This window comes from Colobus angolensis, unplaced genomic scaffold (assembly GCF_000951035.1).
Source record: "Colobus angolensis palliatus isolate OR3802 unplaced genomic scaffold, Cang.pa_1.0 Scaffold244, whole genome shotgun sequence".
NCBI classification, from domain to species: Eukaryota; Metazoa; Chordata; class Mammalia; order Primates; family Cercopithecidae; genus Colobus; species Colobus angolensis.
In genome coordinates, this window is record NW_012115644.1 from 4,921,794 (window position 1) to 4,983,431 (window position 61,638).

Below are 61,638 nucleotides of genomic sequence, written 5' to 3' on the forward strand. Positions count from 1 at the left end.
CAGCTACTCGGGAGGCTGAGGCAGGAGAATGGCATGAACCCAGGAGGCGGAGGTTGCAGTGAGCTGAGATAGTGGCACTGCACTCCAGCCTAGGCGACAGAGACTCTGTCTCAAAAAAAAAAGAATTTGAAGCATCAAAAAATGCTTCCATATATTTTGTTGAGATCTATGATTCTACACCATTTAGCCTTTTGTTCTTTTTCTCCCCTTTGAAGAAACATAGGATATGCAGAATATATCTATTATTTCTTCCCTGCACTACTGCTTTAAATACATGTATAGACACCATGTCATTCCTTAGTCTACTCAAGGTTAAACATCACCAGTTGACTGAAGCACTCCTCATGTTATGTTTTGTTGTTTTCACTATCTTGATAGTACTTTAGCACTCTCAATATCTTTACCAATGTCTGTCATACTATATGACTCAAGCTATAAACAATATCCTGCACTGGTGTAAGTCTAGAAGTGAACTATTAATAGATGATATGAAACCTTTATTCAATTGATGCAGACAAAAAACACATAATAGTTTTAAACAGACTTACCATTGCCTCATATTGAGATTGCTGCGTAACAAATTACCCCAAAACTTAGCCTGGTGTCATGGTGCATGTCTGTAGTCACAGCTATTTGAGAGGCTGAGGTGGGAGGAACACTTGAGCCCAGGAGTTCAAGGCTGTAGTCTGCTACTATCGTGCCTGTGAATAACCACTGCACCCCAGCTTGGGCAACATAGTGAGATCTTATGTCTAAAAATAAATAAAAAATAATTTAGAAAAGTAGTGGCTGAGAACAACAATAAACATTTATTATCTCACACAGTCTGTGTGGCTCAGGAATTTGGGAACAGCTTGGCTGGGTGATTCTGGTTCAGTGTCTCTCATGAGATTGTGGTTGACATTTCAGCTGGGGCTACAATCCTCTGAAAGCTGTCTGAGGCTGAAGGTCTGCCTCTAAGATGGCTCACTCACATGGCTGTCAAGTTTATTCTAGCTCAGTTTTTCACCAATGAACTTCTCCGTAGGACTGCATGAGTATCTTCATGACATTATATGATGGCTGTCTTCTCCCAGAGAGAGAGAAACAAAGAGATCTGAGCCACAATATCTTTTATGTGCTAGCCTTTGAAATCACACATTGTCATTAACATAATACACTATTGGTGCACAGGTCAGCTCTATTCAGTATGGGAGGGGGCTACACAGTAGCATGAGTACCAGAAAGCAAGGATTATTTGGAGGTCATCTTGTAGGCTGGCACTAGAGTCTAACCTCTATCTCCCAATGACTAACCTCCATCCCACATGCAAAGAATACTTACATATTCTCAAGGCCATCAAAAATCTCGTTCCATTACAGCATCATCTCAAAGGCTATAATCTTGTTGTTCCAAACAGACCCAGATGTGAATAAGGCTTTTTGAGTGTGGTTCCTTGAGTATAGCTCCTTGAGTAGAATTCCTTGATCGGAAGATCTGTGAACTAAAGAGATAAAAAGTATGCTCTTCTTTACCCACATACACACCCAACATACAATGATGGGCCATAAATAAGATAACCACTATAGACACTCCTGTTCAAAGTGTGGAAAACAAAAGGCATATAAGAATCAGTGATCCATAGCAATTTTGAAATCTGGCTAGGCAAATATTGAACTAGTATTCGTTCCTACTGCTTCCTGGGAATGATTCTCTATGACTCTTGGTTTAGACCTTTGAAGTTTTGGCTCTATCTTCTGAACCAGCTTATTTTTCCATGAAAAAGGTAGCCTAGGTTTGCAGCTGTACATTTTTCCTAGTCTGGTTCCTGCCAGTAGAAATTTGGAGGTACAAAAGCCTCTTTTATTGTGTTCTCTTCAGTCCAACCTGTTGATGTTTCTAACAGTGAAATACTCTTAAAAACTTTGTGAGTCTCCTGTGAATCTTACTGGGGTTAATTTCATTATACAAAAGCCACACCCACAAATCTGTTTGAAATAACCTCTGCTCTACTTAGAGCCTGTGCTGATATTATTCTTAAGCTTCTTAGAACCTCTAATATGACTCAAAGGTTCTCTGAGGTACAACCTTAGATCTTTCTAAGGTCTTAGCAAAGGATTTTATAACCACATCCTCAGCTTCGTTTTTATACCATAGTTGTCTGACATCTGGCAGTGTCTGAGTTTGATCTTTGTCCAGAAGCCATTTCTTTATTTTAGCATTGTTTCCCATCTTGAGAAGCTAGCAATTTTCAAGGCCAGCAAGTTTCAGCTCCTTTTGGTTTGATAATCTGTCCTTTAGCTTATCTTCTTCTCTTTCACATTTTACTATAAACAACAAGAAGAAACCAAGTGGCACTTTCCAAACTCTGACTGGAAATTTTTTACCTAGATCATCCATTTTATTAGATACAATTTCCAGTTCCACAGTATTGCAGGTAACTGTATTGCTTAACTTTCTGCCACTGTATTAAAACTATCCCCTTTTCCTCCGGTTTCTGATAATGTTTTCCTCAGCAGAAGCCTCCTCAAAGACATCAGGCTTATTAATAATAGTCTATTGAAGACATCTTCAGCTGTCACTAACACTCTCTTCAACATCTTTCAGTTTCTGCCATTGCCTAATTCCAGTGCCTCTCCTATATATTTAAAATGTGTTAAAACGGCAGCAACTCACTTCCAAATATATTAGTTGTCTATTCATGTGTAGGAAATAACCACAAAACTTGATGACTCAAAACAACAATAACCACTTATTATCTCATTCCTGAATTTGACAGCTACTTAGCTAAATGGTTCAGGGTGTCTAATGAGGTTGGATTCAAGATACTGGCTGAAATTGCAGCATCTAAAAATTTAACCATGGCTGTAAATTCTGCTTCCAAGACGCTCCCTCACATGGCTGTTAAGTTCATGCTGGCTGTTGACAGGCAGCCTCAGTTGCTTACCACATGGACATCTTCTTAGGGCTGTCTGTGTGTCCTCATGACATGGCAGCTACCTCCTCCAGGGAGAGTGATCAAAAGGAAAGCAAGGCAAAAGTTGCTGTATATTTTACGTGCTATCCTTGAATGCCACACATTGTTATTTCCACAATATTCTATTAGCTACATAGGGAAACTTCATTCATTGGAGAGGGGGTGGGGCATGACATTGCAGGGGAATGTGAATTATAGGAGCCTGGAATCATTGAGGCCATTGTGGAGGCTGGCTACCATATTCACTGAAGTTCCTGATAATTTAATTTTGAGATGCTTCATTCCTTTTGGTATTAATTGATTTTTTTAAACCTAAACTGTACCCCAATCTATCATTAAGTTTTAGTTGTAGTTTCAATTCTGTATTTCAACCTCTTCAGAGTTTTTTGAATTTCACTTTTGTCATATCAACAATACTCTTGAGCTTTGAATTATTAAGCATTCTAAGTTATAAAATTTTTGAAATCCAACTTATTAATAAAAATGTTGCTAAACACTTGTGTCTCCAGGCCTATATACACTTACAAAGTTCATAAAATAAGTACATATATCTTTACCTGCACCATTATAGAAATGACACACACACTAAATTCACTTTTTTGTTAGATATAAATAGGAGTCTAGTTCCCCCATGCACTATGATAATATAGTATACTAAGCAGTGGGCAACTCCAGGTTCACCAGGAACTCTAATATATTTTTTTAACGACTAGATTAATTATACTGACAAAAACCTTAAGAACTGAGTACTAAAGATTATAAGTTCTAAATTTTCTAATTTGGAAAACTGAAACTTATAATCGAATTGCTAGAGTTGTACACAAAATACTAGCCTCTGGCAAAATTATGAGGTAGGATAGAGTCATCAAGAATAGAGATGATATGGTTGTTTTCTCCCCTTGGGTTTAGCAAGGTGCCTTATTTCCAGTAGATCATTAGCAAATATTTCTTAATTGATGAACTTGTTAATAAATTATTGGCAGATTAGGCCCTCAAGTCTCTTGGTATCTGTATTAGTCGGTTTTCACGCTGCTGACACAGACATACCCAACACTGGGTAATTTACAAAAGAAAGAGGTTTAATGGACTTAACCATTCCACATTGCTGGGGAGGCCTCACAATCAAGGCAGAAGACAAGGAGGAACAAGTCACGTCTTATATGTATAGCAGCAGGCAAAGAGAGAAAGAGTTTGTGCAGGGAAACTCCTCTTTTTAAAACTATCAGATCTCATGAGACTTATTCACTATCATGAGAACAGCATGGGAAAGAATTGCCCCCATGATTCAGTTACCTCCTACTGGGTCCCTCCCACAATACGTTGGAATTCAAGATGAGATCTGGGTGGGGACACAGCAAAACTGTGTCAGTATCCAATTCCTCTTTCCCCAAGGAACCTTCCCTTGACACCATAAAAATGCCCCCAGTGTTCCAAACTGAGAGTATTTTTAAATCTCCAACTATACAATCAAACTTTGACTATTTCCGATAAGGAAAAAGTTGGACATTCTAAGAAAATTTAGGGAGCATTTGTTGTCAATGCCTTAATCTATAATAGACTATCTAATGGTGTAGATTTCCTAATAAAACTGACAAATAAATGAAAAGTTTGAGGCAAGCTTCTGACTGCCTTGCAAACCATAATAATTGTCATTTCTTGATCTCTCAGTAAGGTCAGTATTAGATGAACATGTTGATTGTTTCATTCTTTACCAAACATCTGGACTTCCTGATGCTGGGATTCTAAAACTTTATTTCTTTTTAGCTGCCTTGCCATGAGTGATTCCCTTTCTTGTTCATCCAACTTAAGAAACTCCTCTGGAAATAAATAGCATTTCTGAGTTTTGTTAATAACTTTCTCATTCAGTCACATAAGCTCAAAAACTTGAAGTTACTTATTCTTTCTCTAAACCCTGTCATCCATTATTTTGGTGGTCTCCCTCAGCTTTGTCTTCTTTTTTTCTCTACCATAATCCCAGTTTAAACCCTTTAGTTTAGTTCTTGTTGCAGTTCATCTGGCCACATATTATTGCCCCATTAACTCACTAAAGCACAGCATCTTTCCGTTTATTCACTGGTCTGAAACTCCAATGGCAATCCCATATCCTCACTGCCTATACAATAAACTCTGAACTTCTTAGTTTAGTTTTCTATGTCTGCCACGTTCTAGTCACAGTTTAGCGTTCCAGACTTATCTTCCACTATGACTTCACACTGGATTATTCTTGGTTCACCAAACTCATCCCACATCTACCATCAAGTGTTGATTTTTTTTTTCTTTTCTTCCTTTTTTGTTTGAGATAGGGTCTCACTCTTTGCCCAGACTGGAGTGCACTGGTGTGATCTCGGCTCACTGCAGTCTCCACCTCCCAGGCTCAAGTGATCCTCTCACCTCAGCCTCCAGAGTAGCTGGGATTACAGGAATGCCAACACACCCAGCTAATTTTTGTATTTTTTGTAGAGATGGAGTTTTGCCATGTTGCCCAGGCTGGTCTCAAACTCCTGGGCTCAAGTGATCTTTCCACCTCAGCCTCCCAAAGTGCTAGGATTATAGGAGTGAACCACTGTGCCAGGCCTCCCATCAAGTCTTTACTATGCTTTTTACTCTGCCTGAAATGATTTTCTGATGCTTTAATTAAAACCCTGCCCAGCCGGGCATGGTGGCTCATGCCTGTAATCCTGTAATCCCAGCACTTTGGGAGGCCGAGGCGGGCAGATCACGAGGTCAGGAGATCGTGACCATCTTGGCTAACACGGTGAAACCCCGTCTCTACTAAAAATATAAAAATTAGCTGGGCGTGGTGGTGGGACAGAGTGAGACTCTGTCTCAAAAAGAAACAAACAAACAAACAAATAAATAAAACCCTGGCCATCTTTCAAAGTCAAAATCAAAAGAAATCTCAAACATGATGCCTTGATCATCCCAGCCAGAAGTATTCTCTATCATTTCTGAAAGCCCATCATACTTTGTACAACTCCTAAGGTATTCACTGAGTTCTAACATAAATTTCAGTTATTTGCCTACGTGATTTATCTCTTCTTGTGTATTTTAAGCTTCCCGAGAGCATTGGTTACCATTTTACGCAAAGTGGTTAACACATTTGCCTTACTTAAAAGTGGTTCTTCATGAGTGGTTCTTCATTTCATGGAATCATGAAATGAGTTGGCTAAGTATTATACATTGGTTTGGGGGTGCTGAGTAGGAGCACAGTATAGTGTGGTTAAGAGAAAAACCTTTAGAGGTCAAATGATCCCAGATTTAAATTCAATTTTACTAATTCTTAACTGAATGATCTTGGACAAATTAATTATTAATCTCTTGGTACCTCAAGTTCCTCATTGGTAAAATGGGAATAACAATGCCTATTTCACAGATTTGTTGTCAGAATTAAATGAGATATAAATTAGGTACAAAATACTTTTTTTTTTTTTTTTTAAGACAAGGTTTTGCTCTGTCACCTAGGCTGGAGTGCAATGGTGTGATCACAGTTCACTGCAGCCTTGACATCCCAGGCTCAGGTGATCCTCCCACCTCAGCCTCCTGAGTAAGGCATGCAACACCATGTCTGGCTAATTTTTGTAGAGATTCGGTTTTGCCATGTTGCCCAGGTTGGTCTTGAACTCCTGGGCTCAAGCAATCCTCCTGCCTCAGCAATCCTCTCCAAGTGCTGGAATTACAGGCATGAGCCACTGCACTTTGCCAAAACACTTATCTTAATGAATAATTATGATTTTCTTATCCTCTATTGTGCCTAGAACAGAGTCTTGTAATAGCGCTCAACAACTTTTTATTAAACAATTTAGAAAACAAAAACATATTATTAATTTTGATACATCTTAAATATTCACGTGTATTTAACAAGAAATATCTTAGATATAACAGAGAGGATAGAAATGGCAGGGTAGAGTATGGATATAAGATGCTGCATTTTTTTAAAGTAAGTGAGAAGAAATTTAATTTTTGACACAGACTGTGTCATCATCTTAACAACAGAATATGCTGGGAATTTCTTAATATTTTCTAATGGGAAAATTGGAGAAAGCCAATTACCTATTGTTAGTTAATAGTTCACATCTTAAATTACATATAAAAATGTTTAAATACTGAAGCTTATGGGAGGCCTGGGCAGGCTTCAGATTCTCAGCCAGTGGGGAATTTTTGAGCCAGACCACTCATTGCGAAAGTGAAAAGTTGGTACCTTTGCCAGTGTGGGTATCTCTTCAGAGGAGTGCTCTGGGCTGTTGTAACCATTTCCCCCAGGAAGACTGAGGGGAAAAGAATACATGAGAAATTACTGGACAAACACTGTTTGTCCAAGTTTCAAAGTAATAACCAAAACTGGAATTAATGCCCTTAACATCACCACTCTCCCTAACCTAAATCTGTTTACATAGATTTGGGATGACTTGTTTTGAGTCTGCTTCTTTGGGGGACACAAACTTATATGAATAAAGCTAGAATTTCAAGGCAAGTCACGCTAATTAGTTATAGTTTGATTCAAATTTTTTTGTTTATTTTTAATCATCTTTCTCAAAAACATCTTTAGAAACAAGTCATTCAAGTAGTAATGCTAAAATGGCATTTACATTTGAAATTCTATTTCATTTTTGGGGGATAAACTTATAAAAGCAAAAGAGACATCCAAATAGTGGTAGGTTAAACCTGGAGAAGGTGTGGAAAGGTGCACCTAATCTTTACTCATAACGTTTACATTTTGTAAAGACTAATATTTAATGTATTTTATTTTAAAGATATCACCTCATCTATAATTAGGAACAGTGTGAAAATCTAGTGTCTTGGACTAATGTAGAGCAGCTGTTTATGAAAGTGCCTGTAACATAATAGACCTTCAATAAATATTATTGTGTTGGCAAAAAAGCTTAACAGGTGTGGGTGTGTGTACACAACTCTCCTTCCTCACCCCCTCAATAATTCCCAGGCAGTGTTAGTAGAGGACCACTAGAAGATGAAATTTTTCTGCTTACACATGAGCATCTGAGGATCCCAAAAGACTATCTCAAATCCTGGCTTCAGAGGCACTTTTTTTTGCTCTCTAGGGGAGAGACTATTTATGGGGGAGGGAGAGAACACCAGTCTATTGAATCAGGAAACCTTTTCCAAGTGACAGAAACCCAATTTGAACCACCTTAGGCAAAAGAGGAAATATGCTGACCAGAGTAGCAAAATCTCAGGAAGGACATTTAACTGGACCTCCAGAATCATAGTAAAGGACAGGAGAGAGAGCAGGACTCTCTCTCTCCAATTCTGATCCACGCTTCTCTCTGAGTCTGTTCTTTTGGGACTAAAATCTTCTGCCCTGGAGAACCTGGACTTTTGACAACTCATCTCTTCATCTTGAAAAGCACTGCTTCTCTTTTCGAAATTATCATTTGAAGATTCCTGTGGAAGGACACAAAAGGCAGCCAAGCTCACACACCTACTCTTGTGAATACAGAGATCAGTTCTAGAATTGGCAGCATCCGTTAGAACAATGTAGCACAAGTAAAGAGAAGAACAGGATCCCCCGCAAAAGGACAGTTCTGTTTCCAGAAAGGGGGACATGCTGGGGAGATAAAATAAGTATTTATAAGTTTATATTTTTAAAAACCAGAATTATATTTACTAAATGTGAAATAAAGGTATCGTTTTCAATTGCTCTCTATTTTACATAAAATGTTTTTCTTTGCCTTGTAGTGCTTATCTCATCTTTCTTCTGGCACAAATGCTTTTCTTACACAGCATCACTAAGTCCTATCCCTTCCCTCCTCCAAATCTGCACTTAATATTTACTTCCTTGGACTTCAAGTAAAATTTGGTGAATTGATTATATTTGTTTCTCTCTGTTTTGCCCAGAGTGCTATTAAAGTGGCAGCGGAAAAGAAAAATAAAACCCCAAATGCAGAGGAGGAGAGAGACCATAATAGATGAAAAGTGATGAAAAATTTGGGAATATAGAATGTAGGTGGTGTATTTATTACAAAGCAAAAGATTACCCCAAAACGTAGCATCTTAAAATGATAAATATTTGTTATCTCATCCCAGTTTTGAGGTTGAAGAATCTCACAGCAGTTTAGCTGGGTAATTCTAGCTCAGGGACTCTCAGGAGGTTGCATGTATGTTGTTTTCTGGGGCTGCCATTATTTGAAGAGCTGGAGAATCTGCTTCCAAACTCATTCACATGGCTGTTGGCAGGAGGTTTGAATTTCTCACCATAAAGCTGCTCATGAAATACTAATTACAATGGAAAAAGCATAATGTTAATAGAGAAGCTATCAAATAACTTTTAAATATTAAAGTAATGAAGCAGACACCACCTTAAGTAATGAATTAACATAATGAAGTATTGAAAAATCACTATGTGTGCCTCCTGATATGATGCAGGAAGAACATGGCAGCAGTATGATATCCTGAATATCATAAAAATATATAATCTGAGTCTAATCATGCAAAAATAGCTCAAAGGGCAAGCTGTGAGATGCTACGAAATTACTGATCTCTAATCTTCAAACGTGTTAAGTTCATAAAAGTGTGTTAGGTGCTGTGATATGGTTATGGAAACACACAGGAGGGGCATGTTGACCTAACCTAACGCCAGAGTGTCAGGGAGGCCTTTCCCAAAGTAGGGACGTCTAAGCTGAGATCTGGAGTTCGCCTTAAAAAGGGTCAATGGGGTGAAGAGAAGCAAAAAAGGAGTGAACAGGTCATAATTTACAAGGCCAAAGAAAAAAATCACTCGATCTTATGCCAACTGATATGTGTGTATGTGTGTATATATATGTATATATACACGACCATACATATGTATATGTGTATATTTTTGTAATTATATGTATATATATAAAGAAGGTATGTGTATGTATGTGTGTGTGTATGTGTGTGTGTGTGTGTGTGTGTATATATATATATATATATGTATATATCCTTTTCTTAATATCAGCAAGTTGGCTGCTTTTCCTATCATGTCTAAAATGTCACATCAAACTGCCTTGACAAGTTGTCCATTGCTTTAGTGTGGGAAATGTGCACTGAAACACATGTGAAAGAGTAAAACATCTTTACCTTTGATTGGCTTGGTTACTATAATCTCTATCTTTTTCTTTTACTACTCATCTCATAAGATAACTAGGAAATATTTTCATAGCACTTTTAATTTATGAGTCATATTTTCTAATCACATCAGCAGAAAGTGATACAGAAGACTAGCAATTCTTTGGTCCTGTCATATTGTGCCTAACTTGAGTCCTATTCTAGTTCTGACTCTGACATTCATTACCCAGGCAGCCTGAGGCGAGTTACTTCTGAGAATCAGTTTTCTTATCTGTCAAATAAGGAAATAATATTATCTACTTTATAGTATTCTTGTGAGAACTGATTGAGATAATATTAATATATAAAAGGCACTGGCACAATTCCTGGCTCATAGAAAGTACTCAACAAACTGTCTTCCGCGTCACTGTATATTGTTATACTTAGAAATGGTTATGAATAAAATAAAGGTAAAACGTGTTAAGAGTACTGTGAAAATAATATTGACCCATTGCTTTATGAGAGTATAGATAATTTTTTAAATTATAGTAACTGAGACAACCAAAGAAAATGTGTCAAATCTGTTACCTTTTTGTGAGTTTCCAGTCATCTTCCCCCTAGGTTTCTGGAATCTCCAGCCATCTACCTCTCCCTGCAATGCCGACCCGAACTAGTGGTTTTCCACTAGACACTGGGGTCTTTGAAAGTTCTGCAGGCATTGCAAAACCCACTGCATTAAAATTCATTAAAATTTCTCTTCCATTCCAGTCCCTATCATTTTATTTATTTGTTTGTTTATATATGTATTATTTACTTATTTAGCACAATGAGGTGAAACTTTTTTTTTTTTTTTGGTATATATTAAGAGTTACCAAATGCTCCATGGATGTTTCATCAAAGGTAATACCATTCTTCCCACTGTTTGCAGTGAAGTGTGTCTAGTTTGTTGTTTAGGTAACAGCTGGAAAGTAGAAGTGGATATGGTTAGTGTTCTAAGGAATATTCTACCACCCATAAGTTCATCAAAACTGTGTGAGGCCTACTGGACAAAAATGAGTAGAAATAAAAATAACTATAACTTGTTTGGTCTGTGACCCTAATCGAAGTCTGATTGGGTTAAGTCTTTCTTTTCCTTTCTTTCTTTTTTTTAGACAGAGTCTTTCTCTGTTGCCCAGGCTGGAGTGCAATGGTGAGATCTCAGCTCACTGCAACCTCCATCTCCCAGGTTCAAGCAATTCTCCTGCCTCAGCCTCCCAAGTAGCTGGGATTACAGATGTCCCCCACCACTCCCGGCTAATTTTCTGTATTTTTAATAGAGACGGGGTTTTGCCATGTTGGCCAGGCTGATCTCAAACCCCTGACCTCATGTGATCCACCTGCCTCAGCCTCCCAAAGTGCTGGGATTACAGTCATGAGTTACCACGCCCGGCCTGGGTTAAATCTTTTTTGTTGTTTTTGGATCAATATTTTTAATTTCTTAGGTTTTTATATCTCTAAGAATAAAAAAAAACTTTTTCCATAATATATTTTGATACACTATATTTTACTACAAATTGTGAGCAGTGAAATTTAAAAAAGCATAAAGTAAGGAAGAATTGGACATCATAATCCCTTAACCAGTAAAATGACTCTAGATAATTGCGAGCTGGAAACTTCTGTTATCTATGTGTCTCCCACCTTTTATACTTCCCTTACCACACATATTCCCGAAACTAGATTTTTCAAAACTTCTTTATTTTAATAATGTATTAGGAAATACTAAAATTTGTTCAGTATCTTATGAACCCTGATCATGATTCACCATCCTGAAACTGCTCTGATGTAGGGAAGATGCTAGCAGTGTTGAAAAACATTATGATGGAATTTCTGCTATAGAATTCTTTTACACTTCTAGTTTGTTGGGAAAAGGATTAGAAATTAATTAGAATTAATCTGAGATTTAATTTATGCCAATTCAATAGATTTTAATGTCTTTGAACTCTTGTTTTTGTGAACAAAGATTTTAATTGTAACATTTGATCAATAGGCATTTATTGAACATCTACTCTGTTACAAGATATTGTGCCAGGCCACCACAAGAAGCCAAAAAAAAAAAAAAAAAAAATGACCCACAAAATCTTAACTCATAATAAAACACCCCATACGGTAATTGCCAAAGGAGTAATATGGATGAAAGTTAGTTTGGGAGTATGGGAACAATAATTGCCCAGAAATAAAATGAAAAAGTAAAAAGGGAGAGAGTCATGAGATTTAGAATTAACCTCTAAGTGAGATTTTGGAAGAAGTTAGAAAGGAAAAGAAGGAGCCAAAGAAGGGTGAAATGTGGCAGCCCTTCTGTGAAGTTAAAGATATGTTTCAACCAAGTTCTAATCTAATGAGTAGCAGGATGACAATGAAGGTGTTTCTCAATTGTACAAGGAAGATACATCACAATAAAATACTGCTGAGCCAATAAAAAGAGTATTAGCACAAGAAAAACAGATGCATTTGTGTGAAAAGTTGTGTAAAGTTTAGTACATAAACTTTACAAACTTTTCAGTGTTTTCTTTGAACACATGAATTTGACAATGTGTGTGAGTCCACAGATGGTAGTTTCAGGGAAGGAGGAGCTTTCAAGGTGAGAATGGCAAACTGGAGATTTCTCACTTTGGTGGATGCCAACGGTCATATTGCCTGGGTGAAAGAAGCCTGCTCACTCACTCTCCCAGCCTCTCCAGCATGCAGTGGGGCTTTATTAAAGAGTGTGCACAGTTCTTTTTGTGCTCTGAAAAGACAAGCTATACAATATTGCATGCTTTACTTATTCTACTGAAACTTTTATTGTTCATAGAAGCACTCCATATTCATAAGTACAAATGGTTTACAGGTAGACTCTTGACTGAATAAAATAATGTATCATATCTGGAAAAGTGAACACTACAAACAATCTGCAAGCGTTAATTCAAAAGAGAAGATAAGCAGGGCATAATCCAGGAGCAGCCAAAATTCTGGGGAGAGTCGCCTGTTGTAGAAGAAGGGCAATAATAAAGAAGGAAATGAAGAAGGTAGAAAATAAAGGGAAGGTAAAGAAAAGGAATGGAGAGAGAGACTTAAATTTCTCTCATCCCTGAAGCTGTGTTGATAGCTATTCCTAATCCCTCATTCTCTGACAAGGCATTTTGTGTAAATGCAGGGTCCAGCAGAGACTTTGCGTTGCCAGGCTGCTCCAGCACTGTGGTCTCATCCTCTCTCCACCTCCATGGTGGCACCCCACCCAGATTCCTTTCTTGTCAAACTTGTTTCCAGTCACCCAAGCCCTCTAGTCTGTGACCTCTTGGTCAAACTGTCTGTTACCCAGGACACAAATAGATCGAGGGTGTCAGATAACATGGTAATTTGGTGGGGGAGAAGAGGGTTTGAGTGAACACTGCAATACCCTTTAGAATACTCCTTTCCCCAACTACTCAAACCCCCAAAAGTAAATTGCCCTTTCTCCACCTACGTTTCTCTTGTCTCTAAGTCACTGAAAAGCAACTGTGTATGTGATTCATAGTTCTTTGTATTTATTTGCTTCGATGCATTCATTGTCTCTCTAGAGCTAACTTAGTGGAACATTTGAGTCAATTCTATTTTTCTTGGGAGAGTGGAATAACATCAAGTTGGGTGCTGACGAAATTGAGCTGTATAGGAATGACATTCAGAGCATTGTGTGCACTGAAGTTAGAGCAGTGACACTACAAGAAGTGATGAACACTCTGTAACCACATCTTAAACAGAAAGCCATTTTCACTGAGAACGAACTGATTGGTGATGTCCAATTAGTACACATACATAACACTTGTCACGTTGTTGATGCCTGCTGAGACTCTGGAAAGCCTTGTTTACTGCATGTCTCTGCTGCCACCCTCCAACCCCTGCCAGAAATTCTCAGGATCACTACACAGGCTGTGAACACACTGAAGCAGGAGCAGTGGCCTTTGAAGAAGCTAGGATGTGACCTTGAGAGTAGTGCAACGATGCAGGGTTCTCAGCAGACATGCACACCACCACAGCCACTTTCTCACACCCCTAAGCACAGAGATTTGAGTGAATGCTCTCAGCAAAACTTCTGTTTCAATAAACAAGTCAGAGGTAGGGTCCAGGTTGAGGCTGAGCGTGCCATCTGTTCGAATATATATATATATATAAAATATTTTATATATAAATATATAAAATATATATATAAATATAAATATATATAAATATATATATATTTACTAAGAGGTTATAATGAGTCAGGCATGCATTTAAATAAAACTATTTGTATAAGAAAAAAAATCTTCTTAAGAGGTACAGGAATTGCTCTGTAGGTTGATTGGCAATTCCTGAAAGACCTAATAACGTCACATCTCCCTTTTGCTTGCACCCACCTTATCTCAGATTTTTCTTCAATGTTGGTGGGGGCGGGAGGGTTGTGGAGGGAACAGAGGTTAGGCAGAGGGAGAGAGACAGAGATACAGAAACAGAATCATCTTCCTATTCAGGAATTTGCTGAGTGCCTGAGTCAGTAATGTTTCCAGGTGAGGGCACAGGAACTTAGGATGTGCACTGTCTTGAATTCTTCCTTCAGCTCTGTTATCTTTTGGTAAATTCTGTATATTTTGACTGGGCACGTGAGCCTAGCACATAAGTCAGTGCAGACGTATCATTTTACTTTCCATTACTTACGTTTAAAGAAAAAACAAATAGGTCAGAGTCGGAAGGAGGCAGGATCCAGATCAGTTGTGGGTGGGATCCGATGGGAGCCTAGGATTTCAGCGCGACCTCAAGCCAGGACTTCTGCGAGGTCTCAGGTCCGAGGGCTCTTGCTGCCACTCCCCACCCACTGAGCCCTGCCTCCCGGGATCCCATCCCGGGCGCCAGGGATGGCAGCAGCACGACAGTTCTCGGCCCTGTGGACAGACGCTCCTCCTAGACTCCAGCTTTCCCCCACGAACCTTTATAAGAGATGAAAAGCTGTTCACACTTTCTCAAGTGTGAAAGAAAAGGAAATGCTCTTGTGTTAGAAGCCCTGAACCTCAAACTCCTCAAGGAGAACGGTTGACTCAGCCACCCTCCTCCTCCAGCCCCTCATTTGTCCTCCGCTTCCTGCGGCGGATTGGTCCTTGGTAAGTGGCCTCCAGAAGAGTAGGTACTTTGGGCCAGGGACACGGCTGGGGCTGCTCGAGGTGCAGAGCTCTCTATAGGTCCTCTCTCTCAGGACCGGATAGATGATTCATTTTTATACGTAACGTTTTACCCCAGTCTATAGCCGCAGCTGGTTAATGTTCAACCCCCGGGCTTCGAGAGGCAGCTCCAAGGAGGCAGGCAGGCATGACCCGTTCAAGGTATATGGCTGCTCAAGGCCGGAGAAAGGGTGAGAAGGGATGTGGCAGGGGGCTCCTCCCACCCTGGACTCCCTGGGTGGACTAGAAGAGAGCGAAGAAGCTGTCACCCCTGGCGCGCGATCTTTGGAGGCGCAGCGGCAAGGCAGGGCCAGGGTTGAGTCCAGACCGCCCACAAGGCGGCCCGCCAGGCTGGGAGCTTCGGCGCGTGCGGGGTCGTCCCGAGCGCAGGCGCCAGGGCCCCCGCTTAGCCCCAGCTGGACCCCGCGGGCGGTCGGTGCAGTTCGAGCGTGTGGGCTGCTATGGCCTGCCTGAGGCTTCGGGCTAGGGATGCGGCGGGAAGTGGGGGTGCGGAGGCAGCTGCAGATTAGATTCCGGTTTTGTTGGCCGGAGGGACGCACAAACTTCGAGTGCCGGGCCAAGAGGGCGACCCCGGAGGTGTGTAGGTGGCCCTCCGGGTTCCCGCTTCTCCTAGTGCCTCTGAAAATACCGTCAGGGTAAAGGGAGACAGGCAGTTACTCTTACCACCGCTGCCCTTCCCCCATGTCATTGGCCAAAAAATGAACGTTAAGATAAAGCAGCTGTTTTAGTAAATGGAAAGCGGTAGGACCAGGTTGTAACTGAAACCCTGTTTAGACAGCCAGTGAGGTGCTAGGAAAAGCCGCCCCTGGGGGCACGTTCAGGTGGAGCGGCTGTACCTCGGGTCGTTCTAAGGGATGGATTGCGTGGTCCCCATGGAATTCATGAGTCCAAAAGGTCCTGGTCACCTGTCCAAATATCCATACCCTGGCCCATGGCGGATGACAAGATGGCCCGGCCACCCAGAGGAAGGAGGATCCGGGATGGGGAGCTTCGCACCGGGAAGCTGTAGCTCAGAGCTGCAGCCTAGCATTCGCAAGAGATGATTCTTCTTCTTTTTTTTCTCTGGTGTTCAGAGAAACAGATAAACAAGACACCGCCTCATTAGATAAGAACGTCTCCCTCGATGTCACGGATTTCAAGAGGTAGCTGGAGAAGCTGAAGTCAGGAGTGTCTTGTGAATGAACATCGCCCAAGGCCCAGCACCCACAGAAGAAGGGTTCTATTTTACTCTACTTTGCTTGATATTATTTTATTTTCTAACAAAGTGATCCGCAGTCTGCAACCTCAGGTCCTGAGAGGCAAAGCCCATTTCTTAGCGCTGGGAATGGCTTGCAGGGTCTCCACGTCTGTCCTCTCTCTCCCTTCAATCCCCCACCCCCATCCATCCCCTGAGCCCACACACAGCGGGGTGAAGCTGTCCGGGAGACTAGTGGGCAACCAAATGTGGGCACCCTCTGAAGCAACGCCGAGAAGGCCCTGCAGTCGATCCAGGAGGACATAGAAAGATGCCATGAAGTTCTATTGGGTGCAGCAAGCCGCTCCCCACACACACTCCCTGTGATACGTGCCCAGAGAAGCAGAAGCAGTTTCGAGGGCTGTTGACACACGCAGAGCGGGGAAACTCGCCCAAGAATTGGGCTGCCACTGGTCTGAGTCCCAGGTCACATTCAATAAGCTGCCCACCGCTTTCTGGGGGACAGCAGGGATGGTTCTAGGTCTTATCTTTCCAGAGCGACAAGGATAAAAGTTCCTGCCCAGGACTGTGTGCGAGGTTGTCCCGCACTGCTGCAAACTGTCAGCGGAGGCAGAGGCTTTGCTGTTTCTGGAGAGAGAAAGCATTGGCAGAGGGAGTCTGGCTGTGAGGAATCCACCCCCAGGCCTTAGTGTGGGTACATCAGGTCTCAGCATCAGCGGGCCATTTCCTCAGTTGCATGAATGGAGGAAAAACAAAACAAAACAAAACAAAACAAGACAAAACCTTGGCTGTGAACAAAGAAAATAGGAGAGGGAGAGAATGGAGGAGAAAAAGAGAGAGCACGAGGGAGGGCAAACACCTTAAACATTTTTTGCCTGAAGACTAGAAGAACTAGGTCTGGAAAGATTCGTCAAAGTCCCAGGGTGCCACACCCACCCTGCCCAGGGAGAGGCCAGCGTGTCTGCACTTCTCTTAGTCCTTCTGAAGGAAGGAAATTTAAAAAGCACCCCCACTACCACCCAAAAGTAAACACTTTGACCATGTAGTCATTACGTATTTTTAAATGTTTTTAATTGTAAGGAATTTGGATGGCTCTTATAGCCATTCTTCTGCAGAGTAACTTAAGCTTCAAATAGCTCCTGTTTTCCACAGCTACTACTGAACTGTTAGCAATGTATTGTTACTAAAGGAGTAGAAATGATTTTTAAAGGTAATTAAGTAGAGTTAAATATATCTTCAATGGGGTATTTCATTTCTTGCAGGATTTCTCTAATCTTCAAACAAAATCTAAAATCAACATTTACTTTTTAGAAATGCATAAAATACTCAGCACAGAAGTGAATGAAGTTATGCATCCCAAACACAGTAAATTCTGTTTTCTATCTTTTCAGATAGACAGTCAACAATGGGAAGTCCTCCCTTTGGGGAGGGGGCAGGGAAGGGTGGGAGGGGCCAAGGGTGATAAATTTTGAAGATTAGAGTAAAATTTCCCTGGGCTCATCTGCTAGAATCTGAAAAGATAAATCAGTTACATGTTTACAATGGTGTTTCTACTTAACCCTCTTTAAAAAAACTCGAATTACCATTCCCTCAAGTTCAGTTAATGCAATTGTTTGGGAAACTGGGGAAGAAAAGCTATTTTTAAAAAATATTCCTTCTGAAAATCTGCTACCAGAAATTCCTCTCGTTTACTTCCAGACTTCTTCAGTCAGCCACGTTTCTTGCTTCCCGGTGCGCTTAGATTAACTGCAGTTCGTCAGGGGGTTTATAAATCAATCAATAGGGAGTCTATATTCATAAAGGCCTCTGATCTAATTACACCCCCTCCTTTTTTCCCCCTCTCTAAAAAAGTTAAATCACGGAGCCAAGGACTCCCAGGGTAGCTCCGTCGATTATGGACGGCCGGAGGCTGGGGAGTCCCGGCGACGACCTCGGGGGCGCCCGTGGATTAGGATGTGGATTGCAGGACAGACCTTTGTTTGGTCACATTCGCGACAGGGATTGGGGGAAGGGTCGTCCTCCTTCGGAATCACGCTGGATTTTTATAGACTCGCCTTAAAAGGGCTCACTCTTCACAGGGTTAATTTATAAGGCTTTCGAGGAATATTAGGACTTTGAAGACATTGTTCATATTTTCCCATTAATTTTTTTGTTACACTCCTAACCCCCACCCCTACACCCCCCCCCACCCCAGGCTTCAGCGCCTAATAGAAAGGGGGTGGGGATGAGAGAAAAAGCAGGCAAGGAGGCGAAGAGGATTTTGCCTTCTAATCAAACTGCTTATTCGGCCCAGGCTCTCCGACATATTTTTAAAAATTAAATTTCTAACCAAGTCGTAAACATTAAAACTCAGATTTAGGAATTGGGAGGAAGTTGAGAAAATCATGGGCTGTATACACCTTTCCCCAGGTCTCCACCAATCTGAAATCGGTATTAGCGGAATGAAGAATTTGGGGCCTTGGAAATTTTTTAAGAGGCTTACTTTTTTTTTTTTTTTTAATAAAACAAAACCCGAGGATAGGCCAAAGACACCGAGAGAAAAAAAGGTGCCTGAGAGTAACAGGTGAGGGATGGAAGGGGGTGGAGGGAAGAAAGCCCCCAGACGGCGGATCGCCTGCGCGGGGTTCCTGCCCTAGGCCTGGCGAAATTTTGAGTGCTCAAAGAGCGGGGTGGCCGTGGGCTGAGGCCAGTGAGGCCTGGAAGCCTCCGGGCCCAACCTCGAGCTCGCCATTTTTGAACTCAAGCGGGGGAGGTTGGTGCTCACGCTATAGATTATGTTAAAGGTTTCTTTAAGCACTTTAATACACAACTAGCTCAGAAATCATTAAGAGACCTAGAGAAGGAGAAAAAATACCCTCACACTCACCGGTAATAAGTGTTGACATGCAGCAAAAATCGATTGAGTGGAACCGAGGTGGTGGATGCAGCGACGGCTGGAGGGGGACCCGCACAGGGGCGGGAGGGGCGAGGGGACTGACTGCACCGGCTCTGGGAGCTAGGTTTCTCTCGCAGGATGGGAAAAGGAGGTGCGGAAAGGGGCAGGCGGCCTGCGGGCTAGCGGGGATGAGAGTTTGGGGGGGAGAACAGAGGAGAGAGTAAAATTATTCCTTTTAGAAGTCCAAGGGAAAGGAGCTGAGGTGAGAGAAATGGCCTCTCTTAGGTCTCAAGTCTCCGCCCCCAGCCTGCACCACTCAAGTCGGGGAAGTGACAACTCTTCCTAAACCTCGACTTCCATTTTTTGTTTCCTGCAGATTGATTGATTTCCTCGCGTTGTTCCAGTTCCGAAACCAAACTAGGCCGAGGTACACCTCCTCTACCAGAGCTCCCAAATCACTCACCAACCTGCAGGAGAACCAAATCCTCCCGGCAGGTCTCGTTAGCGCTTCCAGCCCCCATCCCCAAATCCCCTCTTCTAGCTCCTTCCTTCCCCTCCCCGCTCTGCCCCTCCCCGCCCCCTACCAGGCTGAGAGGCGAAGGTGCCAGGACCGCAGGGCCCTGCGGCTCCAGAAGCCAAAGTCCGCCCGTGGGGACCGTTTTGCTCTCCACTGCTCTCAAGCGAACAACATGGACGGAGGTGACCCTCGTCCAAAGGGCTTTTATCTGCCCCCGACTGCTGCGTGATCCCTCCGCAAGTCGGGGGCAGAGCTTTAAAAAGAAAGAAAGTTAATGTGCGTTGAGCACTGATCTTAAATCGGGGACATTATCTGCGATCTCTTTAAGTGGCAGCAGCAGTTTCTTGCAGAACAAAGACTCAGTGTCTGAGCTCCAAAAGCTTCTAGGTAAAGTTTCATTCAGATGAAAGCAACTAAAGCGCGAAAACAATGATATTCTCGCTTCCAGAAAATCGGAGGTTACTTTTTGCTCTAAGTTCCCCAGTGTGGTGTTTGTTCTCGCCCACTCTGGTTGTGCGCGGGGTTGACAAGCATAACAAAAGATCTCAGCACATCCCTCCCCCCACCTCCACAACGACCCTCGTAGCGCCATGAGGATGAATTCTCTGGGACTAAGTGGTATGTGCTTCTATTTGTTATGAAATCAAATTTCACATTTTTTTAAGCTGAAAATCGCTGATAAAGGAGGATCGGGTTCTTAAAGTTCATTTAAACACTCACACCGGACTCATTCCCTGTTTAGATGTCAGAGGATGGGAGGGAGGGCCAGGGCTGTAATTCATCTTGATTTGCTTCATTGTCCTGCAGTTTGCAAACTATAATCCTGTATAATTTCAGGAACAAGCAGGTTTAGAATTAATGGGTCAATATTATTTAAAACAAAACACCGGGAGCATGACCTTTGCCTCAACTACATATTGCTCGACAAGACTCAGGAAACTCCACTCTAACCTCTCAACCCCTGGGCTCTTTGAGAAACTGAAGGGCTGTAGTTATTAGAAATCGTCTTTGTTTCTTTTAATGTCTCCAAAGGATTTGGAAATAGTAATGCAATATAACATGAAGGATCTCTCTACTTAAGCCTGAAAGATAAACGTGGAGGCCTAAATATTTTGAACCGGAGATGTTTCCTTGTAAATTTATTATAGATGTATTCCTCCTGAGAGAAATGCATATAAACTGTACATGTATAAATGCACAAATATTTCTCCAGAACAATTTGCTAGAGGTGTGGATTTCCTCATAAAGGAGTAAACTTGAGAGTCATTCTAAGCTGATGGACTTGCTAAATTTGTTTCTCCTTTTTTCTTTCTCATATTATTTGCTAGCCAAAATGGAATCCCCTGGGTTTAAGCCAAAGAAAAATTGGAGAGACAAAATTAGATTTTGCAGCCTTCCCCCCCCAGGAATGCCTTTTTTTTTTTTTTTTAGTTTCTGACGAATGGCTATAATTTATTTCTACCAAATTTAAATAAGGATTGCTGCCTTGTATGTTTAACTAGGCAGGCAGAGGAAACTGGTTTGTTTAGGAAGAAGTGACTGAGATGCCCTGGCCAAGTTAGTGACAGAGGAGGGCAGAAAGAATCCAGACCAATTTGTATGCAGTATATTTTACTCCCATGAAATAAAACACATTTTTTTCATATTTGCTGAAAAGTAAAACAATAATATTGTACGAAATGTTATACACAGGGTAGGTTGTACATAGCAGTTTCAGAAACATCATTGCATCCACCAGAGAAACTATTCTAAAACTGATATTCACACATTTTTTTATAATAATAATAATATGTTAGAAACATACAGTGTGGCATTTAGTATATACACTCCCTTGCTTGCAAGCGAAAAATCCTAATCGCTTCTGTATAACATGCTTTATTTTAAAGCCTAACCTTTAAAAACACTGTTGTGATATTACTAACAACTGCTTTTATAAAATTAATTTGACATTTCGATATATATACATCCTTTCAGTCATTTAAATGTTAACAATGCTAAACTTAAAAAATAACAAGCTTATAGTAACGTTAAAATGTCATATCCAGTCAAACATTTGTTTGTGTATGTGTCCTTGCAACTGTTGGAAATACTTGTAGTGAAAGATGTCAGACACTGAGGACATCCCTTTGAAATCAAAGGAGCTCTCTCTTTGATTCAGTGGTTTCCTTTTCTCTATATAGCTTCTCTTTCTCTCCCTTTCTTTAGTGCCCACGACCTTCTAGCATAATTCCCAGTCTTTCAAGGGCGGAGTTGCCCCATTCGGCACGGTCCTAGGATCCCGGCGCTGTGGGTGCGGCTCACACGGGCCGGTCCACTGCGTACTGGCAAGCACTCAGGTTGGAGGCCGGGTTCTGCACGCTGGCGTAGCCGAAGCTGGAGTGCTGCTTTGCTTTCAGTCTCAGGCTGGCCAGGCTCGAGTTACACGTGTCCCTATAAACATACGGAGGAGTCGGCGGCGCGTAAGGACAGGCAGGCGTCGGCACTGCGGAATTCAGCGATGGGCTGCTCAGGTTGTTCAAGTTATTCAGGCTGTTGAGACTGGAGCCCGGGACGCCCGTCACTGCTGAGGGTACCATGCTGGACGACATGCTCATGGACGAGATAGAGTTGGGTGGGGAGAACATGCTCTGCGATGACAGGGGGTTGACGTTCATAGAGTTGAAGAAGGGGAAGCTCTTGGTGGATAGGGAGGCAGATGTTAGACCCTTGGCGGCCCAGTTGTTGTAGGAGTAGCCTGGGTACATGTCATCATAGGGCTGCATGAGCCCATTGAACTGCGGCCCGAAGCCATTCTTGCACAGCTCGGCCTGTTGATTGCGCTCCCGCTTTCTCCATTTGGCCCGACGATTCTTGAACCAAACCTGAGAGCGGTTGGGGCAAGGGAGCAAACAGATGCCACAGTGCAGATTAATGAAACTTCCATCAGAGGCCAACCCCCGCCCTCCCCCGACACACACGCTAGCACACTCACACACCCTAGCCTCGCTTCACTGCACCGCCCTGCACACCAAGCTACTAGGGCCAGCTTTCGGTTATTGGCTCGGGTCTCCACCAACCGCGGGCGATCTGGTCTGCTCTGGCCTGCGAGCTGGGACTCGGAGCTACGCCATAAACCCCAGCCGAATGCATGGAGACCTGCGGACAGCTTGATCACTCAGTCAGGCTTTTCTCCAGGTCCAAAAACACTTAATGTAAAATAAACGCAGGGCAGCAGGCTTTTCCAACCCTTCTCAGGGCACCTTGCAAAGTTGCTTCCATTCCGAAGCCACAGACCCACGGATGAGAAGAAGGGGCTGGAAAGGCACTAGAGGACCCTCTTCCTCCCTTGCAACTCCTCCCTCCCCTCCCTGACCTCCACTGTCGTCCCCCACCTCCTGGTACGTGCTCCCTTAATAGGGACTAGGCCGCCGACACCCTTTCTCGCCTAGCAAAACAACCAAATAAAGAGCAAAAGACCAACTCTCCGTCAGCTCGTTAACTCCAGGAGCTTGGCATATTAAACTCTGGGAACCCAGAAAGAGTAGTTCTGCAGATTCCCCCTCCTTTCGCTCTGTCCCCTCTTTACCCTAAGCCCACCACAGGCCTGGCCCGTGCGCCAGGCCCAGGCCGGTCGTTTGGCTTTGCAGGCGGCCGCCCAGGCCGGCCGGCCGGCCCCCACCCGTGTCCGGTGGCCCAGCCGCAACCCCGCTCCCAATCCACATCAGGCTTCCCCGTCGCCCCAGACGGCGGCTTTTGTGTATTGGAGCGAGGCCTGGCCTGAGATCTCCGAGCTGACACCGGTGATGTTTCACATTACACATCTCCGCCGGGTCCAGCCGCGTAATCCTTTTCTCTTTTTCCTTTCATTCTTGATTTCCTTTTTATCCCCCTTCCTCTTTGCACCCCACTGCTATAAAAAGCACGCCTCACTCCCACTTGGCTCGACAAGCAGCCGCCCTGGAAGGAGAGGCAGCTGCAAGGAGAGCCCAGCGCCACCGCTACAGAGCACTAGGGCGGAGCTGCGGAATAGCGGGCGGGGTGGGAGGGCGTTTTCGAAGGATCCCAGAAAACCCATAGACTCTGTCTTTATTTTAATTACTTGCCATTTCTACCCCAGACCATCTAAACTTTGCCCAGGCGAGAAGAGTAAGTGAGAGGCCCGTTCCCCTGATGCGCAAGAGAGCTAATGAAAGACTGACCCTGCTCAAAACCACGCCGCCCAGGACCCAGCTGTGGCTCTGGGCAGTTAAACTAAAACCATTTTCAACTTCTTCCCGGCCTTTTATTCACCAGCATAGCCTCATGCCTTGCACAAATGCCACCCAGAAAGTGTCTTCGTTCCCTCTGATTTGGGAAAGCATTTTGGTCTTTATTCTTTTTATCATTGTTGTTTTCTTCTTTTTGCTTTCTCTGCTCTAACTGGGGGCTTTACTTTTCCTACCCAGAGCACTTAACTTTTTTTTTTCTTTTAACAGCAAAGCCTCTGGATGCCGCTTGATTTGCTTGATTCTGTTTTCTGCTCCAGAATCCTAACAAATTTGGAATCTTCCACCGACCAGCATAACCCAGGACGTTGCTATTGGGTAATTTATTTAAGCTCATTTTTGCCAATCCATAAAGTACACATTTGCTACAAAGTTAAGGTAAGCCCCTTTTACAAAACTACGATTATAATTTAGAGGAGGGGGTGTGAGTTTCAATCTCCAGAGTTCAACTCCTGAAATAAGATAAATAAACCAAGCTGAAAAGTCTTTTTTCATTTTTTCTTTCTCCTAAGAGGACTAGCAGTTGTGTATTAAAACTTGGCCCCTGGAGATCACAAAACTAGGAAGTAGGGTGTATGGAAGAGACCTGAATGACCGAAAAAAAACGTAAAGAAAGTGTAAGAAGCGCGAACCCAGGAGGGAAAAAGCTGGGACAGGGCCGGCACAAAGGTTTCCCAGGGAGGGCCAACTCGTGTGTGTCTCTGGCGGGTTTTCCTTGTTAAAGGCGCACAGGTTGGAGCCTGTTCGCGGCTCTTGGCCTGGTAGGGATTTTATTAGCTCTGGTCTGGCAATTAAAAGCCAGGAACACAACGCCCTGTGCAGGGGATTGCCCACGCAGCCCGCCTCGTGAGGTCGCGGGATGGCGGGGCAGTGAGCCGGGGCCGTTCCAGGAGCCTGCGCCCGGGCGGCAGTCCTGTAGGCCTCGGAGAGGGAACTGTAATCTCGCAACCAGGCCGCCGCGAGGCCTTCTGCCTTTGCAAAGCTGCGCCCCACCGGCGCCCTCCCACATTCCCTCCTGGTCTACTTGGTCTGTACGTCCGCAACATCCTCCCCCTTATCCCTCCAAGACTCCGTGCTGGCTCCTACCCGGACTCGGGCTTCCGTAAGGTTGGTCCACACGGCGATTTCTTCGCGTGTGGACATGTCCGGGTAGCGATTCCTCTGGAAAGTGGCTTCCAGCTCCTGGAGCTGCTGGCTGGTAAAGTGAGTCCGCTGCCGCCTTTGCCGCTTCTTCTTGGACGGGTCCTCGGCGCCCACGTCCTCATTCTTCCCCTGCTGGCTCTTATCTTTCTCTGAAAACGAAACACACAGTTTCCCGTCAGCATGCCCACCTGCAACGCGAACGCCAACTGGACCGGCAGCAGCTGTGGAAGAGCTGGGCTGCCTGGCGCCGGAGAAGGGTGCGCGCGGCGGCTGCGGGCCGCGAGGAGCTCTGCGCCTGTGGGGTGTGAGGGCGCGAGTGTGGCTGTCCGTGCCCCATCTCCTCTCCTCTCCCAGCGCCGCACGTTTTATTTACATGTTTATCTCACCGCAGCGGCACATTCACTTTTATAGACTGTGCTTTCAAGTATATTTATACACCTTTGCGCAGACACACCAAATCTCCTGGGACTCGCACACGCGCGCGGCTTACAGACCCCCTCCCCCCTCGCAGAAAGCTCAGATTTCGATGCGGTTTGGGAAGCCTAGGAAAAGATGTGGGGATTCGGTTGGGCACCCAAGTTCGCCGGCCCTTTCTAAGAAAAAAAATAATGCCTCTTCGCGAAGGGCATTTCTGAGTGGTTTTAGATAATTTCCTAACGAGTGGAGCTCCTCGGGAGCTGAAAGCCGAGAGGAAAACAGGGACTGAGGTGGGGCGGCCTCTGAAGGTCCTCGAATCGAGATGCTGGGATTTTTGTGACCCAGGAAACAGAAGGGAGGCCAGGGTAGGCAGAGAGGGCGGCAGAAAGGCTCGCGCCGTTAGCGCTCGAGGAGGTGGGCCGGTCGAGGGAGAACTAAAGGGATGCGGGGTAGTCAAAATTCCGGCTCCCGGAAGTTCTGCGGAGAGCCAGGCGAACGACCACTCCCACCACGCCTCCCCCTGGAGGGGCTGACTTCCTTGGGGTGAGAGGGAGCGCGTGGCGCGGGGCAGCTGAGCTGGAATGTCTGCAGGGCGGCGCGGCGCCTTACCTGCGGCCTCCGGGCTGGAGGTGTCGGAGATAGTGTGCACCTCCAGCCTGTGCTTGGAGGAGTCCAGGGAGCGGGGCTGACCGGGAGCCAGAACCGAAGCCATGGGTAACGGCTGGGGATGGTGACAAGAGGAGGATGAGGAGACGGCCGACAGCTTGGTCCCTGCTGCTCGGTGCTCCAAGTGAAGCGGGCCTTTCATGCAGTTCATGGACGAGGGAGCGCGCCGCTCTACCAGTCCTGGGCTGCTGCCCCGCCGAGCCCCCGTAGCCGCCGCTGTCCACTCCGGGTCGCGCTCTAGGCGCGGAGTTTCCCCGCTGCGGGCAGAGCCAGGGGACGCAACCCCCGCCGAGTTCTCAAGCCAAGCTGCCCCCGTCTCCTCCGGAAGGCTCAAGCGAAAAAGTCCGGAGACCGAAAGTCAGCGGGCAAACGAAGACATGGGATGCAGGCAGAAGGGCACCACTCGGAGAGTCTTTAGGGAGCAGGCTTCCAAGCTCCAAAGCGAAATAAGAGTGGGCAAAGACCCCCTTCTTCTCTCCCTCCCTCCCCCAAAAACCGCTCCAATAAGGAAAGCTAACGCAGACCGCGCTCTGCCCACCCCCCACGCGGCAGCCCTGACAGCGAAGTGTCAAGAGTGACAGGGACAGGTAGCTGATATTAGATCCCCTGCGGCAGCGGCAGCCGCTGTAGCAACGACGCTGCCCTCGGAGCGCACCCTCCGCAACGCGCACACGCACACCCCCCGGGCGGTCAAACAGAAGCCGGGCCTAGCCGCAGCTCAGCTCCAGGCACCCAGGCGAGCGACGGACCAGATCTGCGGCTCCGCGCTTCCCTGTTGGCCTAACATCTTAAAACCAGAGGCGGGCTTCCTGGGGCCGAGACGTCACTCCGCCGCGGCCCTCCCCAGCCCTCTCCGCCTCCACCTCCTCCCAGACCCTTCTCCGGGTGGGAGTGACGTGGCTCCGCACCAATCAGAACGCCCCGAGACGCGGTGGAGGGACTGTCCTGCCTGCACCTATCAGCAGTGCGGGGCCGGGCTAATGCCTCGCAGTGCCCACTAGGTCTACACAGGCACGCTCCCGGGAATTCTGCTCCTGCCCAGCCCAAGGCGATCCGGCTTTTAGTACGAACCCAAAGGTGAAGAGATGAGGCTAGGAGTCGAAGGCTTGCGAGAAGAGAGTGGAAAGTTCAAGGGCTGAAAGGTACAAGGATCAACAAACCCCCTCTTTGTGTCTCACTACATCCATTTCCAATCCCCCACCCCATATAAAAAGGAGACATGCTACTTAAAATTAGAAAATTTGAAAAACAGTAACAAATCACTTCTCTGATCTTAAATTTTCCAAACAGCCTGTCAAGTGAATGCTGCGCTAATCTGAAGAAGCTCGACTTTAATTGCAAAGAAGACAGCCCTGAAAAGGCAGGCTAATAAATTAGAAATCGAGAAGCAAATGGACCCGTCAAAAGAAAATTACTTTGACTTTAAACGAACAACTGTTTGGTGGTTCACTCTGGATTTATACAAGAATAAAAAGTCGCCTCAGATCACGTTCTCTGTGATGCTTATTAGTCCCCGGACAGAAAACACACAATAGAATAGAAACACTAGCCCAGCATTTTCAAAACGCTGAAAGCTTATCCATTCTACTTAACGTTGATTAAGACACATATCCTAGATCTTTCAAATTCCTTGTACACTGTATTAAGCTCGTCCTAACCCGAGAGAGGCACGCTTTAAATTTGACTCTCTTGTTTACTTTATTATCAATCAGATTCAAATCCATAAAGCCTGTAGAATCAACAACCTTGAGCTAATTATATATGAAATATGCCTTAATGAATTTCCATACAATTAAGAATGTTGCCAAATAACCAATTTCAAGGATAATTTTTAACAGTCCTTTTCTTTTCCCAGTGAGCTCAAGGCCGTCTTGAGCCGTTAAAGTCCAAGCAGGCAGCAGGGGTGTGTGTGGGCTAAGGGCGAAAAGCCTAGAACAGCTCTCAAATAGGAAAAGCAAAGCCTTATTTATTTATATAAAACAAAAAAAATCACCTTTGGAGACATCAACTCTTTATAGCACTGTTTCCAAGTAAATTTAATTTCCAAATAAATTAAAGAAAGAAATCCAAACGTATTCAAAATAATTTTTGAAAGTCCTTTTGTCCCCCAGCCTAGGTCAGCTGGAGAGGACAAACTAATCTCCCTGGGTTTCTGCATTGGCGATTGTTTTATTGTGGAGTTAGTGTTATCATCTCTGAATGTGTATTTGTTTGACGTTACAGTCAATGATTTGCAGTGCCAGCATGAAGTATCTTTAAAACACTCCCTCCTTGTCCTTGTTCACAAGATTGGGAAACTTGTTCAGTGTGGAACAAAATAGATGAAGCAGAATACAAATATATTTGCAATTTATGTGTCTCTCCTTTGCCCTGTCCACCCCCAAACCCTGTCTGCAACTCCTCCCCATTTTAAACTTGTAGTCCAAAGACCCAAATGAGAACTTTTTTTCAATCTTTCTTCACCAGTATCATCCCACTTTAAGAGTAATTTAGCTGCAAGAGAGGAATTTCTTCATAGTAAGATTTAAATCAGCATTTCTGCTTTTAACCTTTTATTCCACTTTACCCCATTCCACACATACAGACACCTGCTCAGAGTGGAACACATCCTCATGTGACAGGTCTGCATTAGCTGAGGCTCATACATCCAGCTATATTAGGTCCTGCAATCTTATCACTAAATTATACACATTACACCAGCAGCCTGTTGGTAAAGAAGGTTAAATTAATTTACATTCTGCTCATTATCTGGTGCTTAAATGACGCATTTTATCCCTGAGATTTGGCGGAGAATCTCCTTCTCAGACCCCACAGCGTTTCACTGAAGACAATGCTCTTACATTTGTAGTGGTTTTTAATCTGATAAGACTCTAATTTGCTTAAGTCTTTTAAATAAGGGTTTTAAATGTTTCTAGCCATTTTCTTATTGAATTTCCTCTAATTCCCCCAAGATCATAAAGTATATGTGTAAAGTAAATATTTCCTCCCATCGCACTGCCAGCCAATGACCTATAACTAAGTCAATAAGAATCCAGCTCTTTTCTGCCCAATGTGTTTACTAATCATATTCCAGTTTCTTCTTTCAAACCTCAGAATAGCTCTGGTCCCCACAATACCATGCCCCCTTAAAGCTTCATTTCATGAAGGGACTCCATCACATTAAAGAATGAAAAAAATCTCCACTGTAGTTAGTATACACAGCCCCTGACTCCTTGTTTTTCAAGATTCAAACCCCAGAGCTGCAAATATTTTTGGAAGCTTGGGTGTTAATGTCTTATTTTAGAAAGCCGAGAAGCTCCACAGAGCCATATAGCTTTCTAACCCCGTCTCTCATAAACCCACAGAATTTTGATTTAAGCTCTGGTGGCTCCACTCTACTGATGGAACTTTCATCACGGCAAATATACATGTACGAAGGACCTCAATCATCCTCCAAAGTGGTTGAAAAACCCAAGGGCACGTGACCGCTCCTCATAGTACCAACATGTGGGAGACGTTGGAAGCACTGGGGATCAGCAGGCAGCCTAGATGCCTAAAAAGATAAGGAGTCCTAACTTGTGTGGACCCATTGAAGTCAAGTGGTGAATAAAGACCATTATCTAGAGAATTCAGATTACAGTAAAAGCAAAACCATATCTATTTGTATATATATTTACATCCATTTTATATTACAGACACACACACACACACACACACACACACACACACACACACACAGGCTCTGTAAACAACTGACTCAGAGTGAGGATTTTCTTTGCATTTTTCCAGCAGGAGTTTCAACATTCTCCTAATCTCCTAATCACTTTACACACTCACAGCAGCGGCTATTGGGTGACATTCTTCTCAGGCCCCCTGTGTGGCAGGACACCAACATGATAAGTCTGCATGGGGAAAAGGAGGTGTGTGGTGGGAACTAAGAAACACTGTCCAGTGAAAACTCTGTGGCATGGTGGTGGTTGATTTTGGAGATTTAATGTACATAAGACTTGTGGGCGCACAGGCATAGGCAGTATAGATGAGAAAGGGGCCAGAAGTCAAGAAATCTTGTGCATTTTGTGATTATAGCACTACTGTGACCTCTGGCTAAGTTCTTCTTAATTGGTTTTAGAAATTACTATGAGTTCAGCCTCTAACATAGAAGTTTCCAATATGAAGAACATCAGTGGGATCCTTGTAGGAAAACTGGAGGTGCTGCATGGCTTACGCGGGGCAAAGAAGGAAAGCCCAGTGCAGGCGTGAGGTTTTGAGTCTCAGAGACATCAGGGGTTGTCTCAATTGGGGTTTCTTGCTTATTATTTCAAAGAAAGATCCCAGATGAGGGAAATGTGTGACACCGGGTCAGCCATGTTTTGTGCTGGTATTTACCACTGATTACCAGTCTTAAAGTCTTATTTAATTTCACACTCTTCAGTGTTAGTTGTACAAAGTCCCTCTGGCCATGGTGGTTAGCCGTTGAGCTGCGCCGCCAAACTCTCCGTATCAGTGACCCAGGTCTGGCCTGGGACTAAACCAAGTGATCTCTGACTTTTGGAAAGAGTCTGTCTTCAGAGTTCACCCAGAAGATGGCTTAATCAGGTATCTCCCTGAGCTGTCAGGCCTTAGAGGGGTGGGAGTCCTGCCTGGTCCAAGCCAGCTCAAGGGCAAGGCCTGCCTGGACTCAGCTTGGAGCCACGTGATGGGCGTGAGTGTGTGAGCTCCTGGTAAGGCACAGAGGTCAGATGGAGACCTTGCACCCTGCCCGAGAAGTGCCCTACCCCCTCCACTATCTGGCTTTTCTGTGCATGCAAACCAAGCTTAAAACCATCCACTACCCACCACCCCTCATAGCCATGGAACCAAATAACACAGAAATTAAAAGCTTCACTGTAGCTATCCTTTTCCCCATTTCCTAAATGGAATTTAAAAAGCTCTGACTTGTCAAAAGGGGAAGATTATTTTCTGAATTAGAACTCTGTAGATATACTGAGCAACAGCCACCCTCTCTGGGTCCCTGCAAATGGTACCCATCCTTCCATCCCACAGCTCTAGTTGCTCAACCGTTTGAGATTTGGGGTAACTAGCTGGGGGAATAGTGTTCAGATGGCAGTGGGAGTTACCACCTCACACTGGCCTGGGGAAGAGATGGGAGATTAGAGAAGGGGGCATTTGCTAGAATCACTCTATGAACATGCCGTTAATGCTTCCTCACATTTACATGTTACCGTCACAGTTTTCCTAGGTGTCCCTGAATCTCCAGAAAGCAACTACTCGCCAAACTAAGTAAGATAAGGAGAATGGTATAGCGCATGTGTTGGAAGAAGGGGAAAGGAGGGTGGAATATGAAATCGAGCATAGTTATCCAGGTCAGGAAAGAAGGAAGTGGTAAGGGGCTAAATGAAGTCCCCTCTTACTTTTTTAAACAACAGTTGGATTAAACGCTCATCTATCTTCCTCTTTTTCTCTTTTCTTCCCTCTCCAGCACATGTCCATCTCCCTTTTCGATTTCTTTTGCTCTCCCTTCTTTCTGTTTTCTCTCTCCCAGACATGCTGGTAGCTAACATTCGGCATTAGTTGTCATGGTGACCATAAATCACATAAATCCAAAAATACCCACCTATAATCTGAGATGAAGCTTTTATTTCCCTAGCGAAATAATATTTTAAAAGCTGTCAGCTGACAAAGAAAGGAACCCACCTCATTGTAGTAACCCAAGTAATATATTACTTCTAAAGGTTTAAATTAAAATGTCAGCCTGTTAAAAACATGCTGGTAGAGTCTTGGACACTCCTCCTGTCAGATCCTCACAAAGAAGTTGACTCTGTCATTCCTGGTCGCTCTTTAACATACACACACAATTCTGTATGCTCTCTCCCTTTCTATTAATTTCTTCCTCCCCTACCAACTACTTTAGCTCTCAAAGACTGTATGTATTGGGTTCTAAAAGAAAGGAATCTCCTCCTGGATCAGAAAAGGGCCTCACTGGTTGCTGAAGTGAAAGATGTGGGGTTTGTGGGGAAAGGGTATTAGGACCATAATGGCGGTGGTGGTAGGAGGTCATCCTAGAGGAGTTAAGAAGAAAAAAAAATGCAGGGAGAAGGACTGGAGGTGGAAAGACAGAGTAACAGAAAACTGAGCAGGGTGGTCAGGTGCTGTAGTGAAGTCTAGCTCCGAAATGGTAGGTATATATTCTCCCACTCCTGCCTTTTTCTCCTCGGAGAGAAAACTTTCCCAATCAGAGACCCTGGGGGGTAGGAGGCGGGCAAACGCCGCTGCAGTTGGGCCTTTTGTCTTCTACCTTGGGCTTGTTGTCTTTTGCCTATCTTGGATTACAGGGTATTCGCCTAGATGAAGAGCCATTAATTACCCATTCAGTCAATATTAGGAAGACGACAAAGCTTTTTACATAGGATTAAGAAGACATCAGATTGTTCCATTAGTATATTCCTGCTCACGAATAAGCTTTCGTTATACATTTCCTTTTCCCCCGAGCCGCTCTAACAACTGCTGCATATATTAGCAGCGGGCGGTGCTGTATAACAGCCGAACCAGCCTTAAGAAACTTTGTGTACCGAGTCAGCAGCGAGGAACGCGATCTGTAAAGACCACCTTTGCGGGTAAGGATCCGCAGGGACTGTCTACCTTGGGACAATTGGTACAATTTCCCCAGGTGGTGAAAAACCACAAAGCCGTGGGGCACCTTTCCAGTGAGCTGCAGATTTGACTGGGGGCGTGCGGGGGGACAGGGAGAGGGGAGAATGGGATGGCGGAGGTCGGGGGTAGGAAAGAAAATGTAAAAATTCTCCTCACCCCTATTTCGTTGCTTTTTCCTCAAGCCTCATGCCCCCTTCAGCAAGCACCTGTCCCTTCGGCGCTAGCCACAGTTAGAGTTCTCCACCTTTTCTCTACACATCCCCTTCTTTCTGACAAGGCTCAGGACCTTGGTCACTAACCCACGCAGCACCATTTTGCGTTTTGCTACAGACGGTCTGGGTTGATCTCGCTGGTGTCTGTGTTAGGATTAAAATCGCTTCATAACGGAGAGGAAAACGGGGTTATTTGCTTTCAGGGGGTATATTAGGAGTCCACGTAGTATATGCTCCGCAAACATTCCCTGATTGACTGAGAGGCGCGGGGGCGGGGCGGCGGAGAGGAGTCTGTGGCTGCCGAGGCGGCCAGGGTTAACCCAGGTCCTTCGAAGAAGGCTGGGACCGAGCTGCTGCCGCGTGTGAAGGTGTGTGTCGCGGCTGGAGGTGCCACAACGGGCCGTGGAGCCCACCTCCCAGAGGGAGGAAGTCTGTGCACACCAGAGACTTCGGTCGAACACTTTCAGCCCATCCACTGGGCCAAAGCTATTTAACAACGTGTTCCTGAGGGAGGCCCGGGGAACAGGCGTCAGGTCCAAAGGGGCTGCAGCGCAGTCCGATTTCAGCACGGAACCCAGAGCCGCTGCCCTGAAACGTTTTGAGCCAGTGACAGGGGAGGGTCAATCCGTCCTCCTCCTGAAGGTGAAGACCATTTTATGAGTTCCACAAGATGAAGGCACCTTTCAGGACCCTCAAAGCAAGAAAAGCCAAAGAAAGGCCTCTTTACTCTAGGGGGTCATTCTCAACTGGCTTCTGCACCATCTTCTGCTAGCTGCGTCCGTCCACCCTCTCAAACCTCTGGCTTTTAGGGGTCTCCAGTTGCTCTCGTGCTAGCCCCGTTTCGGGGTTCTATCCAGGCTGGGCATCCTCCCAATGGGTATCAAGGACACTGGGAGTCACTTGGGAAGGAAGGCAGAGCCTGGACGGCTTAGAGGTGGACTCTGCCTATACAGAACGTTTAGTCTTTAACGAGGACATGGTATTTTGGGGGGTTGGGGAGCAGAGGCGGAGAAGGTAGCGTTATAGACTATCATGGTCCTTTAAAGAAATCATATGTCATTGTGAGCTTTTTTCTCTTTAAAAGCAAAGAAAAACTTAAAAAAATACAAGAAATAAATCCTTTTGTTTTACAAGCAGGCTGTGGTCAGGACTTTGGATATTCCAGAAGTTAACTTATAATCAGGGAAGGATAGGTACTCTGTCAACTTTTCCTTCAGCAGTGCTATAACTTTGCCCATTCACATGTGATTTTTTTTTTGTTTTGTCTACTAGTTCCTTAAAAGCCAATTAAATTAAGATTTTCAGCATTTCTTCTCATTACATGCCTTTTCGTAATTAATGGCATTAAACGTGTTTGGGCAGCAATTTTTCTTTTCGGTCTAAAAGTAGAAAACAGACACATTGAGTGTAGGGGAAGAGCCTTTCACGTGCACTAAAATAGTGCGGGCCTCAAAGTAATGGTTAAGAAAGCAATCATTCACTATTTCTAGTTCTTTATTAGCTAGTTACCGAAAGAGAACGACCAGGGGTGCCTGCCAGGCTTGTGACTGGCGCAAGCAAGACTCCTGGGCTCTTAGCCGTTTCCTGCTGACATACGAGGATCCCATCCCACCGTAGGCTTCTCCACCTGTCCTCAGAATGCATTCCCCATGTCTAGGAAACCCGGGGTGGGGACTGGGGGAAAGAGGAGACATTTTGTGTCTCTCTGGCTCCCCGCACAATAAGAAATGTCAGCCTCGGCTTGGCGACTGCGAGCCCGCCCTGCGCGAAGCGAGATTGAGGAGATCCTCTAGTCTGACCGGAGCCAGGGCTGAGCCCGCACAAAGCATTCTCCCCAGAAGTCATCGCTGCTCTTGATTTTTAACCATATCCCAAACATACTACGGTCTAATAATTTATTTTTACTACCGATTATCAAACAGAAGAAGAATTTAACACAATCTAAATGACAGAAATCACACGACGTTATCTCTGCATTGCCCCCATTTAACCCCATGGGGTTAATCTCGGACAAGTGAGCGTTTAACTGGCCCAGCAGGGCGACTGGTGGTGTAGTGCAGTGTCCAGGCGTGAAGCACCAGATCACTTTAGACGCTCCATTTCAACAAATGATCATTTTCTCTCAGATTCACGGGGAAACTCCAATGCAAGATCTTTGTTTTCTTCTTAGTAATACGATTTGTTTTTTTGGCCGGGGTCATAAATCGTCCCCCTCCATCCCATATTACATTTGTATTCTTACACTTTAATCCGGAAAGAGGGGGTTAGGGGCTGAGGGCTGTGGGGGGGCTTTATCTGCTCACATTATCAAAGGTCAACAGCCTCCTAAGGCTAGGCACTTATTCACTACGGAGTCAGGAAAATAGAGGAACAGTAAATTTGAGGTTCCCCCCGCCATGTATTTGAAAAGAAAGACATCTTCCCTCCTCCATCCCTTACACGCGCGCACACACACACACACACACACACCCCTACAGAACAAGTTTCAATTCAGGAAAGGCCTGTGGCATAGGTTGGAGACTTTTTTAACTTTTTACTTAAGCCTGCAGACCTCCTCTGGCAATGTCCCTCGACCCCTCAAGAGTGAAACCAGCCAATCAAGCAACGATATCGCCAAAACCCAAGGCCTGGCAACCAGTACTTTAGGCAGGTTCGCGTCGACAGGGGCAAACCTCCATTCTACCCTGGGCTGCTAAGCACAGTGGCTGCCCTCCAGCTCTGCAGGAATATTGTCAGCCCGCCTCCCCTCCCTCAACCAGCCAAAGCAAACCTTCGCCAACTCAAGTTTCCCGTGTTTGCCTCCCGCGATAAACCGCGCACCCACAAGTCTGGGTGGGGCGTGGCTGAGAGCCTGAGGGGTTGAGTAGGCCCTGGTGGTGTTGGGCGCAGTGGGACATGACGAGCGACAGAGGTCGCTGTTGGACCACTTTTCCACGCCAGCCAAGGCGCCGAGCTTTGCTGGAGAGTGCGAGGGGATCAGACCACAGGGAGAGAGCGAGAGGGAGGTGTTGGGTCTCAGGAGTGCAGTATAATTTGGGGAAAGGAATTAACGTCCCTGAGACGGCTGCTTCCCGTCCCACCCAGAGGCCGAGTGTCTAAATTCAAGCAGCAGGCGCGCCAGGTCTGGCGGCCTCGCCTCCTTGCGCTTCGCCCGAGGCCCAGAGTCCCAGAGGCGGGTGCCCAGCGCGCGGCCTGCGCTTCCCTCCCGGCCTTACCATTGGCGCCAGGATGCTGCCGCGGGAAGAGCTTGCTGCTGGCTGCCTCTTTTCGGCTCTCAGGAGAGTCCGTGAACTCGACCTTTTTGATTTCGGAGTCTTTGGAGAAGAGACATTCAACGGCCGCCGGCTGCACGCCTGGGCCACGCGCGCGCCCGCCCCACGTGCGGAGAGAGGAGCCCCGGACCGTGGCCGAAAGGAGCCGGGGACGGGAGGAGGGGGAGGGGCGAAGCAGGCCGGAGGAGAAAGAGGGACAAAGAGCAAAGACCCAGTTAGAGGAAAGAGCGGACGGCATCCCCGTCCCCCGGACCCTCTGGCAACCCGGGGCATGATGGCGTACTCTCTCTGCGCCTCCCCGGCTGCCCGCGGTTCCAGTCGGGAGGAGTAGGATAGGGGGCTTCGGTATACAGCGCGCCGCTGCTTCCTTGTCCACCGCCCCGCCACAGAGAGAGGTCACTGGCGATTTGGTTCTGATTTCCTTCCTGCCCAGGCTGGCCCCTCGGGAAAGCGCCCCTCGCTGGGGCCTCACCGCAGGGCCGGTGCCCTCTTGCCGCCCTCACGTGGCGCGGCCTCCCGTCCGATGACCCGGGCAGGAGAAGGGGGCTCTTACCTAATTGCACACACGCCGACACCAGTTTGCGGCAGTTGGTCTCCATTCCCCGTTATCTGCAAAACAGAAGAGAAGGAAGGCTGTAAGAAGCGGCGACCATCGAGCGCGCAGGGCTCAGATGGGACTACCCGTTACGCTAGCTGTTAGGCGCCTACTGTGTGCAAGACTTCAGGCGTGTTTTTCCGACCTGACAGCCTCTGTCTGTGCAGCAGCGTCTCCAGCCTAGCCTCGGGCCCATGACATCTAGATTTTATCAAGAGGGCATCTCCATCTAGAGTTGCCGCAAAAGGGCCCAGAGGTTAGAGGACTCTAAAACCACAGTGTGCTGGAGAGGCTGTGGACCTACTTTCAAGAATCTCGGTGCCGGGGTTAAGAACCCATCTGAACGCGATGGCAGGGGGAGTGGGTGGGTGGAGAGGACTTTTCTCTTTGGGAAGTTGTATGCAAAGACCACCCTTCAGTGCTTGTCCATTAGTCGGAGCTCAGCAAACATTTGCACAAAGTCAGAGCCAACGTGCTCCTATCCTAGACAGCAGTTTCCCTCGGTTTTCTGTAATTCTGAAACGCACGAGCTCTTGGCCTAGGTTGTTCCAGGAGCGAGCAGACTTCGGGCCTCTCATCCATCAGGAGCCGCTTTTCCATATTTAGCCACACTTTCTCCTAGAGATACTAACCCGGCCATTTATTTACCCTAAAGTATGATTTAAGATCGCAGAGAGACACCGGGTGGACTGAGCGAGACTGAGGAGAGCAGGGCAAACGTTCTTGGAGGGTTTACTGCCCGACCAGGACGGAGAAAGAGCCCTGGTATAACTGCTACCCAGTTCTCCCCCTTTCTCTCCCGGGCAAGTCAAATCTTTTTCACGTTTTCAACCACAACGCAGCGAGCCAAGCATTTAACGCGCTCCCCCTTATTTGCCACAGGCAAGTCGGGAGAGGTGGGTCTCGAGGGGCTCCACCCGGTGGGTAGAAGAGCCGCGGCTGCTTTAAAGACAGAAGAAAAGAAGGTCCAGGGCTCCCTAGGCCCCTTCGATCTCAGCGCCTGCCTCTCTCCACGCTAACCAGGGTACGCCGGCGACCGCAGGGCCCACTTCGCGCGGGTGCGGGGATTGGGGTGGGAGGAGGCATTGTTGGGTTGGCGGAGGCACAGAGGCGGGGCAGGGAGCTGTGGGCCTGCCTGTGGCCTGAGTCGCGTTTCCCTGCGTCTCGGCCTCTCCTGAAGGGAGCGGGTCCCTGGGAGCCTCTGGCCAAGGTTGCTGCCTACAGGCGCTGTGGCGTGGGGATCCAGGGTGGGCACCGCCAGGAGGTTCCCCCACCCGCTAGCGAGAACACGGGCAGGGACTCTGCCGATTCGATCCTTGTGGGCCCGTGGGCCCAGAAGTAGCAGTTTGGAGGCTCCAGATTTAGTGATTCTGCAGTAAAATCACAGGATTAGTCCCTGATTGAGATGTCTGTTCGTGAGATATTACAAAATTCATTATCACAGCTTTCTACTAACTCGATATGAAGTAACACAGATGGGATTTTATTAGTCCAGACTTCAAATGTTTACTTATGATAATTTCAGAGGAAATTTGCATGTCATCATCATTTCGATAATCTTTTTTTTTTTATATGTCTGAACTGGCTGCATTATTAGCTGGTAGCCGGAGCACTGCAGATGGTAACTGCAAATAGTTTTTATTTATTTATTTTTTTAAAGAATGAAGTATACAAAAGAAAAAGATTGGGTTGCTCAGTATAAAGTCAGTCAATTATTACACATTCTTCCCCCCACTTCCCCCTGCTTCAGTACTGAAGACCAAACAAAGCAATACAAAACAAATCTTCAAGAACTCATAGAGCTCCACTCTAAGGACTGAAAAGAAGGTCAAGGCGTGTTCCTTAACTCACTCCTACATGTCCTTGTGACTTGGAGATTTATTTTGCAGTCAAAATGAGCCTTGAGACCTGCATTTTTATGCTTCATTTAATGACCAGGCCTACTAGAAGAACGGAGTCTAAATAACTGGGGAAAATAATTTTTTGAAAAGAGACCCCCAATTCCCGCCTGCTGATCCTTAAACTTGCCTTATCAAGGCAAGTCTTCTCTGAGAAATTTGGCTGCCAGACTTTGGGACTGGCTTCAATGGCTAATCTCACAAATTGAGATGGGAGACTTTTCCTGATGGGACGTAGTTCTCACTCCCAAAGTTCATGTTCTGGTTGGAATGTATATGCCAAGGAATCTTGTTTGGGCCAACTGGGGTTTTATATTGTGAACACGCAAAAAGCACTACACGGCTAATGGAGGACGCGGAACCATGGCAAAGCAGGCAGGCAAGCCCTAAGAAATAAAATAATTTGCTTAAAAATAATTTCTGATGACTGCTGCAAGAATGAAAGTGCAGGAAAAATACAGTTCGAATAATCCCAAATCCTTTCACATCTCCTCCCTTTTCGTTCACTTTGTTACCCCATAACAAAATCTTTAATGGAAAGTTTAAAAATAAACAGCACAGGAGCATGTGTTTTAAATGAATTAAATTGTGAAATTAGCCAGTAAATTAATTTGTAGTAAGTAATTATTTAAGGAAATTAAAATACTGCCCAATTCAGTTACGTATTTTACCATGTGTACGCGTTCTTTATAACCAATTAATATAAGTGCTTTAGGAACATGTGAAGACAAACACGCTTAACTTAAGGAACAAAGCACCTAAATAATTGAAGTGTAATTTTGCTGAGTTAAAGTAAAACATCCATAAATGAAATAGCTATTTAATTTTTTAGGGAAAGTTTGATTGTTGAAGTCTTGTATGATCATGTTACATCAACAAAAATCTTCAATTTATTTTGCTTATGTGCTTTGTTTTCTTGATATTATTGGCATTTGAATTTTAGATGGATTTCTGCCAAAATGATATTTTGTGTGATAAAAGCATCTTTAGTTTTGATTGATGGACTAAAAAGAATGCAAGGAAATTTCTCTAAATCAGATTAATTTTTCACAAAAATATTTTAGAATGTATGAATTCTGATATTTAAATTAATAGTAGTAAAAGTTTTCTCCGTTTAGTTTAGTAAGACAATACTCACACAAAAGTAAAAAAATCACAGCACCCTATGAGAGTTTGATTTCTAAATTGCTTAAGAAAGTAAAGTGATTAAACTGGAAAAGAAGAACATATTTCTGAGGTTTAGAATCGAAATTTTTTTTCTTAATCTCCAGTTGGAAAATAATTCTCTGCATCCATTTAAAATGTATCTTCTGAAGTGCGAGATTGGAGTTGACTGGTGATCAATTTAAAGGAGTTATAATCCAAAGAAATGGTGCAAGCTTGGCATCCAGGCCTGGCTCCCAGGTAATTCGCTTGGGCCTGAGAGGTCACTAACTGCCAGTTAAGATGGAATCTTTTTCTTTTCTTTTCTTTTCTTTTTCCCCCAATGGATAACAATGGGAAAGGGGCTAATCTTCCAGTAGCTGAAACTTTGTACCCAGCCCTTTATCTTGAGAATGCTAATCCTTGGCCCCAGGATTTGTTCCTGCAGTGTTGGCACCGAGATTTAAGGGAAGATACCTCATTTTAAATGCCAGCCATGGTCGAGCTTCCCACTCGACTTCAGCACCCGGTAGATTGTTAGTGTCTGTGGCGGGGGACGAAAGGAACAGGGCTTTGCAAGGTCTGTTTGCCAACTGCGTTACCTTGGGCGAAACGCAGCCCCAAAAGCCACAAATCACCTACGGTGAAGATTCTCCGAAGTGGAACAAATTTCCAGACTCGCATTATCTCACATCCCTGCGGGATAGATGGCCTCCACTTACCGGCTACCGGGAGAGAGCTGCTGTCTCCGCGTCCCACTGCTTCCCGGGACAATTTCCAGCGAGCCGAGGCTCCGGCTGCACGGCAAGCGCCCGAAAGCCGGGCCTCAGAGGACTGCAGGGCTCCTGAGGTTGCCAAGTTCCTAAGGAGTCCACGGGTGCGCAGGGGCCTCCGAAATCTAGCCGCCACTGGCAGTTTCTTTCTGCTCCTCTCCAGCTTTCTCGCTCGGTCTCGCACTCTCTCTCCCCTCCCTCCCTCTCATCCCTCTCTCTTCCCTCTGCTCCTGCTCCGTGTGGGGAGTGACGTGACGTCAGCAGAGATTCCACCAAACTCCACTGCACAGTGGCGCGCGGGCGGCCGGCCGAGCCCGGCTGAGCGGCTGGCGATACAGGAGCGAGCACAGCGCCCGGGCGAGCGCCGGGGGGAGCGAGCAGGGGCGACGAGAAATGAGGCAGGGGAGGGAAGCAGAGGCCGGCGGGCCGAAGAGTCGGGAGCCGGAGCCGGGAAAGCGAAAGGAGAGGGGACCGGGCGGGGCACTTAGGAGCCAACGGAGGAGCAGGAGCACGGACTCCCACTGTGGAAAGGAGGACCAGAAGGGAGGATGGGATGGAGAAGAAAAAGGAATCTGCGCCAAGCTGGCAGCCCTAATAAATCAGAGGGGGAGCGCCAGGGCAGCGGGGAGACAGAAAAGCACTTCTGGGGAGCAAAATCAGGACGGGCTGGGAGGAAGCGACAGGGAAAGTGGCCAAAGAGACGGAACAAAGGACAATGTGCATGGGTTTGTTTGGGAAGAGGCGCGTGGAGTGTGGGTGTGAGCGTGCGTGTATGACCTTCTTTCAGGCCTGCAGAGTTGAGGAAAGAGGTCACAGCAAAGGACTGCGGCGGGAGGAAAGTGAGGGACCGATAGAGGGCGGGAGTGGAGGTGGGCGCGGTGGGGATGGGAGAGGATGAGTGAGGAGAAATCTGAAGAATGGAGTGAGCTAGTGGGAGAGGGTGGGAGGGCCACAACCGTAAGCGAGCGAGCTAGGCTTGTCAGCTGGGTAAGGCCGGGACTCTGGGCCCAGCTTAGCGGGACACCGCGCCCGAGGTCAAGGCGGGTGGACTAGGCACGCTGAGAGTGTCGGCGCGCAGGTGGGCACGGCCACGCACTGACCGGTGTTCACGAAGGGTTTGCGCTGGACAAGGCTCAGATGCTCATAGAGTCTAGAATTTCCTCTGCTGTACCTACATTCAACAAGTTCACCCTGGGTCACGGATATCTCATTTTTTAAAATGACGAGGTTAAGGTTCCTGGCGAGGATGGTATTAAATTGCACGGGATGGAAGTGGGGGTGGGGGAGAGAGTTTCCCTCAACTCCACATTTGTTCCTGTAAAGCAAAGAGTATGTGAAATTACAGGGGATATTCTCATCCGAAAAGTGTGCCTTACTTCTGAACCCTGATTTTCTGATTTCTTGACTTGAGCAAAGACGTGTATTTCGGTAGTAAGCAGGATATTTTGGCTCTATCCTGCCTTTGAGTGGAAGGACTATAAATATAATTCGCCTGGAGGACCAGGTGTGAAGGCTTCTGCCAGGCATATGGGACAATGTTTTTTCAATCTCAAGGGCATCCTGTTAATGTATGTTTTTGGAAAGTGTTAGAACACAGCCATTGCTCCTGGATTCAGGTTTTCCCACTAATATTAATTCCTGCTTGGGAGCAAAACTCAGGCCCTCTATTAAAAAGACCTCTCTTTGGTCCCTAATTGAGAATAAAGCTCTCTCTAAAAGTTGTATCGCTCTTCCTACATCAATATATCAATATTCACAATTTTAGGAATATATAATGACTCAGGAGAATGTGCATAAAATAGATACATTTTAAAAAGCCTGGTGCTTAAAACTAACCCTAGTCACTATATAGGTGCTGGCTTTCCCTACTTTCGGGGGCTGTCTGGAACATGTTATGTGTTTTCTTGAATTACTCCGTGTTTTGAATTCATTTGAGTTAGCAGTAAAAACAGGCAAACAAACTTGCTCAATTTGTTTTGAGTGCTAAATCCCTTCACTTTGAAATAGCTAACAGTCGACAGATGGACTCATTTTATGGAAAGGGTTAGCCTCTTCAGCCACGAAGAAAACCGATGAGAGATCTACATTTTAAGCCATTTCTAACCTCCACATAACATCCGTGAAAACTCAAACTTTCTCTCTTTACCCAGTGGAAACTCAAAGCAGTGTTATTTAAGGGGAGAGAAATGAGGGGGAAAATGCCCACGTGCTGTTTAATTGTATTTCCTCTCTGACTCTGAGAATTTCTATTTTTGGTTTTTGAAATCTCACCGAGGCAAGAAAATCAAATTTATTCAACAAGTCCCACAGCTGAACTCTAATTACAGGACACCGGAAAATGCAGTCCGAGAAAGACATTTTCACCTCTGCCCATCGACGATTTTCGCAGCCTCCCCACTCCTCTGAGTAATGGGCTAATATAACCCTCTCTTTTTTTCTTTTCATTTTGTAGAGATTAAGAGGCGCTCGTAGCAGAACGGCCTCGCCTTCAGCTGGTGGCGAGGAAAGGCAATCTTACGGAAAAGTTGGAAGAGAATGAGAAAACCAAAGACAGAAAGATTCAGAGACCCACGGAGAGACACAGGGAGAGGGAAGGGAGTTGCGGTGGAAACACGCACAGATATGCGCGTGCAACTCCCTCCCCTCTTTCAGGTTTCAGAGGTTTGCAAACCAGGGCTGAGAGGAAGGGGCTTGGGAAGCTCACGTTCCCCTCGCCCCCCCTTCTGTCTGGACTCTCGCCCGCCAGGGGCTGGTTAACCCCAGTCCCGGCCGCCGCAGACACTGCACTGAGCTTTTGGGTCCTCGCCTCGCCCAGCGCCAGTGCAGCTGAAGTGAGCAGCTGGTGGGAAATGCAAATGGCTCCTGGAGAAATAGAAGATACAGAATGATTCTCATTCCCTCCTCGAGTGTGTGGAAGGAGCTGGACATACGTTTCACGCTCCTAATCCTTCTTTTACATTTTTAGTCATACTCCTATTAAACAACTAATTAATGCCCAGAATCACCAGGGAATACATTAGGCATGCAATCGTAGAAGCAGGGTACTGTGGGGCTACAAACCACCGAGCTGATTTAAGACGTGGATTTTAGGTTTTTCCCTTGTCAAAGCAGTAAAGGAAGAGTGGGCCGTGGCGACTGTATTTAGATTTCGATTACTTCAAATTAGAAGGGGGTGGAGGGAGCGTCCAAGCAAAGCAAGCAATTCTCTGCCCTGCAGATGTAAACAAGATTGTAGCATCAAAGGTACAAGCTCCTTTAGGGCAAGATCGCCTGGACTGGGAGCCTGGGGAGGGAAAACACTAACCTTACGTATCTGTGAATTTCAAGGATGTTACGCTTTTACATAAACAACTCCAGTGCGGATCCTCTGGTAATCCCTGGGAGTAATCCCACCATTCTAGAATATTAAAACTTTTTTTCCCCGTCAAAGAGTATATCCTTTTTATTTCCTCAAAATCTTGAACTATGTTTAAAGATAATAGTCTTCCAGTAAACTAGAGCATTGGACCATTTCCTTCACCCTTTCCTACAGACATTTCGATGATCTGATTTTAATGTGTGGGTGGCACAGGGAATTAAAAACAGCCCACAAAACTAAGCTTAGGTGCAACAGTGCTGGCTAAGTGGGTTCAGATAATTTTTAGTGAGAATCTCATTTACACTCCTCCCCACAATATGTTGAGGCAAGTGATAGAACTGTTAGAACGGGAATCAAATTGGAAAGCTCAGGGAGGACAACAATTGCGTGATCAAAGTGGGGCAAAACCGTGGACAAATATGGGGTGACCTCCGCCAACTCCCTCTCATCCAAGAGTCAGGATTTGGGAAAGGTACAGTATTATTTCAGAGCCCGCTGTGACGGGCTGTGCGCTACCATTTACTTTCTTCACTCTGGATTATGATCTCAACCCTGGCAAGCAATTTCCCCAGCTCCTTATCTGACAACAAGCGAGTATGTAAATACCAATGGCTAGCGATGTTTAACTGCCTCAAACATTATTGATTTGTTGGCTGTTCTAAATTGTCTTCCTAGTCCAGGTCTTGTTTCCGAATTGTCTATTCTAGAGGTTTGATCCATGCCTCCGATGCTACAATACAATAATTGTTTTTTTTTTTTAAAGGCATTTAAGATGAACCAATTGATTTGCATATAAATTAAAATTACTCTGCGTTGCCTATTCCAGTGTTTTATAATCATTTTGAAATTAGTACTTAACCACTTGAGCTAAAAGAATATATAAATGTCTGTATTGACTCACTAATGAATTACCCAATTAAAACGTCCGGGAAATGCTGGGCGCTGCAAAGATTGTTAAATCAAGACATATTACAGGAGGGATGAAGATTAGAAAGGTAACAGACCAATATCTGGAACTCAAAACGGAGTTTCCGGTGATTCCTAGCTTTAATTATGGAGCAGGGGTCTTTCTCTTCTGTTGTTAAAAAGATTTTGTGCTTGTTTGTGAGTGCATTCAAGTGGAAGGAGAGCTCACAAGGCTACGGTGGCTCAGGCCCTTTGCTCGGACTAGGACCTTACAGTTCTAACTCAGGAGCGTTAAACTCTGGAAGACTCCGGGGCAGCCCTTGGAGGTGCGTGGCCCCGCAAGCCGCCAGGCCAAGCTTCCTCTTTTTGTCTGCCCCTCCGGCAGGCTGGGCGAGCTATTGCAGTGAGCTTTCCGCGCAATCGAAGAGCTGGAACCAGAGCCCACATTTAATAGATATGCTAACTGAGCACTTACCTTCGTCCTGAGAATAGGAATAAAAGGTAGCTCTTCTTAAGAGAGGCAGTGCAAAGGCACGCTATAGGAGTTCAGAAAAGGCTGGCGGCGGGAAATCTGTAGCCTGGGGGCTAGTCAACATCTCCTTTCATTTCAAGCACTTATTGATTTGCTGTTGTCATCTTTGGCGACGCAGAAGGACACTTGAAAGAATTTCTGATGGGGCTCTGATCTGAGAAAGGAGGTGACCTGCCCAGGCTCCCACCAAATTCTTAATTACCACATCAGCTGCTTTTTTTTTATCCCCCACCCGACTTCCTTCCCCCATGGCAACTGAGTTTGCTTATTCTTAACTTTTTAATTATTCAGAAACTCCTTACCGCTCAGTGGCTTCCCTTCTTCAGCAGTTTTCTATTTGAACCTTTTCCCCCTTTCCGTGGTAGGGCCTGTATATTGATCCCTCTGACCTTTGGCACATCTGTGTCCTCCGAAATCTCTCAATCTTTTCAGATTTGAGGATGGAAGGCTCCACCCTCTCCACTGTGTGCACACATTCAGAGATATGAAAACTTACACAGACTGCCTTCAAACCCAGGGGATCTAACAGATGTTCCCTTTCCAGTTTGTCTCTTGAAATCTGAAATGCCTGCCTGATTCCAACTTGGATACCACTCTCTCTTGCCCTTCCTTTTTCAAAGCAGTTTGGACATGTGTACAAGTGTGCCCAGAGCATCTCCACCCATATTCTTTACCAAACTGTAAATAAAGAAGAACTAATGAAGTAGATTGGCATATAGATTGCATCAAGAACCAGAATCCCCGGTTTCTGGATTCCCCATTCAATTCTGGCTGTCATCTACATTGAGAGAGTCATTCCGAGCAGAGGCCCATAGAAACCTGCATTGTGGGACAACAGGTAAAGCCACAGTAAAAAGTGGAATAATTTTAAAGTCATTTCATTAGCATGTAAATTGTATTTCTGGGTTTTGTTTGTAACCACCTAGTTTTAGCATACACAGAATTAGACAGGAAAAAATAGGTCAACACAGTTATTAGTACTAGGGAAGACAAAGTCCACGGGCTCATCAGTGAAAAGAAGATCCCCGAAGTCTGTAACTTCTGATCTTTTAATTTAATTTATAATTGTGGGAAGGAATAAGACACCAACTGCTTTATGTATTTCATTTACATCGATCAATTTGTGTTTCCATCAAAAGCAGTTATATAGAATTTCTTTTAACTTCTGGTAGCAAGTTCAGAAAATAAAGCTTACAGCCACTTGGAACTGGATACATCTCTTGAGCTGACCATTCCTGTAAGTGCAGGAATATAATATAGTTCTTCTATGGTCTTTTTGTACTCTTTCAGGGTTTGCGAGTCCTTATCAGGTCTGACATCACTGTTTGGGTCTACATTAATTAAAAGCAAATTTGATTTCTATGCTGATTTTAAAACAGCCTATTTGGCCAGCACAATCTTGGTTTTCAAATTACAAAAACCTTTTAATACACAAAGCTCCCAGTTTTTGCCTCCTTTAGCTCCTTGCTCCTTCAAAACTTCTATTTTAATTGGTGTAAGTAATAATAATTTGTATTACTATTTGTACTTCTTTCATTTTTTTGGAGATTGGGCTGGCTTTCAGAGAGAACACCAGCATCACCACCACCACAAACAACAAAATCTAAAAGTGAAGCCCTTTCTTGCATGATAATTGGTACTTGGAATGCTTCTGACTTACTCAATGTCATCTTAGAAAGGTACCTTGTAAACTTTCTTGGAATTTCTAGCAAGAGTTTATAGTAACTGGAACAACTTCTCTCTGGGAAGATATCCTCTTTGATGGGCTTTCAGTTTCTGGAGGAATAGATTGAGAGTAATTAGCGCGGGAGGGGACATTGGAAGTTGGCAGCTATGTCAGCTGAAACAAGCCTAGGTTCAGTGAGGTGATTGATGCTGTGGTTGATTCCCCACCCCGAGTTTCTCTTTAATTGGGGCACTGACTTTTCCCACTATGGGATCCCAAGGCACTTGGTGTGTATGCAGATTCCTCCCTCCTGGTCTTTACCATGTGGTTTCATAGCAGGTCTCTGGTTCAACGATGTTTTATAGTCATAGCCCTCATATTCATTATCATGATCTCAGTGTTTAGGCTTTAATGTATTTATATGAAAGCTGCTTTATTAGTAAGCTGGAGTACACAGGAGAGATGGGGGCAAGTAAGGACTCAGCAGAACTCAAATTCAGACATGTTTAAATGGCTTTGACTGTGTAAAGTGTGGCAATGCTTCCTGCTGCCCTAGCTTTCTACTCTAAGCTTCACGTGTCCTTTGGCTAATGAAGTGTGATATAGGCCACATGGTAGGAATAATAGTATTTGTTGAGAACAAAGTGAAGCCAGGAAACCTGATATATACAAAATGCATCTAGTAATTTGAATTAGTAATAATGGTAATAACTAATATTTACAGAGTGCTTAGTTAATCTAGCTATTGTACTAAACAGTTTTGTATTGACAATCACACTTATTCCTACTACAAGGTAGCTACTGTCATTTTACAAATGAGGACAGTGAGGTTTGGCATGATTGTGTCACTGACCCAAGGTCAACCAACAAGCTTATAACCACTGGAAGCCACAGTGGATAGGATATTGCTTCAGGTCACATAGTCAGTAAGTGGCACAGTGGGAATTTGAATCTAGGTTTGTCTAACTCCAAAGTCCAAAATGTTAACTAGTACGCTGAACCAACGGCAACCAGAACCAGAAGATCAGGGGCCTCTGGGGGAAAGAAATACAGAACTTACATATGGAATATTTCATAAACAAAAGAAAAATGTAGAGACAGGAAAAGCAAATATATTTCTTGTGGGATGGAGAAAGTCAGAAATGTTTTAAATGCTAAAAAGGAGGAAATGAGAAATGATTGGATGAGAAAGCAGAAAAGTCAAACTCCGGTATTTGTCCTGGGCAGTTTAGGAAGAGAAAGGTTAGCTCAGGGATATTCCTGAGCCATAGGAAAATGAATGCTTTAGTTTGGCCTTAGCCTAATATAGGATCTCAGGAATGTGGTTTACTAGAACTGTTTCCCAATAATTCCAAGGGAGAATAAAATCTCTGAATTAGGTTTAAGTAATTTTATTCCAGAACCAAAAAGAGATGGAAGTAAGGTCCGAGTAATAAGAACATCTATATTGCAAGAACATGCAAGTTGAGTAGGACCGAAATCTAGAAAAACCTGTTAGGAATCTGGTTATTGTGTTAAACCATGCCACATTCTAAGTAGAAATCAGATTTTTATTATCATTACTTACCTAGATATAGTTAGCAACTCTATTATTGTAGTCAAGTCATTTGAAATTTTAAGAGGAATGACTTCTTATGCTGAAGAAGACATCTTGGGTGGAAGGGTGTCAGGAGACAAATGCAGTGCAAATATAGCGATTTCAAGGACATAGCCTGTGGGGAGCAACGCTGGACTACGTATCAGTTGTTGGTGGTAGAATGTTAGCTAAGGGAGAACACCAGGTAGCTTTCTACAAGGTCGAAAGACAGTGACTGATCCCAAAGGTTATTCCCAATTCAGGTTTGTCCCATTATTGAAAATGATCCAAAATTGGCTTATTTTGGCCTTTTGCAGGAGGGATAGATAAATATAATTTGTATGTATGGCTTTTCAGTTTTAGGAAGCATAGGAAGAGAATGAAAGAATCAATCTAGTCTCCTGTTTTTTGGTAGAAACTCTCATACCTGTGCCGTTGTTGCAGGAATTCAAGACTATCTCCTCCAGAATGCTGTGCTATTTTTGAAAGTAAGGCTTGAGGGCACACAGAGCCTTATTTTCTATCTCTACACCATGGATCTCATTGTATTTTTCTAAATGGGAAAGAGAAATTAGAATTCATAGAAAGTAAGGTCTGGAAAGGATCTAGAGGGTACTCCTCTCCCTCAGCCTATGTTTAAATTACTTCCAGAAATATAGGCAGCTACCCTTTTCAGCAAAGAGCCTCCTACAGTCCCTTGGTAGTGCATTCTTATGCTTCATAATTTCACAACTGCACTGTATATCTGCTGACTGAACTCCAAGTGCTGAAAAAAATGATGTCACATCAAAAAGCTCTAATTAGTAGGGAGCATGTTTTCCAGAGTTCTCCAAATATTTCATGTCTTTACCCTAAAAAAGATGAAAATATTATTAGCCTCATTTAACAGATGGAAAATTGTGTCACAGAGACTTTTAGAGAGTAACACCTGGTTATGCAGTGTGATGCCTGAAAGAACTAAATTAAAAACAAAGTCAGGAAATTCTATGTTCAGGGCTTTCCTAGCAGACACGTCACTTCTTGGGGGCTGGTTATTATCTTTCTGCCTGAGTAAAGTACATGTTTGATTGTAACTCTATCTGTCCTTCTGTTTGTCTGCCTGTGAGTAGTTTATCTTTTAATCCATCAATTTATCTTCTTGCTATTTTTCAAAACACTGTAAGTTAACCAATGTTGATAAAATTTCACCCTTACCATGAGTGCTACTTGAGCAGATTGAGATGGTTGTCATATTTTTCAAATATCACGTGTAACAAACAGTGCTGCTACTGTTTTGGCATCAGGACTTTGTTCTTATCTGGAAATTGTACAGATACTACACCTTTTGTCATGACAGGGCCACTTCCACTTATTAGGACTTTTGATATTTGTACTGTCACTTGGGAGAATGTTGATCATTTTGTTCATGCCACTCTTGAGGTTATAACAACTGCTTTTCTGTTTAGCTGCGTCTTTTTTTCCACAGGTGAAAGTAGTCTTTTTCTCATGCTTAATTTCAAGAAACTGGTGCTTCACTGAAAGATGTTTAAATTTCCTGAAAGAAAATGTTGGAACAAGAATACTTTGTCATGTACTGTCCTTATCTGAGTATTAATGTTCTTTCAAATTCATATGCTCCCCAACTTTTTGAGAATTTCTTTTTCCTGACTGTAATTTATGAATCAAACGTGATCGTAATCTTCAAAATATCATGTTATCCACAATAAATATATACAATTTTTATTTGTCAATTAAGAAAAGCAATAGGGTTCTTACTCCTGTTTTTGATATTTGCTCTTTGTATCCTCTCCTTAAGGATTTCCTCTCTTTTCTCAGAGATGTATTCACTGAGAGCATTTTGTTATTTTTCTCTCCCCGCAGCCATGCATGGTTAAAGCTGTGTTCTTGAAATTCTTTATTTTCTTTGTTACAATTGATAGCTCATTCTGCTTTTCATTAATTCATTAATGTCATTCTACTGGTTTCTGATTTACACAAATCAAATAGAATCTAGAAAACTCAATAAAAATAAAAATAATGTCTTCCATTCTGAAAATATTTATTTATTGTTTTCCTCTAGGGTACATATATCATATTCCTTTTCCTCATATATCATATTCCTTTCTAAATCCAGAAGAATGTATTATTGAATACAGAGAAAACAATTTAAGAAAGGAAAAGGAATGACTTACCTAAAACGAGGAAAAAGCAGAGTTGAGGCCTGGGACTGTGGCTGAAGAAGATGATTCAGTTACTATCTGGTAGCTTCATTTTGTGGTAATTTTTTAAGCTGAGTTCTGGATGATGTAAGTAATATTTTTAGATGATGCTGAATTAAAAAGAAAAATTCATGGCATCTGATAACTATATGCAAATGAGCAAAGAGAAAGGAAAGAAAAGAGGTGGTTAAACTGACATGGTAGAGTTCAAGATTGGGGGAAGAAGAAAGAGTAATAGAGAGTGGAATAGTTAAAAAACAATGAAATCATGCCTGTTGCAGAAATATGAATGGAGCTGGAGGCCATTATCCTTAGCAAACTAAATCAGGAACAGAAAACCAAATAACACCTATTGTCACTTATAAGTGGGAGCTAAATGAGGAGAACTCATAGATACAAGGAGAGGAACAACAGACAGTGGGGCATATTGGAAGGTGGCAGATGGAAGAGGGAAGAGGATCAGAAAAAATAACTATTGGGTATGAGGCTTAGTACCTGGATGACAAAATAATCTGTACAACAAATCCCTGTGACAGGTTTACCTATATAACAAACCTGAACATGTGCTCTGAACCTAAGATAAAACTTAAAGAAAAAGAGAGTGGAATGATTTGCAAATTGACTTTAGCAGACTGTTTTTTGAGTCCTTTTTGTTTCCCAAATTGAATTTAAGTGGTATTACATTTTTAAATGAAATCTTTACTTCTAACTATACATGAAGTTAATTTCTCACCTTCCCAACAATTTTTTTTTTTCCACAGTCTTTTGTATTGTAAGCAATGCAGGGATTTAGTTTAAATGCTGCTAGCTTAGTTTATTTTTTAAAAAATATATGTTCTGAGAGGTTTGAGAAAACTAAGGAAGTATATTTTGTTTAGCCTTTCCAAATACTATTTCCCTGGAAAGGTATAACCCAATCAGTGAGTTAGTCCAGACCTCAGAGGGCTCCTGGAATTTGAAAGAGGGAAAAGATGAAGATCAGGCTCAAGACTATTCTTACATTGCTTTACTATCACACCAGCAAATCTGGATGTCCCGCAGGCAGGCATGTTTATGAGAGTTACTCAAAAGAGGATATGCCACCAGAAGTGCCAATTTGGTGATCACGCAGTCCATGTGGAATGAGAACTCTGCCAGGACAGAGGAGCTTGAGTTGGGAGGCTGGGGTAGAAGCATGATAACCCTCCAGGTTTCCCTCTGTTACCATGTACCAGACTACTTGCTGCCCCATGGGAACCAACATTTGTGTTCTATTTATTACTAGCTCATTGGCCTATGCCTGTCTGTCTATGGCCTATGGATAGTGAAAGATAGAGTTGAGGAGTTGGGAGTAAATAAAAATAAACGTTTTTATGTGAAATGAAAAATTAATTCTAAAACAGAATAAAATACTTATCTGGATAATATTCACTGATTTTAATTGATTTATCATTTCTGATTTCCTACTTTAGGTTATAAGCAGATACCTGAAAATTGTGAAATTGATATAAACCCAGACCTTCAAAGCAACTGATGGCCAAGGGGACTGTGTTATAATAGCCACATTTTCTTTACTAGTGTTAGGTTTTAGTTAATAAACATTACTATTGAGCTGAAAAATACCTCACTGTCTTTGAAGTCACTGACTGTGGTTTTTGCTATTATTTTGAACAATGGATTTTTCTGAGGTGGTTATTCTTACCAGGATTTTTCCTTTCTATTTGAGTTCACAGCTACAAAAAAAACACAAATAAGTTGTCGTGAAACATTTAAGAAGGCTAAATCTGATCTCTCTATCCTACTTAGAAGTAAAATGATTAAACTATATGTGGCATTTTGTTTCATTAAAGTTTTCATTTAAAAAGACAATTTAAAATAGCTACATAATTGAGAATACATTCTCTGTGCCTATACCCTGTATTCTCTATGTACAGAAATGAAAAATTGCTTAAAAAATTCAAAATAGGAGGTTCATGTGAAGCATTGCAATTTTAAATAAACTATGCTGTATAAATGTGTGCATAAATATTTATGCACATATATACATACATTATATATCAACATTTCCTCTAAGTCCTATCTGCTTATAATTTTGACAACAAAAACAAATAAGAATAGGATAAATAATAATCAAGATGGGAAAACCCTCTGACTCATTTAGACAACTCGTATGAATTCTTTAAATGTTCCCAAATTATTTATCAAAGATATTGTCTCATTTCCTAGTGAGTTCATGTAGCCTTTATTTAAGATTTAGCCCAAAATTTAACTGCACAGTTCACTCAGTATAGGATAATGCTTAAATGTGAAAACAATGTTTTATAGTTTTAGAAAGCATTCTCTGAAAGTGTTGATGAATTATAAAAATCCAAGCAATCCAGTTCAGAGATCCCCTGCCTCTCCTATCCCCAATCTCTTCATTCATAAAGGTGATTTTCCTATAATAGTAATAGCTAGTTAGAATATATTTAATAAAGGATTGACTCTTAATTTAAATAAGAGTAAAGTCCCTATGGTAAGATTCTTAGTAAGGGTTATGAGGGAGCTTTTTATTTTTCCTCCCCAAGAACACCTTGGCGTAGTTACACATAATTAAAAAGTATATGGCTTTATCTGATGCTGACTCTTCTTTGGAATAATGTTGAGAGTTAATGAAAACCTCCTTGTCTCAGGCCAATTAAAAAAAATAAGTGACATGGTCTTGTAGTATAAAATGATAGGCTGGAATATTTTTAGATGACATATAATGTGTCAGTTCCAACCACTGGATGGTTTTGGCCTGAGGAAGTTAAAAATACCCCCACCCTTTTCATTCATTCTTATATTCTATGTCAAAAGGACTGGCTAATTATTCTGTATTAAAAATACAGCAAATTTATGCCAGGTGCAGTGGCTCATATCTGTAATCCCAGCACTTTGGGAGGCAGAGGCAGGCAGACCAGCTTTAGGCCGGGAGTTCGAGATCAGCTTAGCCAATATGGCAAAACTCTGTCTCTACTAAAAACACAAAAATACTAACTGGGCATGGTGGCACATGCCTGTAGTCCCAGCTATTCAGGGAGGCTGACGCACAAGAATCGCCATTGCACCCCAGCCTGGGCAACAGAGTGAGATCCTGTCTCAAAAAACAAAACAACAACAACAACAGCAAACCAAAAACCAAATTTAAAATTTATGAAAAATGTTATTTCTCCTTATGAATCTAAAGTTCCCTATGAACCTTAACTGTTCTCGTTATAGTCAGTGTTCTTTCCTACTTGCTTTCATAGTTTATTTATATTAAAATAAACTAAAACTATGAATGGTTGTACTCTCATAATGAAGAGAGCACTCTTGAGTGATAGGCCTACAACTTGTTAAGTCGTTTATCTTGTAAAAACCAAAACCAAAACCAAAACACTATGCAGAGGAATAAAATGGAGCATTAGTGAAGGTCAAAATTAAATAATATTTTAAAAGACAATTGTATGTTCTCCCAAGTACTATGTATACATAGCAACTTGGGTCAGGCTCCTAAGTGTTGTCCACTTTAAATACTTGTGCTGCTCCAGTTAATTTTCTTGCAATAGGAAAGTAACAAATATGTAGATAAGCAGCTAGGGAGAAATAAATACATCTGATTGACAACTCTGGGAGCTCACTTGAATTAGTTGAAATTTCTAATCAATTGCCTATGCTTTCAATTTTTTCAAAATAGTGTCAGTATCAGTGCAACCAAAATAAAAGTCATCTAAATTATCCATATGCTTTCATATGCTGTTAGTGAAACTTTTAAATGCTTTATTCAAATTCTTTAATATTACCAATCATCCTTTTTTCTTTACATTTGCTTTATTTTATGTGAGCCAAGATATTTATGCCATTGGACATAAAACAAGGAAATTCATTTCTCTATTAAAATAGTATACAAACTTATGCTTACATCAAAATAAACTGCTATCAAGACACAGGAACAAGGAATACAGAGATGGAAGGATACTGGCCCCTCTTCAATTTTAGCCGCAGGAGCAGGACTGGTCCTGCAGTGCTCCTGAGAGTAACTTAGACTGTCATAAGCAATAGGATGTGGAAAAGCATGGGACATGATGCATGGGACCTCAAGAACTCGTCAAATCACTTTCATCTTCTGACCCCAGGCACGATGGTCTTGGTGCCACAATGCCAAGCTGAGGTGCATGCTCTCCCTCTATTCTGTAGATACCACCATCACAACATGGTGATTTCTGGGTTCCCAAAGCCGAGTGGGTCCACCGTTCACAAGGCCCGGCTCAACAACTCCACTTGGGAAAATTATGGCTGGATCTGGTTAAACATCATGTTCACCCACCGTGCCTTCACCAAAGAGTCACACTGGAAACCAGGGCTGGATGTAAACTGGTGGTGGTGGGAGTGATAACCTAAACTCCTTCTCCAGGGACCAGGCGAGTGTCGATTTGTCCCGCTGGGCCTCAGCAGCACCAGCATCTTCTGTCTACCATGCTGGGTCTAGCAGCTCTCGCGGTACCTCCTCCAGTCAATAATCTTGAGAAATAAGGAATGAATGACTATTTTTCTTATAAATATGGAGAACACTGAATGAGCTAAATTTCTACATGATTATCTGACTACTTACATATATGCAAGCTTTAGGTATGCTTGCGTGTGCACAGAACATATATGTAGTTTTATAGACCGTGGGCTAAGTATTAACTATCTTCATGTTCCTATCACAGTCCCTTGATATTAATAATTGCTATTTTTTTGGTTTTTGTTTTGTTTTGTTTTTAAGAAGGAGTTTTGCTCTTGTCGCCAAGGTTGGAGTGCAATGGCACAATCTAGGCTCACTGCAACTTCTGCCTCCCGTCTTCAAGCTATTCTCCTGCCCCAGTCTCCCGAGTAGCTGGGATTCCAAGTGTCCACCACTACGCCCGGCAAAGTTTTGTATTTTTAGTAGAGATGGAGTTTCACCACATTGGCCAGGCTGGTCTGGAACTCTTGACCTCAAGTCATCGGCCCACTTCAGCTTCCCAAAGTGCTGGGATTACAGGCATGAGCCAGCACACCTGGCCGCTGTTTGTTGAATGGAAAAATAAATGGATCAAATTGACAAATTGTCCTTGTGATGAAAATAATCAGAACCTAAAATTGGCCTATCTGGCAGTTGTGACAATTGGACTGACCTGTGGGCAGCTTGGTTCATTTCTTTCTTTCTTTTTTTAAAATGCTTCCATGAAGTCAAATTGCCTACCATGGGTCCCTTACATGGGCTCAAAATATGTCTTATCTATTGGTTTGTCACACGAGCAGGCTCTTCACCAGGCAACAGAGAATGTGGCACTCTTTTATGTTCTTTTCTTTAAAATTATTTTGCAGTTAAGTATTGTATTTATTCAGACTAATGCTTCTCCCATTCCCAAGACTGAAGCAATAAAGTTTTATTTTCATGTATATGTTTTGGATGATAATCATAGTGCATTCATAATGAGTATAATATGCTCATATGCATATATGAGTATGCAAATTGCATAGCAACTTACTATTATTGTTCCCATTTTGTAAATGAGAAAACTATGACTTAAAGAGGGACAGTAACTTTCCCAAGATATCACAAAAGCAGAGAGTGAAAAAATCATCACCATCTGGAATACAGATCTAGGTCTGTCAGACTTTAAAGCCCAAACCTTCACACTCACTTTTAACTACCTCTGTTAATGAAGAGTATAATTCTAGCACATGCTCTTGTTGGAAATTTCACAATTGTAGTTAGGAAGCATAGAGAGTGCTTTCTTGTGTAACAGCTATGGGAAAGGGCTAGGCAAGAAAAAAATCACCAAATACTAATAAAACATTTTTATTTCAGAAAACATTTATTATGCATCTTGATATCTTGGAGCGATAGAAGTAGTCACAATATGTAAACTTGGGTGAATGTGACAATGGATTGGCTTCTTCAGTTTAAGAATATGCATCTTCCCATCATTACTTTAAATCACCTCTAGCAGCAAATTTGAGTGAGATCGTAGATTTTGGTTTGGCTTAGGTAAGAAACCACAGTCTATCTCCCCTTGGATTCAGTCCTTGGATGTATTTCTAAAATGTCTGAACCAGATTCCCTGTCTGAGTCAGCTGATGGGGCCTAGTTTCATTTCAAGAGACTTCAGAATCAGCATCTCCACTCTCACCTCCTAATTGCCCTTCATCTCTTTGGTCATATTCCTACATTCTACAATTAGAGACAAAATAATTGGAAGGCAGCTTAATCAGTGAACAACTGTAAGTGATAAGTTCTTTGCCTGGAAGGGTTGCCATCAAGAGGGAAAAGAAAAGTACAGGAAAGCAGGTGAAAAGTGAACTTCAAACACTTTACAACTTTGTTTAAGGCCAGATGTGTTTACTTTCACCTGGGCAGGGCAAAGAGAAGGAAACAACCTATGCCAGGCAGCTGCTACTAAATGCTTTCCATACCTTTTCAAGTTGGGTCCTCACCATTTCTCCTTGGAATTTACATTGTTACAGTTTCCCCTTTTTCAGGTGAGCACACAGGTTCTGGAAAGTTAAGGGACTTGTTCAAGATCTCATAGAGTTAGGACTGATTGATTACAGGTGGAATTAAATCCAGAACCCATACTTTTCACCACAGCACCCCCCTAGCACAGTACAAAATTGGGTGTGTGTCAAGAAGTTATGAGCCACCACTAAGCAGCTCTGCTTTAGATTAGTTATGCCAGGTTTTTTTCTTCTTTCCCTCCTCCTTCTTTTTCTTTTTTTCTAGAATAGACTTTGCAAAAATCAGTTTAAGTTTTGGGGGGGCTCGTGGATTTTAGCATCACTGAAAGATTCCGGAGATTATTGTTTTAATTACTGCAATGGCTTATTTATTGAGGTACTGAGGACTTCTTTTACTGGGAAAAAGAAGGCATTCACCAGTGTTTGTCAAATGGAAGACGAGCTGGGATAACATTACTTTTGTCTGTTTTCTGTGTGCATGCTGGGCTTTAAAATATGCTTGGAATTTTCTGTAGAATCATAAGATGCTGAAGTTGGAAGACTACTCAAAGAGCATCCGAGCAACCCCTCATTTACAGATAAGAGAACTGAAGCCCTGAAAGGATAAATGAATCATCCAAGGTCACATGCTTGGTTGGCAACATGGTTGGGATGGGGATCCAGTGGTTTTTTTCTGGCCTTCTCCTCAGGGCATCTCTGCAATCCCTCATGTTAGAGTTTTGCTTGATGAGGGAGGGAGGTGGAATTGTAATATATTCTGCTAGTGCAATGTGGTTTTCCATTTTTCTCACTTGTTTTTCGGTGGGGTATAGTGGGTTGAATGTTGGTACCCCCCAAAATATGTCCATATCCTCATCTCTGGGACCTGTGAATATTAACTTATTTGGAAAAAGGATCTTTGTAGATGTAATTAAATTCATATTTTGAAATGAGAAGACAATTTTTTCCACGGACAGGTTGGGGAGGGGGATGGTTTCCGGATGAAACTGTTCTACTTCAGATCATCAGGCATTAGATTCTCATAAGGAGTGTGCAACCTAGACCCCTCGCATGCACAGTTCACAGTAGGGTTCCTGCTCCGGTGATAACCTAATGCCACCGCCACTGATCTGACAGGAGGCGGAGGTCAGGTGGTAATGCTCACTGGCCTGCTGCTCACTTCCTGCTGTGTGGCCTGGTTCCTAACAAGCCACGGACTGGTACAGGTCCATGGCCTGGGGTTCAGGGACCCCTGCCCTTTAGCATCCAGAGAGAGTACAGGCCTGCCAACACTTTCATTTCTGACATCTGTCCTCTAAAACTGTAAGAGAATCAAATTCTGTTGTTTTAAGCCACCCAGTCTGTAGTAATTTGTTACAACAGACACAGGAAACTAATGCGTGGGAGAACAGAGAGAGCTAGGACTGATGTTGTTTTAACCACTTCTGACTTCACAGACTCTAAGGAGGAGTGAGTGTCTGCTGGGGTGAGGGTGGACAGTTGAAGAGCTTCAGGGACAGATGAACGTTTTTATTGTGATGGAGACTGAGAATAGTGACCTTTCTGCAAATAACAGGAAAAGTCCCCCAAAGAAAGACTTGGGGACATCTCATCAAATAAAGTGAAGGAGGGAAGGACAGACTATTCCCTGTTTGGTGCTCACACTCCTTCAGTCCTTGGTGCCCTCTCACTACTGCTTCCTGGATGTCTGTGAGCTTTTCTTGCCAATCCACACTCCCTGAGAACTCTCCTCCTTCTCTTCTAACCTTCGATAGCTTCTGTCTCATTTCACCAAGGCTCTATTCCTAGTGCAAACCCTCACCTCCAAATTAACATGTTGCAAGGAGATAAAGGCTGATTGTAACTCGTTGTTACCCTGTGCTACTTTCATTTATCTTCTATAGCTCACCTTGAATGAATTAACTGAAGGAGGAGAAAAATCAGTGGGGATCTTGTGCAGGTTCCATACCAGCCTAAGGGAGAGACATTTTGGAGAGAGGGGAATATTCCTCCTGTCGTTCCTGCCATACCCCATAAAGGTCATCCCAGTTTATGAAGAGCACTGGTTGTAGGTATTTTCGTATAGCCCTAGATGTATTGGGAGCAGAAACCTGAATGTAGAAGAAAAGAAACTCTTCCATTTAGGCTGGAGTTTCTCATAAAGTTCTACAAGTGCTATGATATTGCTTGCTCCTCAGTGAATTTTATACTTAGTTATGGTTTTCCTTTCTCTCAATGACTTAGCCTTTATGTGCCTCAAGTTTCCTCATCTGTAAAATGAAATAGTACTAATGAGAACACATGAACATAGGGAGGGGAACAACACACACTAAGGCCTGTTGAGGTTTGGGGTAGGGGGAAGGAGAGCATTAGGAAAAATAGCTAATGTATGCTGGTCCTAATACCTAGGTGATGGGTTGGGTTGATAGGTGCAGTAAACCACTATGGCACATGTTTATCTATGTAACAAACCTGCACATCCTTTACAAGTACCCTGGAACTTAAAATAAAAATTAAAAATTGTAAAAATGAAATAGTACTCACCTCATATGCTGGTTGTATTAAATGAGTTAATCCAGATAATGCCTTATAGCAGTGCCTGGCACATAGTGAGAACTGAATAAGTGTTAGCTATTATTCTTTATCAAGGAGAAACACCTGATTCCCTCTTTCTGTGAGAAGGGATGATCCCTATGTACACTCAGTCTTGTGACTCATTCCTTACTGTTTCTCCTGGTGACCTGCTTGGCTAGTGACAGCCGTTATTCCAATTTCTTTGCTTGTAGAGATCTATTCTATTAAAATTACTGGGGGTGGGGAGATTTGGTGTCTCATTTTTTTTTTTTTCACTCTCCACTCAGAGCAACAGGAGACAGTGATCTGAGTAAGTGTGTCTGCTTGGTGGTCTCAAAGTTTCTCTCAGGTGGGCTGTTCTGAGTCTAGTAGACCGAGGCTTGAGAGTGAGCAAGCACATGTTTCTTACAGTAAGCAAAGTTCTTCCATATAGTCTGGATTAGTAATGTGATATTTTTGTTTATTCGCTGACTCTTTTGTGTTACTTCTTATTGGCTTAGTGCTCACATTGGGGTCCGTCAGAAACACCAACGTAATTATTATTGTCAGGGAGAACTTCAGCCAGGGTGGAAAGAATCTTGTTTGAGGGAAAAGTCTGCGTCTAAGCAGGTGCATCAAATGATTCCCTGTGTTTGAAGGCGGAGTGCAAGGCCGAAGATCTGTGTTCCCCTCTACCTCCAAGGCACCAAGTTAGTGAGAAATAGCTTGCTTTCCTGTCACATTTCTTAAGTCAATCAGCACCAAAAGAACATCTGCAGTCATTCTTTCTTCAAGCCCACGTGCTCTCCTGAAAGAAGCCTTTAAGGATACATCAACAATTCCATGCTGTGGAATGAGTAAAATTGTGCAGCGAAGGGATCATAAACAGAAGATTTTTATTCCTGAGCAAGCAAAATGAAAATTCAGCAAACAAATCAAAGAATCAAGATAAAAACCTGAAAGATGAAATGAGAACATGAACTATAAAACAAGGAACATAAAACAAAATCCTTCCAACACCCTGACAATTACTTTGGTCCTGTGGTGAGTCTGAATGAGAAAAATACTCCTACAGGAAAGAAGTGCTCATGGTTGTAGGAATACTAATGTCTTGCATTGACGTATTACTTTATACTGTAAAACGTGCCTTTACATTTGTCTCCTTTGATGGTTTTTGTACTAATTGTATGGTGTTTGTTGGGGAATTTGATCCCCTTATTATCAACGTGAAAAGAAAAGCTGCTCTGAGACATAATATAAATCTCTGACAGCTATAGCTGGTCAGATGACTAGTGTGTGATCCAATAACAGATGAAAGTACCTACCTAGTTTTTTCTTTTATATAGAGTCTTGCTATATTGCCCAGGCTGGCCTCAAACTATCCTCTTACCTCAGTGTCCTGAGTAACTGGGGGTACAGGCATGTGCCACTGCACTTGGCTGAAAGTTCTCTATCTCTTATCACACAATTGTTTCTACACTTTTGGTGGTGGTGGGAGAAATACTTAAGCTATTTTTTTTTTTTTTTAGTGTCTTGGGTTCTATGAATCTGAACTCTAATTGTAACATTGAAAAAAATCATTCTCGATAAAGGGGATATCACCACCGACCCCACAGAAATACAAACTACCATCAGAGAA

At 43.6% G+C, this 61,638-nt stretch overlaps 1 protein-coding gene across 6 annotated transcripts; it reads right to left on the bottom strand.

The window, feature by feature from the left end:
* Nucleotides 1–21,367: 21,367 nt before the first annotated feature.
* Nucleotides 21,368–46,067, bottom strand: PITX2 (paired-like homeodomain 2). 6 transcript variants are annotated; one of them, XM_011945772.1, is made up of 6 exons: nt 45,865–46,067; nt 40,716–42,081; nt 36,911–36,966; nt 36,301–36,438; nt 25,104–25,309; nt 21,368–22,634 (listed from the first exon to the last, which is right to left on the bottom strand). In XM_011945772.1, exons 3-6 carry the CDS (start codon nt 36,954–36,956, stop codon nt 22,071–22,073), a joined length of 954 nt encoding a protein of 317 aa, XP_011801162.1. In that variant the 5' UTR covers nt 36,957–36,966; nt 40,716–42,081; nt 45,865–46,067; the 3' UTR covers nt 21,368–22,070. The 6 variants fall into 6 exon arrangements, with proteins under 6 accessions (XP_011801162.1, XP_011801163.1, XP_011801165.1 ...); XM_011945773.1 differs by lacking the exon at nt 40,716–42,081; XM_011945775.1 differs by lacking the exon at nt 36,301–36,438.
* Nucleotides 46,068–61,638: the final 15,571 nt, after the last annotated feature.

Bases quoted from the DNA above. Each gene is read 5' to 3' on its own strand.
- PITX2 (XM_011945771.1), bottom strand. From the start codon at position 26,394: ATGAACTGCATGAAAGGCCCGCTTCACTTGGAGCACCGAGCAGCAGGG. The intron at 25,310-26,186 runs GTAAGGCGCCGC...TTTCGTTTTCAG, and splicing joins CTCCAGCCCGGAGGCCGCAG to AGAAAGATAAGAGCCAGCAG. The intron at 22,635-25,103 runs GTAGGAGCCAGC...AACCGCTCTCAG, and splicing joins TTACGGAAGCCCGAGTCCGG to GTTTGGTTCAAGAATCGTCG.